General features: G+C 43.4%; 1 protein-coding gene and 1 long non-coding RNA gene across 2 annotated transcripts; both read right to left on the reverse strand.

Annotated features, from left to right (window-relative positions):
- Window positions 1-6904: 6904 nt before the first annotated feature.
- On the reverse strand, window positions 6905-40236 carry Ugcg (UDP-glucose ceramide glucosyltransferase). The gene is made up of 9 exons (XM_005085057.4): window positions 39979-40236; window positions 21303-21444; window positions 17764-17866; window positions 16540-16641; window positions 15010-15122; window positions 12850-13028; window positions 11669-11755; window positions 10191-10380; window positions 6905-9675 (listed from the first exon to the last, which is right to left on the reverse strand). Exons 1-9 carry the CDS (start codon window positions 40074-40076, stop codon window positions 9505-9507), a joined length of 1185 nt encoding a protein of 394 aa, XP_005085114.2. The 5' UTR covers window positions 40077-40236; the 3' UTR covers window positions 6905-9504.
- LOC121136751 lies at window positions 22649-28404 on the reverse strand. Its single transcript, XR_005873864.1, has 3 exons — window positions 28093-28404; window positions 25658-25795; window positions 22649-24684 (listed from the first exon to the last, which is right to left on the reverse strand). It is a non-coding gene; the product is annotated as an uncharacterized LOC121136751 (long non-coding RNA).
- Window positions 40237-72089: the final 31853 nt, after the last annotated feature.

Below are 72089 nucleotides of genomic sequence, written 5' to 3' on the forward strand. Positions count from 1 at the left end.
AGTTTTAAACAGTGCTGTCTCAAACCTCCAAAGGAAAGAGCTATTGACTGATTTTACAAAGTGATTGAGCCAGGGTAGACATGGATGTCCTGCCTAGTCACTCCCTGCTCTATTCCTTTGAACACCATCTGTTGATGAATCTGGAGTGGCCTGGAGGGCAGCAAGTACCAGGGATCATCCTGTCTCTGTCCTGAACATCACTGCGGTTACAGGCTTGCTTGTGACCATACTCTGGCTTCCAGGGGCTTGAACTCAGGTCCTCAGGCTTTTGTAACAATCTCTCACATCCACTGAGCCCCTGGTCTCCCCAGCACAGAGGTTTGGTTTTCAATGAATCTTGTATCCTAGTTCTTGAGATTTGTAACACATCAACAGAAACTATTTTATAGAGAATGTGACTTTTCACACACATAGTCACATTGAATTCTTTGTATCTTTCTTTTTTTTTTTTTTTTGTCTTTTGAGACAGGGTTTCTCTGTGTAACAGTCCTGGCTGTCCTGGAATTCCCTCTGTAGACTAGGCTGACCTCGAAATCACAGAGATCTGCCTGCCTCTGCTTCCTGAGTGCTGGGATTAAAGGCGTGTGCCACCACTGTCCAGGCATATTGAATTCTAAAGCCAACCTTGAACTGGTGACACTGGGGTCCACTGAGGTGTCCAGTTTGCACAAGAAGCAAGAGATGATGTTGGTACATGAACACAGACCTGTGATTTTTGCTGCTGTATGACCATTCTCAGGAATAATAGTAGTGATGATTGAGTATTAGGACTATTTATCTTTATTTGATCATTAATTCTATCACTACAAAGGACTTGGTGTCAAGTCCTAGGCTAGGTGCTTAGGATACAAAGGCAAGTAAACTACTAATCCTTCCTGCTCTTGGCAGCTTCCATCTAAGATGAACCTAATAATGTAAGGGGAAATTAAAATAATGAGTGTGTTAAGAGCTAGGGCAGAAGTGAAGGATGAGGCCGTGTAGACCTTGAACATAAATAGTAAGGATGTTGGGAAACCCCTCAGCTAAAACCCATGGGTAGAATGGATGTTGGTTCATAAGAGGAACCAGGGAGCCCAGTTAAGGAAGCAACAAGCACCAAGACCAAGAGCAGGGGCAATTGGGATCCTGCAGAGAGTTTACAGAGAGAATTTATGAGTGAATTAAGCTGGGATGGAGGAGCTTGGCAAGAGTTAATTTAAATGTCCTTCTAGGCACGAGAAAAATCCCAGGCTTCATCCTGAAGGCTTCATAGAGCATGACAGTTCCAAATAGAAGGGCCTACAATCCCAGCACTTGGGAGGTGAGGTGGATAGAGGCACCTCAGTTAATGGCTCTGAAGTTGTTCTGGATGCAGACATTTGAGGAAATGGCAATGGAGGCAACTGAGCTACTTGTTTTGTCTTCCCTGGTGTCTGGTCCCCTTTTTTTTTTTTTTCTGAAAGCACACAAACTTTTAAAGGCAACATGCATATTTGTAACACAAGCATGGAATATGCAGTGTGCAGAAGTTGGTTAAAGATGGTTTTCTATTCTATGTTTGAGCAGGTGAAAAGGATCTATCAACTTTGTAAGTCCGTTTGGACTGCATAGCCAAACTGTAGTATAAATCTCCATCCATTCCACATGAAAGAATGGCATGTGAAAATAAATCATGAGGACTCTGTAACCAACAGAATTTATCACAACTTATCCAGTCTCAGAGCTGTTCCCGTGTAGAGGAATCAGCACATATGTTACCTGTCTTGCAGTTTTTCTTGAGTTCTTTCTTCATATCCTGCAGTCAGGATTTTCAGGAGGTCTCCCCCAACCATATTTGATCTTTATTAATTTTGAAAGAATCCATAGCTTTTCATTTCCTGTGGAAACAAAGGCATAGCCTCTCCCCCAATGCAACACATTTCCTGAATTCCATTCTGAAGTTAAGACATCCTTAAAATATATAAGACGGTTTAATTCATCAGTTTTTCTTTTCTTTCATAATCCAATGTCTCTCAGTAGCTGTTGGTTTTTTGTTTATTAGCATTCAAAAATTTTAAATTAATAAAGCACTTTATAGGGTCCAAACATCCTATATTATGATATTTCCCATCCTTATGTGGTTTATTCATTTTATATTGCTTTACTGTCTCTTTAAAGACTGCACTTTATTATTTTCAAACATTTTTTATAACTGTCTTTACCCATTTTCTTTTCTTTATTCAGCACCTAAGCACATTTCTAAGCATATTGTGCCTGTTCAGAGGCTTTCTCAGTCTGGACCTAGCTTTATGCATGCTGTGGCTCTGGAGAAATGTTGCGAAACTATTGCAAAGCCCTTCTGTGTGTCTGCAGGCCCCTTTTGTGACTTGGATTAGCAGATGGTGCTGGTGGTCAACTCTGCCCAGTGTTATCTTTGAGAGTTGAGCCTCATGCCTGTGAGCACTGACTGCATGTGCCTGCCTCAGCTCTGTGAAGTTGCTGGGCCAAGCTGCAGCAGGCGTTTCCACCTAGTCTCCTGCGGAGTAGCAAGCTAGCTGCTCACAGGCCTTATGGTTGGGCATCCATGCATCGGCATTGTACAACAAATGTAGTCAGACTTTCTTTGGACCTCCAGCCTCCAAATAATGACACGGAGACTTCTTCTTTTTTTTTGGTTTTTTGAGACATGGTTTCTCTGTGGCTTTGGAGGCTGTCCTGGAACTAGCTCTTGTAGACCAGGCTGGCCTCGAACTCACAGAGATCTGCCTGCCTCTGCCTCCCAAGTGCTGGGATTAAAGGCGCGCGCCACCAACGCCCGGCTGACATGGAGACTTCTTATTAAGTGTGAAAGCTTGGCCTTAGCTTAGGCTTGTTCCCAAATTAGCTCATGAAACTTACATGTATGAAATTGCCAAAGAATAAATAAGTTAAAAAAAAAACAGACAAAGAAAAAGGGCAATGAGGCCAAGTGTTTTTGATCGTGAGAGACACCCATTGGCTTTGCCTGTGATTTTCCTCTCAGCCCACGGAAATATGGGTGTATTTGATAAGCACACGCATGCCAACCTCTGGAACAGGTGCATCTGTGACCAGAAAAGACAATATTCAAAGAGGATTACAGAATTGCAACATGCATCTCTAATGTAGAGACAACTAAAGATGACTTTTTAAAATGTAGAGAATACAAACTAATACCAAAACAAAACAATCCAATAAACTGAAGCGACGGATGTGTCAGGCCCAGACATGTTTACAGAAAAGTATTGTAAAACTTTTCAGGAACAGAGAAGAGCTGGGTTTTTTTCTTTTCTCTTTCCTTTTCTTTCTCCCTCTTTCCTTCCTTTTTTGAGACAGGGCCTCTCTACATAGTAAATTCCAACTGGGACTACATAGAACAGTGTTTCTCAACTTTCCTAATGTTTCAACCCTTTAATACAGTTCCTCATATTGTAGTAAAGCCCAACCATGACATTATTTTCATTGCTACTTCATAACTGTAATTTTGCTACTGTTAAGAATCATAATGTAAACATCTATGTTTTCTGATGGTCTTGGGCGACCTTTGTGAAAGGGTCGTTCAACGCGCCCCACAGGTTGGGAACCATTGCTCTGGACAGCCCTAGCTGACCTGGAACTCATTCTGTAGTCCAGGCTGGTCTCAAACTCAGAGATTGCCTGCTTCTGCCTCCCAAGTGCTGGGATTAAAGGTGTGTGCCACCGTGCCCAGCTGCTACAGACAAGGCTTTGGCACAGTTAGAATAGCACCCTACCCCTGAAGCCTAGAGACACAATCAGAAAATGCTCACAAAAAAGCCTCAGAGACACTCTAAGAAGAGAAGCACACCAAGGCTGAGGACCCTTTGCTTCAGAGCTGAAAACACTTGAAAGCTGGAACTGGAAAAAGGGGGAAGGAAGTCACATTCTGGGAAAAAGATCTTTGATGCTGACAACTTCCAGGGGCCCACTCACTTCTACAAATGTGAATTATTTCCAGCCCTACCCTATCTTGCCTTAGGGGAAAACATTGACCTGAATACAAAGAGTTTGGAAGAATAAAAATTTGTTTGGTCACATAAACTGCTTTTATGGTTTATATGTAAAATAACTCAGAAGGCAAAGGCAAGACGACCTCTGTGAGTTCAAGGCCAGTTTGGTCTACATAGTGAGTTCCAGGACAGCTGTCTCAACACACCCCACTTCCCAAAAAACCATTTAGATAGGGTTAAGAAATTGCTAGGCATGGTGGTGGCACAGGCCTTTAATCCCAGCATTCGCAGGCAGATTTCTGTGAATTTGAGGCCAGCCTGGTCTACAGAGTGAGTTCCAGGACAGCCAGGGTTGTTACACAGAGAAACCCTGCTTCAACACACGCACACACACAAAATCAAAAAACCAAAACAAATAGACACCCTCCCCCAAGAAGAAACCTATTAATGCTTTAAAACCTCAATTTATAGACAATAAGGCCAGAAAGAAGCTATCACCAGAGGTTACGCTGAAGTTAGGTCAATGCCGTCCAAGTAGAAAATGAGCAACCCAGGCTGAGAAGCAATTACAAAATGAAGACACACTGTGGCCAGAGCTTGTGGGTGAGGGGTGGAGTGGCCAGGAATTCCCCTTCTTGAGAATTCAAGTCAGAATGTTTGCTTTCACCAAGTATGGCTGGGATATGCGTCATGACTTTCATGTCTTCTCCTCCTCCTCCTATGCTGGGATCATTTCACTTCTGTTGCTCCACCCTGCCTCACTGGGCCCTGGAGAATGCCTTTCCTTAGAAGTTTCCCCAGCAAAAGAGGGGGATGGGACCATCAAGGGGGCAGCACCAGCGTTTATCTCTGAAGACTCCATCCCTTTCTCTCTCTTGTGGAGTAGAATATACCATATTAAGGAAATTACAGCACAAGGATGTGACTCCTACACGAGAACTCCCCCACTCTGTGAGGCAGCTCACCATGGATGGAGATCCAGCCGCACTGGGGAATGGTGCTGGGGCTCCCAAACTCATTGGTGTTGACCCATTCCATTATCCACGACCCACCCCCACCCTTTCTTTCTAAATCCTAAAATCTCTTTCCAAGATACCCCCCCACAGGAATTTCTTTCTTATTTGGAAGCAGAAAGGAACTAACGGTCGCAATTTACACACCACGTCTAATGAGCCAAGGAGAGGACTTCAGAGGCCATCATCGTATACGGTGATAAAACAGATGTCTCAGAAAGATTAAGAAAGCTTGCCAGAGAGTCCCAGCGTCACCAAAAAGTCTACATAACCTCAGAGTTGGAAGCCTGCCTTCCTGGATTTTGAAAAAAAAAATTACGTGTGTTGGTGTCTTGCCTGCATGCATATCTGTGCTCAGGGGCCAGAATGGGATGTCAGATGCCCTCGAAATGGAGCTACAGATGGTTGTGAACAAAACCACTTGGATGCTAGGAAATCAAACCCTGGGCCTCTGGGTGAGAAGACAGAGTTCGTAGTGGCTGAGCTGTCTCTCTAGCCCCTTCCTGGATGTCTTTATCCTGTAGATAAAAAGTGGCTCCTCAAGATTCTATCCTCGGGAGTCATCTGCTGACACCCTGTATCATGGTCATCACCTTCAGACGTCAGCCCTGGCGAAATGACCACCCAAACCTCTCTCTTCCACTTGAGTTTTAAGTAGGCTCTTTCTATGTAGCCCAGGATGGGATCTTTCTGTTTCAGCCTCCCAGATGCTAAGATTACAGGCATGGGCCATGATGCCCAGCCCAGTCCATCACCACTCTATTCCCTCCCCATGCTCCAGTGCTTGCGTCAGAATCAATTAAGATGGTCCAACCTGCTGCCGGCTGCTCTGTCTGCCTGATGCTAGTCATGAGAACAGACAACAGAAGTCACAGGGTTTGTGGAGCTGGGAAACAGGTCACCTTACAATGGGGAGGCATGCAGTCTGCAGACGAAGCTGGTACACAGATCCTCAGTCCTTCACAGGAACTATGTCCCTGAATTGTTTAAGTCGTGTAATTATATCTTTATGTTATTAGCATGGATGTCTTGATGACTAATAGTCTAAACAGCATAACCACATGAAAACATCCCCGGGACACCCAGACTCTGCCAGTCTCTCTGTGAAGCCTTAGCACGAGCTGGTTCTTAGGCTGCTGCTCTCTGTGTTTTAACTAATAAAAATGCTTCTAGAGAACACAAACCAAGCCTGCAGAACAAGAACACCAGGGTTTTGTTTTGTGTCTGTGTCACATGGCGTGTCTGCATATGTGTATATGTCTGTTCATGTGTGAGGGGGCCAGAAGTTGATGTCTTCTTGACCGCTCTCCACGATATATACTGAGAGGTAAGGTCTATTCCTGAACCTGGAGGTCAATTAGGCTTGTCTAGCTAGCCAGCTTGCTCTGGGGAATGCAACAAGACTCATTGCATGTGCGAAGCTCAACAATCAACACGGATTTTGGAGGATGCCCTTCCCCCACATACCCGTGGGACTTGCTCTCCAGAAATTGTTGCTCATGGTTTATTGAGGACAGGCTTGGGAACGCCTCCAGCTCAGGAGAGGCCTGCCTGGACAGTGCGTGTGGTGCAGGTCAGAACCTCGGGCAGCAAGACCACCCAGTCCTTCCCTGGAACTGATTTACCTTTCTTAGCTGCGGAAGTTATAAAATCGAAAAGTCAGATTTCAGGCTCAGGCCAGCCGGGGGAGATCTGGCTCTGGTCATTGTCACTAAAGGGCTGGTCATTCTCCAAGTGCAGGCGTAGCAGAATTCAGCCCCACCCGGGATGATTAATGATGTGTGGGTGGGGTGCGTGTACTTTTACCTTCTGCAATCCAGTGTCGCCCGAATGAAAGGAAGGTTTGAAAATGAGTGACAGCATGTCTGAGATAGACCATGTCAGATCACTGATCAAAGGCATAAAATAAAGGGGGAGGGAGTAAACAAAGCCACATTGTTGCTCATGTTGATTGTATTCAAATTTTTATTTTATGAACAAAAAAAACTTAAGACAATGATTTTAAATAATAAAACATGATATATTCTAGACACTTAATTGTTTTTTTTAAAAAGACAGTTTATTATAAATTTGGACTCCTACAGTTCTGCTGTGATACTTTGACATTTACAGTATTTCTTACTATTTTATCTTCACTCCAAACTTGCTAAACAAAGAGTTACTCTCTGCGTACTTGAAGCTCCGCTTTAAGGAAATACTCCATGACCACATAAAACACATACAGAACATTTTAAAAAAATATTTACAGAACACAAGAAGTTTGTCCAGCCATTTGGATTTTGTTTCTTTGCCCATACTGAGATCAACAAAAAAGCTAAGTAGTCAGCAAGATTTCACTTCAGCAGTGCAAAGGATGGCATCTACCAAACTCCACTATAATGGACAAATGACAAACATGCTCAGCAAACCTCAACTCATGGAAGAGTGACAAAGAAAACAAACAAAAAAACAATAAAATAAACACATAGTGGGTCATAACCAGACTGGTTTTCACTGTGCAACTCTCCTCGGGGGACAATATTACCTATTTCACAGAAGAAAAAAAAAATAAGGAAGATGCATCCAAGCCTTTGCTCATAAAGAAAATGCCCTTCAAACAAATTCATCATAAGGCGAGAGAGAGAGAGAGAGAGAGAGAGAGAGAGAGAGAGAGAGAGAGAGAGAGAGAGAGAAACACAGAGAGAGACACAGAGACAGAGACAGAGACACAGAGACAGAGGGGGGGGGGAGAGGGGGAAGCCAGGGGGGAAAGAGGGAAGGGAGGATAATGCAGTTTGGCCCAGAAAAAGGCATGGTGCGTATTTATAGTATATACACATTTACAGACATATTGCAATTTAGACCGTGAGTATAGTCATTAGGCAAATGGGCTGGCTCAGTAGAATGAAGTGTCCACTATCAGTAGGAAGTTATTGCTAACAGGCTACGGGCTATGCACTGACACGGAAGCCACAGTAACATCGGGTGTGAGGCTGCCACAGTGCTGGTGTTAGCGGCAGGCATCGGATGGACAACATCGCCACCAAGTTCAGAAGGAAAAGCAAAATACCGTGTTAAAAAAAAAAACAGATGGGGGGGGGAGAGAAAGGCTGATGCACTGTCCCTTACATTTTTTTGCTTATTTTAAACAAAAGTCCAGTTCACCACAGGTTAAGCACAGGCCGACAGGCAAGTTTAGCTGAGTGACAGGGAGAGAAGAGCGGAGTAAAAGCATGCATTTACAACTAGAATGACCTAGTCTACGGTCATACAAACGGAATACAAAAATCCAATTTAAATAAGACTAGACTATTGTAGTAAAAAAAAAAAAAAACCAGAAAAAAACCCCAAATAAACAACACACACACAGTAGACTCAGTTAGATAACAGACTGATTTTTAAGAGCAAACCTCATCACGTTCTCTCTTAATTCTCTACTGTAATTTATTTACTGATAGCTAGAATATTTACTTACTTAAAAAAGATATTAAATACCTATATCATGAAATTACATTCTTATTAACAATACAGACATACTGGGTAAGAAAATAGCTCCTGTGAACTGTGTCTGAAATGCATTTTCCTTACAACTATCAAAACATCCACTAACACTAGAACAAGGTCGCCCCCACCCCCACCCTGAAAAAAAGCTGAGGAAAGACGGGGCAGGCTGGGCGAGGAGCACGGAAGGAAGGAGTCAGCTCTTCTAATTACAGCACAGTGATTAACATGGTTCAAGACAGAACCAACAACAGTTGGTCCGGAAGATGCCTTCAATTCATGGTTAGGATTAAAAACCAATCTCAGCCACTTTTGGTTCATTGCAGTGAGACAAAAAAAAAAAAAAAAAAAAAAGGACAAAAAAAAGTTTCTTATACATAAATACTAGACTCCAGCTCTTTTATAATTATTATTATTACTTTTTAAAGTTTTTCATTTGTTTTTGCAAGGCCTAGCTACCGTATCACAACTTCTAACTTCTGTTTGCTCTGCAACAACTACAAGAGGTAGGCATAAAGCATGAGAAAGTTTCTCAGTCAGCGCCTCCCTGTGTATCATCATTCACCTCACACAGGGGGGAGGCCATGACCTGTCCCCTTCTCTCACAGAGCTGCTATTGTCCTGCCCATACAGATCGCAGAGTGAGTACACTCAGGTAAGAAACTTTCCCTACTGAAGGATACTGTCATAGTGTCTGCTGCAGAGCGGTCATGTATATGTGTGTGTGTGTGTGTGTATATTTATATATATATATGCATATATATAAATATATATATTTACTTGTTTTAAAAAATAAACACAACAACAACAACAACAAAAAAACCAGTTTCCTAGAACCAATTGCCTTGATTCTCTACTTCCACAAAATATACTATTGGCCAAGACTACAGACCTGTTTTGTTTTTGTTTTTCCTTTTCACAGACGAGTGCCATGCAAATAAATTAAAGAGCAGATACCAAAACATACATGTGATAAAACTACTGAAGGTAGATCCTTAAAAGCATCTCTATAAACATAATTTATAATACTTCTGTTCCATCCTCTGTGCGCAGTCCCAAGGCTCTCGTTACACGTCGAGGATTTCCTCTGCTGTCCCTCCGCAGCGCAGCCTGTAGCGGCCAGTTCTCCAGCTTATGGTAGGGTCCCATAATGCCGACAAGAAAATGTATATTGTCATGGATTCACGGATGAACCAAGCCACCGCATAATCAAGTTTTGAAAAACACAGTGTGCCACCCTGAGGATTAAAAAGTAAGAATCAGTTTATTTCCTGTCAGACTATAAATGCACAGTGAATGAAAGGGTAAAATTCTAGGCTGGCGAGATGGCTCAGCAAGGAAAGGTACTTGCTGGCAAAGTTTGGTGACCAGAGTTCAATCTCCAGAACCCATCTGCCCATCTGGTAGAAGGGAGGACAAGATTGTACTTTTGAGGAAGGAGATTCGTTCTCTCTCTCTCTCTCTCTCCTCTCTCTCTCTCTCCTTGGTGAGGTAACTACCTTGTAACCCAGTCTAAGAAAACGTTCATTATGCATAAAAATAGCTGCAGTCTCGGTATGAATATTTATTTGCTTAATATTTTTCTGAACTAACTGTTAAGTCCCAAATCTTTCTCAATTTTATGTCTACGTTTTATTCTTCAGTGTGAAGCTACAGAATGACCCTCGAACGTCCTTCAACCTATTCTAAACTAAAGTAGTTTTGGTTCCTCACCAAATTACTGGGAGCCCTCTCTCTCGCTGTGTGCGCTTACCTGGACACCCCTGAGTTGAATGTAGTCAGATATAAACCACGCCAGGCAATGGCACATGAAGAAGACCATGATATCCCATCTGAACACATGGTGGGCTGCCCACCCAATAATTAAGCTGGCAACAAAGCATTCTGAAATCGGCTCACAAATTATCGTAGCAGGAAGCATGTTAATTCTCAATTTGGTCCACCTGAAGAAACAAACAAAGAGCAAAATGGATTTTCTTTAAGACAACATCCTGGTTATAAAAGTGACCACCTGACACCCACTACTGGAACTACTTCCACCACCACAGACCCCCCACCAACCACCCCTACCACACAGACCCAACCAACCACCAACGCCAACCACCCCTACCACCACAGATCCCCACCAACCACCCCCCACAACAGACCCCCATCAACCACTCCCACACAAATGATCAACTTTTAACCCTGTCACAGAAAAGCTATCCTCTTTGAAATACTGTTTTTATTTTGTCTATTTATATATTTCTTAAGATGGGGTCTGTCACATAGCCCAGGTGGGCCTCAAACTCCCTAGGTAGCTAAGGATGACCTTCGGTTCCTGATCCCAAGTGTCGGGATTACAGGCACGCACCACTACACCCAGTATGCGCCTCGATGGGGATGAAATCCAGGGCTTTCTGCATGCTGGGAGAGCCGTCTTTCAGCATAGCTACATCCCCAGTTTTCCTTTTTCAAATTTTCTTCTACTCATTCATTCTCGTTCATTCTTTTTTCAAGACATGGTTTCTCTGTGAAACAGTCCTGACTGTCCTGAAACTCAATTTGTAGACCAGGCTGGCCTGGAACTCAGAGATCCACCTGCCTCTGCCTTCTGAGTGCTAGGATTAAAGGTGTGCACCATCGCTACCTGGATTCTTTTTTTTTTAACTTGGCTGGAGAGAGACATGGGTGCTGGGAACAGAACTCTTATATTTTTGGTTGTGAGCCTAGCTGTTTTTTGTTTGTTTGTTTTTATGAGCTTATATTTTAACGGCTTGAGCCATCTCTCCAGCCCTAAGACTGGTTTTATGAATCTCTCTATTTATTAAATAAAAATGGCTATATATTCATTCACATAATCTATACTCTTACAGAGCTTAGTTTGAACATCTTTTGTTTTTGTTTTTGAAACATATTCCAGTATTACTAAGCAAATATACTTAGGCATTCAATTTCTCTTAATACAGAACTTAAACTCTGTAGATGTATTTTTTTTTTCAAGATAGGTCTCTATTATGTAGCTCTGGCTGTCCTGGAACCACAGTATGGCCAGGCTGACCTCAAACTCACAGAGATTCTCCTGCCTCTGCCTCCCAAGTGCTGGAATTCCAGATGTGCGCCACAATGTGTGCTCCATGATGCCCGGCACTAGATTTGCTTTTTAAAATCATATTATACGCACCATGTAGCAAACCACACACGCGCATGCATTCCTTTTAACCAAGTATAGAATGTTACTTATTGGTTTACCTGATCATTCTGGACTGAAATTGAGAAATTGAGTATGAACCAGAGTTTTGCATGGCAACCTGAGTAGACATTGCAAACCTCCAACCTCTGAAAAAGAAGACAAAGACGGTGTATATGGTCATGTTGAGGGACACACTCAAGCCTGACTGGTTCTGCACTGATAGTCACCGTTAGAGTAAGCAGCCGCTGGTATTCAGGGCAAGCTCAGCCCTTAAAGAGGAACAAACTGATGCTGGGGGTGTTTTCTGGGCAATTCCATTACGCCACAAGTGCACCATGCTCTGCCCAGGGAGTGCTACATACATTCCCTAGGTTTATCGTTCAAGAAACGTAAGTCATTCTCAAGGTACTCGGCGAGAAGAGACCCGCACTCAATAGTTTTGCCTCTGGTTGGTTGCTCCCCCTGGGCGGGCTGTGTGTGTTCAACAAGAAAAGTAACAATGCGTCACCGGGTCTCACAGAAGATACTAGGTGACCATGAACCTCATTAAAAAAAAAAAAAGCACCATATGGAAGAACTCTGAATATATTCTTCACCAAAAGAAAAAAATTTTAAATAAGAGATCATACAAGGCAGTGATCTTTGCACCCAAACACCATCTGTGATGGAGAAATGCTGAGTCGTGAGGAGGCTTATTAGTGAGGCATGAAACAATGTGCTAATAAACATAATAGTTTTGGGGGCTGGAGAGCTAGCTCGGCAGTTTAAGAGCACTTGTTACTCTTGGAGAGGACCTAGGCTCGATTCCCGGCACCCTCGTGGCGGCACACGACAGTCTGTAGGCAACTCCAGCTCCAGGGGATCAGACGCCCTCTTCTGACCTCCAGGGACACCAGACGTACACAATGGTGTACATTCGTGCAGGTAAAACACTCGTACTTATAAAATTAAATTTTAAAAAATTGTAGAAAGTTAATTTCCAGATGCTACCAAGCGCTTTTAGTTTTTCCCAGACACACAGGGATTTCTACCTACATTCTCTCGAAAGCTTCACACGGTGGCAGCTGCAGGAAATGGAGGAATACTGAGCATAAATAAACGCTCTGCCGATTTTTGTATTCATGAGCAGAAATAATAAAATAAAATAGCTTGAATCCATGCTGGAACAGAAAGAAAGAGCCAGTAGGAAGGAATAAGCTAGAAACTAAAAAAAAAAAAAGAAAAAATCCAGTCTTCTTACCGGTGGGCTATTGCTTTGGCCATAAAGTAATCTTCAGCAATGTACTGAGCAAAGGCCATCAGCCCTCCGGCCTGATCCAGCACACCCTTCCGCATTAAACAAGACATTCCTGTCACACACTTGAAGCCAGTGACATTGGCAGAGATATAGGATCTTGGGTGTGAAGTTCCAAAATACACCTGCCCAAGAAAACACAGACATGATCAGTTAGGTTTTGATGTTAAAAGTACAGTGCTTATAAACTTTTCCAATGCTTTCTGTTAAATATGATTGAGTGAGTACCCTAGTATGCTCACATCAGCGCCCCCCCCAATAAAAAGCGCATAAGTGCTTTACTGTAGTAATTACTGTAGAGTTGTTTGGCTGACTGCTCTTACTAGTATCATTACCAAGAAATTTTACCTCTAGAGGGAAAAAGCATATTCTACACTTGGGTAACTATTATCTTTTCTAAAATTGATAAATGGAATTTGGACACAAAAAACAGAATAAATATTAATTGGTATATAAAATATCAACAAGTGTTTTATGTCTCCTGATTTTATAATATTTAATGGCGTGTGTGTGTGTGTGTGTGTGTGTGTGTGTGTGTGTGTGTGTGTGTATGAGCATGTATACATATACACAGACCATGTACAGGTGTACCAATGTTTGGGATAATTCTATTTCTTCTTAAAGTTATTTTTAATTTGGTGTATTCGTGTAAGTCTGTGGGGGGGAGGGGTTACGTGCACCTGAATGCAGGGGCTGTGGAGGCTGGAGGGTCAGAATCCTCTGATGATGGGAGTTACAGGTTACTGTGAGTTGCCCACCTTGGGTGCTGAGAACCCAATTCTGGTCCTCTGCAAGAACAGTACTCTCTCTTAACTGCTGAACCATCTCTCCAGCTCCTAATCTCTTACTGTTCTTTCTCTATAACACCTTGAAGTCCTGAGATGCGCAAGTTGATACATCAACAGTGTGGCTGACTGAAATCCTCCTACATACATACACCTGAACATACATATACATAGTATTCACCCTCCTACATGCATATACCCGGGAGAGTCAGAGACAGAGAGAGATCCAATGGCCAAAGGTCAAAGTTCTAACAATAATGTGCCTTTTACCCTTTCAGATTTGTAGCAATTAGAAAAGTAATCAAGTGAACATAAGATATACTGAAGAGAAAGTGGATAGACATCAAAACCAAAACCAAGAGTCTTTTCCCTTCTGACACAGAGACAAGACTTGCTTTCTGTTTAATAGTATGGTAGATAAGACAGATTAGGAGTTAGCCAGTAAAAAAAAATGCCCTTTGTGAGGCTTTAATATGGGAAAAGCTCATGAAGTGATAAAACTAATATACAAATTGCTTCTAGAGTACACTTTCAACCATGTTTTTTTAAAGGGCACATAAGAAAAACATAAAAACAAAACCCATCACAATGTGTGCCAAAAATGACCAAATGAAACTAAACCTTTTTTTTTTTCAGTTTTTCAAGAGACAGGGTTTCTCTATGTAGCTTTGGAGCCTGTCCCGGCACTTGCTCTGTAGACCAGGCTGACCTTGAACTCAAAGCGATCTGCTTGCCTCTGCCTCCCGAGTGCTGGGATTAAAGGTGTGAGTGAACCACCAACACCCGCCCGGCTGAAACTAAACCTTAATTGCCGTAATTGGTGGGTGGTGGGGGTGGCATGCTTCTGTGTCTCCATAATTTTTCACTCCCTACCCGAGAGGAGGAGGAGAAAGAGGGAGACATGTTTTTCAAGATAGTTTACTTCAAAAGGAAATCAAAGATCTTTTTTTTTTTTAAAATAAAGACTTGCAAGAAAGAACATCGTTTTCTTGTTGTATTTGAAGTACTTTATGTCACAGAATACTTTTCAGTTTGAAAGAACATATGTAAGCCAACAGTCTGGAGTGAATGTCTAGAAGTCAGTAAACACGTTATGGAGAGGAAAGGAGTGTTCATCTGGGGGCAGGGCCACCAGCAGTTCCCTTCCTGTCAGGGTGAGCGCAGCTCGGTGGTGGGTGACCCCAGGGACCCGAGAACTTTCCTTCCTGAAGAACCGGAGTGCTCTCTGCAGGCTCCCACATGGGCAATACAGGTAAGGTCAGGTAGCCCGGTCTCATGGAGACCAATGAGCTGGTGTCACAATTTTATACACTGCACTTACCTGCTCCAATGTGGCAGCAAAGCCCTGTCTGTCCGCTACATAAGGCAGCCCATGAACCAAGCCCACCTTCTCCGTCATTTGATTGACCATGTCAGTCAACGTGTCTGGAATGACTAAAATTTAGGGGGAATAAAGGCAGGGATAGGGAAAGGAAACAAAACAAAACACAACTTTTAGTAAAATGCCCGTTAATGTACTATTTTGTGATTTGCTATTAAAATAATACATTCTTTTGAACATTTGGATTTAATAAATAGCAATCATTTATTCTGAGAACACAAAGCTTCAAAAGCTCCACATTTTTAGGTTGAGGGGTACACCTAATATGTGCTAGAGGCAGTTTTTGTCTTCTTTGAAAGAATATTGCTAAGCTTAATAATTATACACTGTCCAGGCGTTGGTGGTGCACGTCTTTAATCCCAGCACTTGGGAGGCAGAGACAGGCGGATCTCTGTGAGTTTGAGACCAGCCTGTTCTACAAGAGCTAGTTCCAGGACAGCCTCCAAAGCCACAGAGAAACCCTGCCTTGAAAAACTCAAATTTACATCTTAAGGTAATGAAAAATGAACCAATGTCCAACCTTCAAATGGCAAACACTTCAAACCCTACATGATTGTTTTCATTTCCTTCTATTTGTTAAGAACTGAATGGTATAAAAGAAAAAGAGTTTTGTCTGTGCTTTAAATACCCATGTGGCGATAGAGCCTCATGATGCAGGCCTGTAGTCCTGGCTACTCAGGAGACTGCAGCAAGAGAAAGATCCCAAGTTAGGGGTGGGTCGGGGCTGTGGTACAGAGCACTTGCTGGTTATGGGTGAAGCCTTGTGTTCAATTGCCAGCACTTCAAGATAAAAAAAAATCTCCCCTATTTTAGGCAGTGGTTCTCAACCAGGAACAATTCTTCATTAGTGACATTTGGAAAATTGAGAAGAGGGAAGGGTTGGCAGCCAGCAGGTGTAGGCACCAGGCACGATGACAACGTTTCCTCCATGACAAACTCTCCAGGCCACTCTGTCACTAGGATTGAGGATGAGGAACTCAATCTAACAAAAATACCATAGAGCATAACACAGATGTATACACCTATAAATCCTAAGTTTGGTATGTAAAAGGCTTTTTGCAGCAGGCAAGGTGGTTCATACCTGTAACTCCAGTAGTCAGAAGGGAAAGACAAAATAGTCACAGGTTCAAGGTCAGCCTGGTCTACATGGTGAATTCCAAGGCTGCATAATGAGACCCTGTCTCAAAAGGCCTCAAAAATAACCATTAAAAAAGCAAAAATAAAACAAGCAAACAAAAAACCTTCTTGCTGAATTTTTTTTCTTCAAAATGCAAGCGTTTTAATACATCTAACATCTATCTAGGTTAGCTTAAAAAAATTAAAATCTTAGTGAGCAAAACTGACATAAAACCATAAATAGTGATGAAGTAAATGTTCAAGCAAACCGAAGATTGGTAAACAATGTATTTTCAAAATGTTTTTGGTATTTTATCATTAAATGAATACTTGCATAAAATAAGAAAATCTCACCTCTTATCCCACTATCACAAATCCATATGAGATCATATTTTGCAACTTCATATCCTGGCATCAAATTATTAATTTTAGGATTAATGCCAACCTTTTTGCCACCTAGAAATGCAAAGACACAATAGCAACACATTTATATAATGCTGAAAATGCTATAGATACACGATGGCAAGAGAAAGAAAGATAAACCATTTTTAATCTTTAAATATTCCCCATTACTTGTATCTGTAAAAATGACTCATTCGCAAAGGGATAGTTCTGACTTTATTTTTGACCATACAGTCTGTTTTCTAGTTTGCAAATTCTTCCACTGACACTATGGGCTGATGCTTAATATTATAACATTACAATATAATGATATTAAAACATCCATGTGCTGAGTACCTGAAAACTGCTAAGATTCCTCACCACAAACCAGTATGTTAAGTATGCATGTTAATTAATTTGATGTAGCCATTCCACAGTATACACATACTTTAAAACATCATGCTATATGTTATGGGCAATATGGGAGGGACAGCCAAAACTAAGGGTCAACTGAGGGGGCATATAGAAACCTAATACAGCAGAAGCTTCTCAAAATATGTACATATATGAAAGAAACTTAATAGGATTCACCAAATAATGGGAGAGACAAAGCCCCAACTAGACAGCTCTCCCTACCCAATGAAACCTCCAGTGTGGGGAATGGGTTACAACTAACTGATCAAAGGGCCAAAGGAGTCCCTTTAAATCCTCCAAGAAACCCAGGCTATTGGCTGCTCTACTTCGTACACTACCAGAGGAGAAAGGAAAAATACCTTCCTGCAAAACATGCTGGTACAATAGTGGTACAAAAATTGTGAAAGCAATTAAGGTCCACTCCATGAGACGGAGCCTATGCCCAACACTGCTCAGGTGGCCTAGAGCCTGAGAATAGATAGATCATGGAAATAGAAAAAAAAAAAACAAAAGGGGGGGGAGGTTTAAAAAAACCCTAAAAAACAAAACAACAAATACTCATACCTGATTATTGAGTAAGATATTATTTATTTATATGTGTGTGTGTGTGTCATTTGGAAACCAAGTTTAGAACTAGAGTCACACACCCCCACCCCCCACAAACATGCTTAGAGCAAGCATGCTGTCTGACTTTACTGAGAGAGCGCCCAACCCTGAGATCCATGCAGATCACCGATACTGAAACTACCAAAGCAAAAGGACCAGCACAAACTTTGTGCTTACCTATAAATAGTCTAGCATCAACATTCGGGTATTTCCCAAGCAGTTTCTTACACACATCGATGGCTGGATCATCATGATCTTGTACACAAAGGAGTACTTCATACTAGTCAAAAGGAGGAATTTAACATTGGTTAATCTCACCGTTATTACTGTTAACATTAATAAACTGTGAGGAAGAGTCAAGAGACCGTGTACATAAAGTTTACAAGCTTAGGGAGGAATCCTAAGGGATGCAGATGCTTACGACAAGGGTGGCTTGGGTGGAGACAGCTCCTCCAGGCCAAGGACCTGTCTGTCAGCATCAGGAGGAGCCTGAGAGTGCCTGGCAGGCCCCGCCCCAATGACAACCTGCATATCAAGCTTGTTCACAACCTGAACCACTGAACACACACACTTGATGCTTGCAAGATGTGCATGAGTGTAAAAACTACGTTGGGATGAAGCAAAACCAAGCACACTCCCTATTCTCCAGAATCCCTGCCCTGGAATTAGTAGTATCCCTTTCATGACATGCTACAAATGTGATTAGAGTTCTTTTTTTTTTTTAATTTTATTTTGCTGTTTTAGATAAAATTTTTTTTTTAGATAAAATAGGATTTGACTGAATACTTACTACCCTGAAAGGCATACTTCACTGACCCAGTAAGTATGAAAACACCCAGAACTTCGTTTTGCTCCATGCTGTGGGTTTGGAAAGGCATTTCTGAGAGCTTGAGTGACCCTGCCCCAGCTGTCCTATAACTTCTGGAGTGCTTGCATCACGGGGGCTCACTCAAGCCACGGGAAAGCCGCTGCTTGCTTCTCTGTAAACAAGAGACGCAGAGACAGACAGGACACATCCGTGATGCCTCTGACATCCATCCATCTTATCTCACCAAACGCTGGCAGGAAAGGCACCTGTGGTTGAGCCACGCCACGAGAGAACCAGGACCAAAGTCAAGAAAGCGCTAGTCAGTAAAGTGGGGATTCTGGTTTTTTTATTTTTTAAAAAACTAAAAAGTCCCAATAATTAAGAAGATGGTGAAAACAATCCCTCATGGTTTCTGCCTCTTTATACAAATTCTATCCAATATCTATTTCGGTGATGACTGATCAAAAGCGCTACTCAAGAGGGGTTAGGCCGATTATTAGTCATCCGGCCTCAAAAGATCCGATGAAAGGAAGTCCGAGAGAGCATAGGCTGCCATTCCCACCACGCCCCTGACGTGTCCCGGAGGGCCAGGTCTACAAGCTTCCCCATCTCTCAAAACACTTAGTGGAGGAAGACTGTGTCCTTAATAATGAAGATTACAAAAAAAAAAGGAAAAAAATTAAGAAGATTAGAAAGGTTAAGTGGCTTTCTAAGTGGCAAAAATAACAGATAGCCTTTTTTTTTTCCCTTTCTAATAAGCGGCTCGGCCAGGCAGGTGCACCCTAAAGAATATTCCTTGCTTGTGCATTATAATGTGTACCATCTCACGGGTGTGGAGGGAAGGGCTTCTAAGTAATGATTCTACAAGACACCGAGTAAGGGGAAGAGGCTTATTGTGGCTTTCTCCCCAGCAAGACAAAACTTCATAAAATATAACGGTAAAATATACTCAATGGGAAGAAAAAGAGATAAGCCAGGTCACACCAAAATCTTAATAATAAAAGAATAATAATAATAAATGATTGTATGTGTGTGTGTGCGTGCCTGTGGAGGCCATAAGAGTCCGATTTTCTGTAGTTAGTCACTGGCAGTTGTGAGCTACCAGCTGTGGGTACCAAGAATTAAACTCTCTTAACTACTGAGTTAGCTCTCTATTCCCATGCCAAAATTTTTGAAAAGCATAATGTGCGATCTTTATTCAATCACAAGGCCTCAAGTTTCCAAACTTGATTATACCTTTTAAATTTAATCCCAGAATTAAAAAGGAAAAGCTTTAATTAGCCATCAAACAAATAAAACTCAATTCACATTATCTTGGAGAGGACACTACGACAGATTTTTTTTTTTTTAAAGAATTCTATTCAACTGGAGGAAGCATGCTAAGTGTTTTTTTTTTTTGAAGCATCACACTGTAATGAGGTTCTGGTCTGTCACCTCTGTGTCCTCCTGGTGTGACTGAACATTGTATTTGCTAGGAATCTCTGCCCTAAAACAGTCCAGTCCCTCCAATTATAACTGGCAAACGCTACACATGGTTAAATGTTTCCTAGCTAATACATGAAAATAACTTTTGGGGTATTGTTTATAATTTAGAAGACTGGACACATATACATATTAAAAATACAGTACATATTAAAATATACCTTTAAGATATTTTAAGAGAGGCAAAATACCATTCAAAACAATTTTAAGTGGTGGTTCTGGGGGTTGAAACCAGGGCCCTGCACACGCCAAACACAAACTCTTATCACCAAGCTACATCCTAAGTCCTAAAATATGTTTTAATATGTGAATGAATTATACTGCACATCAAGAAAAATAACCTTTTTTTCTCCTCCATTTGCTTCTTGTAGCCTACACTGGCCTCCAATTCCCTGTGTACCAGGGACTATGGCTACTGGCCAGAATCCACATCTAGTTTATGCTACATGGCTTCACGTGCGGCACAGGCAAGTGCTCTATGGAGACACATCCTATACCCTCTCAAGTAAGCAAACACACACATGTATATCTTGAGCCACTACTTATAAAGAATTTCATACTCTAGGTTTTACAGAATTTTATACTTGAATTACAATAGAATATAAATCCTGTAACTGAACTTAGACTCTTAGTCCCCTAGAGCAGCTGCTGGCCTAGAACAGGTGACAAGTTCACTTGTGAGTTCATTTGGGTAATTTCTGAGTGGGAAAAAAAAAGGCACCGAAAGGGGAGGTTTTTAAAGAAAATACCTCTAAATTCAAAAGTTTTCAAAGATAATATTGAATACGTTAATCTGTATTCAAGAACTATATGGTTTTGTGCTACACTTATGCTAATGTTTTTAAAGTAAAATACTGTCAGAATGAAAGTTTACCTTAGATGCAGGTACATTACATTATGGATCCCTCTGGCTTTCTACTTCAGAAACTAAACTAGGCTAGACTAGAAACTGCCTCTGGCATATGCTGCCGTTGCTTATTCCATACCGAAGACTAACAACAGCTTTTCTCTTCCACCAACTTAAATGCGCCAGGGTACTACAGAACATGAACAGAGCCACATGGGACTAGTTCTTTGGGCTTTAATGGGATGATGGCAGCAAAACCAAAATGTGAGGCTATACTCCACACCAGAGACATGCGGATGCTAAGCCAGATGCTAGGACTTGTTCATAATTAACAGAATAATCTTTTTCATTCACAAAAATAAACTTTCCTTTGCATTCACTTATAGAACATGGGCTTGAAAACCTTCCAGCTTTCTTATTGTAAGTAAAGCTTACTTTAATCTTATGTATATAGAACTTATATACGGTGTTAAAATTCCCAATGTTTCTGATGAGGGAAAACAAACACACACACACACACACAAAAAAAACAAGATCAACAGCCTAGTACATCTCTCATGGGCACAGCACTACACTTACTTTGGGATAATCCAGTTCAAAGAATGTCTCCAAGTTGTTGATTAGGTTAGGGTCCACCCCTTTCAACGGTTTCAGAAGAGAGACACCAGGGAGCTTGCTATACGGCTGCTTGTCTGTTGCCTTCTTGTTGAGGTGTAACCGCCTGAAGAAAAAAAAACGACACAAGAGTTATTTTTAGGGGATGTGCCAGTGAGAAAAAGAAAAGGAAGCACACTGATAGATCACTAAACCCTAACAGAGCCTTTCCTGTCCTTTGTTTTTCTTTCGGAGCAGAGTTGGGACTAACTACTTTAATGAAGACTTACTTAAGCACAAGGGTGGAGAGAAAGAGAGGCAGGCAGAACAAAGCAAGAAACACCCAGATGCAATCGGTTTGGGCGCCTCAGGGGAAGCTGCTTTTGTTTATATTTTTGTTGTTGTTTTGTTTGTTTGCTTGTTTGTTTGTTTGTTTGTTTGTTTAAAGACAGGGTCTCGTACAGCCAAGGGCACTCTTGAACCTTGATCTTCTTGTGCCTTCAAGTATTAGGATTGTAGGCATGCACACCACGCCCCGTTTATGGGATCAAACCTAGGGGCTTCATACATGCTAGCCAAACCCTCTACCAACTGGGTGACATTTCGGCACTAGGATGAAGAGTTTTCAAAGCTGACATCTTTCTGAGAAAGGGACCTGGAAATGAAGAGAAGAGGAACAAAACTAGCCTTCAGTTTAGGAAAACTAGCAGGAAGCAGAACGCATGTTCTCCAATGAAGACTGGCACACAGATGCATCCTGCACGCTGGTCACTCATTGCGGTGCCCTCAGTGCCTGGTAACCAGGGGGGTCACAGAGCAGGAATTTTGAGCTGAGGAGATGAATGGCAGGCTGTGGGAGACAGTTTAGAGGGTGAGATGTCTGCTTATGCAAGCAGGAAAAGTTCAGATCACCTCTTGCCGACAAGACTGCCCTACCTCTCAGATGGCCAGGAAGTAACCAGAGAGCTATTAAGGGTAGGGTAAAGCCTTTATATGTACTGTGTGTACCAAAAGACCATGGAAGTTAATGAGCGTACTTTGAGAAATTGCTATAAAGCAGCAATGGGCAGGCTGCACAGAAGCAAGAGAATAAGGCAAATGGAAGGTCTAACGGCAGGCTGGCGGGGTAGGAAAGAGGGTCGAAGGAAGGATAACAAAACAAAGCAAAACAAACAAAAAAACAACTCAGATTAAAAAAGAAATGTATCAGCCGGGTGGTGGTGACACATGCCTTTAATCCCAGCACTCGGGAGGCAGAGGCAGGCAGATCTCTGTGAGTTTGAGACCAGCCTGGTCTACAGATCGAGTTCCAGGACAGGCTCCAAAACAACTCAGAGAAACCCTGTCTCAAAAAAACAAAAACAAAAACAAAAAAAGAAAAAGAAATGTATCCCAGAGATATTAGAAGATACACCAGCATCACCGGTTCACAGAGAAGCTGGCTCGGGTTCACATCGCTGGTCCATGCCAAAGACACTACTTTTCCTAATGAGGGACACTCAGCCAATTGGAGAAGAGAGGATGTGCCAAGTTGACATCAGCCAGAAGAGATGCTATTCAACAGCGTGGTGGAATTTCTCCCTCTACACTTAGCACACTGCAGGTCCGTCCCATCAGCCAGTCTGCAGGCAGTTGGCGGTAATTAGACGTGGCGGCACTCATGGGTCCACCCACAAGGTGTCCTAGGATCCAGGGGTCTCCACACTGACGTCTCTGCAATCAACAGCATCTTGGGATTGCTCCAGCCAGGAGGCCACCCTGCCAGGAGTGTGAAGACCAACCAAGACCTTCTAAGCAGACCAAAAGCACCGTTGGTACCCTCACATCTTCAATTCAAAGAACTGTACCACAGACACTACAAATGTATGGATGACTTGAAGGTACGCCAATGACAGTACCCCATGCAGACCAGTCAGCTTAGGTTTGCAGAGGAAGGCGGAGGGTACTGCAGCAAGCGCCTGTGGTAGAATGTTATTCTAAGGTGTATGACTTTTGTTTATGCTGCATTTGTTCAACTTGGTGAAGCTGTGATTCTTTGCCTGTCTAAGACACCTGATGGTGTTTATATAACGAGCTGAAATAAGATATAGAGAAGTAAGAAAGATAAAAAGCCCAGAGGGAAAAGGTAGACAGGTTAATTTAAGAAAAGCTGGCTAGAAACAAGGCAAGCTAAGGCCAGGTATTCATAACTAAGAAGAATAAGCCTCCCTGAGTGATTCATTCATTTAGGAGCCAGGTGGCGTGCCCCCCAAAAGAGAAAGAAATTTTCAAACAATAAGCATCTATGGTTTTAGATACGGGCCATTGAAACACCTCAGCAGAGGAAACTATGTTGCAGACAATAGGAGACTGTGAATCAACAAGTTTAAAGAGTAGAAGTGTTAACCTCTGACCCACACCACCAAATGCTAGGAAATGCTGGAACACCACCCAAGTGTAGACTTGCCCCACCAGGGGCTTTACTGCTTTGCAACGAGAAGTTGAGAGAAGGTGTTCAGAAAACCTAAAGTATGGCTGTCTAACATTACCACAACACCCGAGCAGTGATCATAAATTTTTCTTAATAGTTGCCAAAATGCCAGGCCACCCACGGCACACTGGAAAACACCAATCTACAGGGTTCTTCACCTCAACCACAGCGCTAGATGGAAGCAAAAAGCCAGGATCTAACAGTTAATGATCACATACACACAAATACATCTTCCCCATTCCTAACAAATGGGCAAACCAGAGAGATGTCTGCCGAAACCCATCTGGTAAAAGGGCATCTGGATTACGGGAGTAAAAACAAAGTTCACCTTGCACAGTTTAGCCGCCTGAACTTGTAACATAGTTGAAATCACACAAAAAAAATAATAATAAAAATAGTGTGAGGGTCTCTTGAAAGTTTTCCTGTCACTCCTGCCCATTCCATCTAATCCCACGTCCACAATTTACCTGTCACTCATTCTTACTCATCTTTCCCGAGACTGAGACAGTCGTGCTATGTAACACAGGCTAGCCTTGAACTCCTGATCTCCTATCTCAGTCTCTGAACAGTAGGGATTGCAGGCCTAAGGCACCTGTCTGGTCCCTCAAGAGATTCTGAAAATGGACCTGACAGAGCACACACATGGAATGCAGAGTGATTGCAGACTGGAGCCCAAGTGAGTGCCTGGGGGGCCAACTACTGGAAGATTTTTTTTAAAAAATCTGTTTGGACACCCTTGTGTCAATGTCTGGATCCTTGAAAGACAGGCCCTAGGAGGAAGTTGGAGATACTGTTTATCTTAGATTCGGTGGCCGAGGTATGAGGAGACAGTCTTCCTAGAAAACGGCTCTCTGTGGTCCTGGGTCCAGAATTCAATTGCAGAGGAGGCATGGAACCCTATCAGGACAACCAGAACACACATTAAAAACAGCCATGTGCAAAGCATGCACCATTGGTTCACAGGGACAGCCTAAGACCATTGGAAAACAGACATTTACACCACAGTCCGTCACAGCAGCCAAATTACAGTTATGATGTAGCAATGAAAATCACTGTATGGTTGGGGTCACCCCAACACGAGGAACTGTATTAAAGGGCCGCAGTGTTAGGAAGGTTGAGAACCACTGCTCTATGCCATGAGCAGTTCTAAGGTCAGATAAGACAGAAAATTTCACACAGCAGTAGAAGACAGAACTGGACATTGGATTCGAGCAAACTACCCAGCATCATAGAGAATAAAGGCAAAACAAAGACAAAAACCCAGAAATGATTTTTTTTTTTGTTTGAGACAGGGTTTCTCTGTGTAACTGTCCTTAAACTCACTCTGTAGGTTCACCTACCTGCTCTGCCTCCCGGAGGGCTAGGATTAAAGGCACATGCCACCACCACCCGGATAAATGAAAATGTTTCATTGTAACAAGTTCCTATTAGGATAGCATATACTTTGACCAGATTCACTGCTTCCCATTACTTTCTCTTGTACCCCCTTCTGTTCCTATCTGTCACAAGAGTCCCCCATTCTGTTTTCATGCTTATTATTATCATCATGATCATGATGATAACGACGTCGTCTCAGGGAATCGTATGTCTAGAAATGAGCTCCTGCTGAATGAACTACAGGAGGATTTCCGGTGGCTTTCCCAGCATCCCCTCGGGTACATGTGAAATGGGTTCCCCATGCCCAAAAGGAGTCGTTTTCCCTTGCCTCTGGCAGAAGGGGTAGGCACCAGTGGCTGCACATCAAAGCCCATGCTGGCTCCAGGTTCCCTCAGTCTCTACTCCAGTACTTATCATATACCTCAGAGCCTGATCCCTGCTCCCCCCAGACACCCATTTGTTCTCCATACAACAGAAAAGTTTTCCCTCCTACCAGTTGTCTTCACTGTTCTCTCTTGCTTTTCTTCCGGATAGCTCCGGCCACGTCCAGTCTCCGTTTTCTTTCTCTTTGCTCTGGACTCGTCCAGATGTTTCTGGGTGTTCTCTCTTATTCACAATAGAAACCTTCCTCCTGATAATGGTGTTTGGTCATGAGGGCGGCCTCTTTACCACGCCCCCTCACACACACCTATTATTACTAATCTTAATTCTGCATATAAGTGAAAACATGGTATTTGTTTGAAGCTGGATAATTTCTCTTCATGTGACGAACTCCAGTTCCACCACCACCACCACCACCCCCTCTCCTGCAAATGACATAATTTTGTTGTTCTGTATAGCTGAATAAAACGTATGCAATCTTTTCTTCATCTGTTTATCTGCTGATGGATAACTAGTCAGACTCTGCAGCTTGGCTATTGCAAATATATGCCTCAATAAATATGAGTCTGTAGGGACATCTATGTGCTGACCTGAATGCCTTTTGCTATCCACCCAGAAGTGAAATGAATCAAATGGTAGTTATTTGTAGTTTGAGGAACCCCCTATACTGGTAAAATCTAGTGATTCATACCCATGGATCTACTGAGTGTTTAAAAAAAATAGTATCTCAAAACTCTCATGTGAACATGCTCATCAATCAATTTATAACAAACGGAGTCCCCTAATAATTCCACTGTATCCGGCAGGCTGTGGCTAAGTTAGCAACAGGAACAGGGGTCTTCTAAACTAAAATGGTCTTCTAACTGTTAGATTTTTTTTATTAAGATTCCTTACTTTAAGGATATTGATATACCTCCTTTCTCTTGAGCTTTTAGTATGGATAATGCAGTTCTGCTGTACAAACTCATTATGGCTTCTAAGTTTATGGATGGAGAGAATGGATAAGGACCATACCTGAAATTTCTCACACATTAAAACCAAATCACATTGTGCAGTTTCTCTTTGCCTAATCAGTCCTTAGTATTTCTTTCCATATGCCAAGAGATCCATGTGGAGCTCACCCTCCCTAGAGTATGTAATCCCGCTTTGGAGAACACTGTTTTGACTTTATGTAATACAGCCAACAAATCTCTTGGGTGCAGGTTACTTGAAATATTTATCAAAACCATAAAAGAATGTCCATTTAATCAACAACATGCAAGTTTAGCACTCTGCTCTAACACACAGCATTACTCCACACATATCTAGCATTTGTTTATTGAATACCAATGCATACTAGATAATAATACCCTTTGTATTTGAGATATATGCTTGACAGACACATTACCTACTGTCAATGACTTGTGCTTTAAAAGGATAATTGTGCAAATGCTAAACAACTCAGGTGTGTCAACAAAACGGTGTTCTGGAGCTAAGACAGCAATTTGCCCAATCACATGCAGGAGTAATTCCTTAGACTGTGGCCAGTGTGTTATAAACCAAACTCACAGTAACATTTTTTTTTCCAAATGGTATAAACAGACCATTTTCCTGATAGGCGAGCAGCATGAATTTGGACTTGTGGTATCTGTACAATGCACGGGTCTGCTCACAGGTGTCCACCAGGTGACTTGCTTTCTGCTGGGGTTCTAAATTGCACTTTCTCCTTCTGGGCTTCATACTGGGAACCCAGTTCTGCAAAACCACCATTGCATATGGCTTATGTCCTTGACCTTTCAGTCACAATGCATATATTTTTATTGGTACATAATGCAAAGTCACATATAAATACATAATTCAAGGAATTTGCTAAGGTAAAACTTCCTACAGCCCATACTCAGGTCATTAGACAACAGCATTTCTGCATGTCCTTTAATATCTGGCTTTTTTGTTTACCATTATGTTAGAATGAGATTGGCCCACACTGATCATTCGGCTGTAGCTTATTCATCCTCATTATAGGATTCCTTCTACTAATGAGCCACATGTTATCTATCTGCCTGCTGCTGACACCTGGTTGTTTGTGGTGTGCGGCTATTACAAACACCATGAAGCCTCTTCTCTTTTGTAACTTAATGAAGAATCGAAAAACCCAAGTCTTCCCCCTTCAACTTCCAGACAAAATAAAGCAACACCAATTGGATTTGTCCTCCCACCCCAAACCAACCTGTTAAAATCTAGGAAAGAATAGCTACAGAGTACTAGGTAAAAAGGACAGATTCACAGGACACAGGAGCAAAAGGAGGGGAGGGCCACAATAGCCCACTACTCCTCTGAGTTCGCCTCCTGGTCACATGCAGGACAGGCAACCCAAGCACACTTCCTCAGACTCCTCTACATGCAGGGGATAGAACTGATTCCAGAAAACAAAACAAAACAAACAAACAAAACAAAAACACCCAGAACCCAAGAGAGTGAAATTCAAAATGCCTGCATCCTGTAAAAACAGCCAGGCATGGAGACCCGGGAAAATACAAAGAGCAGCAAAATCAAGAAACTGAAACCAACCTGGAAACTCATTGGGACTAGAGCTTTCCTTCTGTTTGAAGACACTACACAGACTTCCCTTTCTTTCCCTTCAGGCTGCATGTGTATCCTTATCTCTGCAGTTCTAAGGGCTTGGAACACATGGGTATTTCTCACCTTGTTCAAATTAGTGCTGTGACAAGAGTACCAGTTGAGCAAGCTTGGACCACTATGGGGGAGGGAGAAAGAAAAGGCTCTTGCTGGCTGGGTGTCGCCTGAGTGTGGCCCACTCCATTGCCCCCACCCTCCCCTCTGCTGAAACAGAACCTGAGTTTTAGCACATCCAAGCTTGGGAAAGTGCTGTGTCGTCCGTGTCCGTGTTCCCCCCTCCCCCACCCCCCAACCCCCGCTGTAAAACTCCCTTCCACTTCAAGGGCAAAGCTGAAGAGACAGCAAGCAGTAACCATGAGCTGGAAAGGGGTGGCTCATGCAGAGACCATAGGATCTCTGAGTTCGAGGCCAGCCTGGTCTACTGAGTGAGTTCCAGGACAGCTTCCAAAGCTACAGAGAAACCCTGTCTCGAGAAGAAAAGAAAAGTAACCCTGAAAGAACAAAATGAAACAACTAGAATTATTTTTGCATTAAGTGAAGAGAACAAAATACAGGCGGAAGGCAGGGGAAGATATTCTAATTCTCCAGAAGAAAGAAAGAAAGAAAGAAAGAAAGAAAGAAAGAAAGAAAGAAAGAAAGAAAGAAAGAAGCAAAAAAAAAAAAAGGCTGCATGGCTCGGAATGCTGGAAGAAGGGAACACAGGAGAGGAAGAGTCGAAAGAAACCACAGATGAAGAATCCTCGGGGCCCCACGACAGACGGAGCCGAGGTGTGGCTCACGTACACCTGGATGAGTCCAGGGTTGAGCTCAAGGAACTGGTGGTAACAGCCATAAAAGCTGAGCGCAGAGCACATACGGACGAGCAGGCACGTACAAACACACACATAAAAATAAACGTGGAGAACAGCAGTAGACGCCGCCAGGAAGGCAGGTCAATAAAATGTCCACCATATTCAGGGATGAACGTGGTGACTTCTGAGGACTTTTTAGCAGCAAGAACGCATGTGAGGGAGCCCAGAAGTAGACAGTTTTTTTTTTTAAGTAGCTAGAGCTAATAAAGAGGCTCAGCAGATAAAAGGAAATGATTGCCAAGACTGACATCTTGAGTTCGGGTCCAGATTCACACAAGTAGAAAAAGAACTGACCCCTGAGCGCTATCCTTAACCTCTACACGCTCACCGTGGCATCCCAAACACATACATGTGGTGATAAATAAATACATAATTTTAAAAAAAACTTTGTAAAAAGGTAAGAAAAGCAGATAAACTAGTGAAATGCTGAGTTTCCCTAAAACTACAGAATTGAAAGGGCCCAAGAATGACCTGGGGGGATTTTGTAAGAACATCTGCAAATATAGATTAAGGCCAAAGAACTAGCCATAGAAGAAAAAAAAAGAAAGAAAGAAAGAAAAAGAAAGCAATGACCTGACTGGATACTACAGCAAGCCAAGGAGAAAGAAAGAAAGAAAGAAAGAAAGAAAGAAAGAAAGAAAGAAAGAAAGAAAGAAAGAAAGAAAGAAAGAAAGAAAGAAAGAAAGAAAGAAAGCAATGACCTGACTGGATACTACAGCAAGCCAAGGATTAGAGCAAGCTGCCAAGGAGACTTCGAAGGTGCAGCAGACAGTACTAAAGACTGACACCGAGCTCTTCCAGACAGTGACCTGAGACCATGAATGTGTCGTAGTATTAACCGGCGTGGCCAGCCATTGCCCTCGGCAGGATCCTGAAAGCCGAGAAGCTGAAGACACTGGATGGATGGATCCAGGACAACTGGGCAAACTGATACGTGACGCCAATCAAGGTGAGGCGGAGGCGAAGGGCGAGGGCAAACTGTGGCTTCTGAGCTACGTGGAGAAGTGAAGGCAGCCGGGAGGTTACAGGTGCAGGGCGCACACCTGTGGGTGAACAGCCACCGGAGGCTGAACATCGCAAACGCCTGGGGAGCTTTTAAAAAAAAACCCTTCTAATGCGGGGACCAATTTAATCAGAGCCTCCAGGGGTGAGAAAGGCAGCTGAGCTTTGAGCTCCCCTTCCCCCTCCCTGCAGCTGCAGAGGGCAAAGCAGAGGAGCATGGACCTGAAGAGACGGGGTTACTGTAAGGAGAGAAGGGCCGGGCGGGGAGGTGGGCGCCGGGAGAGCAGCAGTGGCAAGAAGGTAGGGCGGATGTAGTTCTAGGAGAATGGGAGGAGAGCGTCCTCGACCCCCGTGGTCAGAGACGTACCCTGGCCACCCTAGGGCTCGCTTTCGGTCACTTCCGGGTTATTTTTAGGTCACTTCTGGCGATGTACAGCAGAGCGATTTAGAAGCCCCGAGCAGGTGGCAGGCTGCCTGGGTTTCTATCTCAAAGCACTAGCTGTGTGCCCTTGGGCAGGCTGTTTTCTCTTATGTGTGCATAATAGTATCTGCCTTGCAGGGTAGGTCCAGAAATACAGGCTGAAAAGTAAACATTCGACGACAGCTTACACTAAACACAATTCAAAACAAACAGAAACAAGTTAAAAAAAAAAAGGACTAGTGCTGTAATTAATGGATGCTTTCTGCCACGTGCAACTTCTCTGAATTATCACAGTTCAGATAAGAAATTTAGGGATGCTAAACAGTGCCAGACAGAAAGCCAGAAACGAAATAGGTGGGTGGAGTGGGGTGGGGTGGGGTGGGGTGGGAGGGTGGGCTGTGCACTCGGGTAGAAAGAGTCCATGATTAAAACAAAGTAAGTGAAAATATGGTCTAAAACACACCTAACGCTCAGTTTCAATCACATCCAAGAGTGAAGCAAAGAGGTGCATGCCTAAAATCCCAGCACTCTGGGAGTCTGTGGCAGTGGGACCCAAGTTCAAGGCCAGCCTAGACTGCACGTCAAGAGCCGAAACAAACAGAAGGAAAGCCGATATGTAGGCTGATGTAATGTTTAAAGTGGGAGAAAGAAAAAAAAATAACATGTCAAATATTTAAGAAATATTTAGGCCGGGCGGTGGTGGTGCACGCCTTTAATCCCAGCACTCGGGAGGCAGAGGCAGGCGGATCTCTGCGAGTTCGAGGCCGGGCTGGACTGATAGCCTCCAAAACAATACAGAGAAACCCTGTCTCGTAAAACCAAAAAAAAAAAAAAAAAAAAAAGAAAAAGAAATATTTAAAGTCATGGGGGCACAGCTCAGGGATAGAGCATTTGCCTAGCCCATGTGAGAGACCCTGGGTTCAATTCTTAGCACTGCAACGAGCAAATGTTTTATGGACATCCAAAACACAAACATGAGGCCAAGAAACGTTACATATAACAAGCTACTAGGAGTTGAGAATGGACTGCTGGTGCCCTTTGGTTTGCACAGTTTGAGCTGAGCTCTCCCTTCAAAGGCACAAGGGTTCTTCAGCAGGCAGAGGCTCTGTAGAGCCCCGATTCCTTGTGACGCCCTTCAAACCTGCCTCCCAGACATGTTAGCTTCCCAAACCACAAGAAGCCCCCTCACGTGGCCCTGGTAGGTGGAGAGGGACCTCAAGCTGAGACACAGGCAGGGTGGCATCCTGCAGCGGGCTCAACATTCAGGGTAACTCTTGATTAGGATGTACTTCCAGGCGGATCTGACTTCGCAGAGGGTATAGGAAGAGACTGTGCACGCAATCTAACAGTCCCCAGGCAGGGGTTACCCCACAGACTTTCCACTCCACTTGAGCTGAGAGCCCTCCCCCCATGACCTAGTTTAGTACCTGGAACACAAGCTCTCTCTAGCAGCATGAGCTGTAATTGGGATTTTGTTTTATTTTGCTTTGGCGAGACAGGGTTACTAGATCTGTAGACCAGGCTGGCCTTGAACTCACGGAGATACACCTGCCTCTGCCTCCCCAGTGCTGGGATTAAAGACATTTATTTGCCATCCCTGGCCCTAGCTTTTTAACAATATTTTTTATGCTAGTGAAGCATCTCTCCTCTTAACAAATATATCCTTTCCACATTCTGCAATCAGCTTTTAATACAGCTTCAGGGATACAGTGGGTACAAAGTGAATGAATGACCCTATTAGGTAGTTAGGCAGTGGGCTTGATTTTAGTCTTTAATAAGCAAACTTTAAGTAGGCAATTTGGGGAAGCTATTAGACATAGTAAATTTTCAAAAAAAAATTGTAATTTTTCAGGAGAAATTATTTCCAAACTAAAGCTTCTAACTAGGAGTTAGTGTCACTCTCAAAGGCACTCGGGTTATTGAGGCAAGGTCACTGTCAAGTTAGGGTCAAGAGAGGTGCTCTGTGTGCAAGGCTGACCCTGCTAGTGACAGGAAGAGTGAAGATGGCGGCGCCGTTAGGATGCTAACCAAGACCCACTTAAAGTCCAAATATTATGAGCAGCAAGCCATGGGCAAAAGGAGAAAAGCGTTTGGAGTCGCAACTTCTGTTATTTAAAGTATGTCTATTCAGAGAAACACTTGGGGGGGGGTCACAGGAAGAAACATTCGGGGATTCTGCTGGTTTTCTGTGGCTTTCCTGGTTTTAACCCATTTAGGTTTCTGCCTTCCCATCTTTTGGGCTCACCCACCAACAGCTCTGACTTGATGGTCCCCCCCACACACACTTGAAGTCTTTGTTTGGGTTTAGCTGTAGCAGAATGGAAGCCTGGAAGGGGGAAGGAACAGCTTCTGGGTGGTGGTGGACTGAGCAACAGTGTCAGTGATCAGGGCTCATCCCCTCCAGAGGGTGGGCAGTGATCTTAAACAGGGTGAGGCACCAGGGCTTTGCTTAAGGCTTCCCAGAGAACACAGTCTGCAAGGGCGAAGGTTGTGCTCTTGTTTTGCTCTGTTTCGTTTCACAAGCGCCGCTGGGTGATTCCAATAAACCAACTGCTCAGATGCCAGGGATTTCTCACCATGATCTTTAATATTCCACATCAAATCAGGATGACTGTGGGTTCAGCTGCCCATCACAATTATCCCCAGTGATGAGTGGCCTCTACCATGAAGCTTACGCTCAGGCTCTGGAAGGCTGTTGCTGTGTTTATGGTTAGTATGGGTTGGACTGTGACTCATGGTATTGCCATGGAGTGCTTATCATTTAAAGATGGGCATCTAAATGGGCTTCAGCGACTTACGCCTGTGTTCTTAGTACAACCACGACTTTGCCGGCACAAGGTTCTCATGAGAAAGAGAAATAGCCAGGAGTTAGCTAACCATATAAAAAAGTACAAACTTTTTCCACTGGACAATGGACTCACATATCACATACTATAAAGGAGTCATGTCACCATAGGAGGCCAGCAGATCTCAACAACAGACTCACAAACAAGCAAACAAAAACCCTCCCTTAACCCTCTGGCGAGGCCACAATTAACTCTGGTTCACAGAAAACAGTAAGGTGTTTTGCTGATAGCGACCAAGAAAGGGAGCTCACAGAAGAAGGATCTACCAGATAAGGCTCAAAAGCACACAAGACTCTGGAACATGCAATGAGCCAGTCCCCATTCCACTCAATAAAGACCCCAGCCTTTAAACTACTCTGTGGATGGAGGGAGACCAGGGACATTCTGTGGCATTGACATTTGTGAGTCAACCCTGGCTAGTCCTGGGCTCTACATTCCCCAAAAGACAAAACTGAATGTAAAGATTATTTTTAGTAAGACAACTGGTCCCTTAGGAAAACCTTTTGAGAAAAAAAATTAACACACAAATACACTGATATAAACAGATTGAAATGAATCTGTTACTATTTCACCTGCTACTGGTTTAGACATAGTGAGAACATGATTTCACTTGGTACAATTTCATTAAACTCTGTGTCCACTAGAAGTATCCCAAATGTTGACCATTTGCCTTAAACCACAATTACCACCAGAGACTAAACTAATGAATGTATGAACACACACACACACACACCTCAAGTAATGCCATCAGACAAACTCAAAAGATCATTCAACAAGTAGTAATTTAATCTTTAGTGGATCCTGTAGACACAGTGGTAAATAAGTCAACACAGGTCCCCTCAAGGACTTGCAATATATAAGGGAAACTCACTTTCTATTTCTACTTAAATGGATCATCCCCCCAAACCACAGAAAGACATAAGTGCTGCTCAAACCTCTCACAAAACTAAAGTCTAAATTGACTTGAATGAGTAAGAAGTAGTTATGCAAAAATTAAAGAAAAATAAAATGTTTTAAAAAGAGAGAAGAAAAGAGTGGGAAAGAAAAGGAAAAAAAAAGGAAGAAGAGCAATAATCCTGAGGACAGTACGGTGCATTCAGAGGAATGTCAGTAATCCAATACTGTTGAAGAAAGGGGCGGGGCTATGCTCCCAATGAACTGTGTGTCTGATCCACAGGCTTGACCTGAGGACAGTGGGGAGTAATGGCAAGATCCAATGCCTTCTTCTAGCCTTTGTGGGCACCAGTGATAGACATGGTGCACAGATATACATACACACAAAACATTCATGCCCATAAAATTAAATAAACACATCTTTTTTTTTCAAAGCAGTATTTCCAAGCTGGTCTGACACTTAGAATTAAACAAAACAGCAAATTCTAATGCTAATCATTAGAGCAACGACACAGAGGGGGGAAAGACAAGCATTAGATGGAGAAGGCAGAATGGGGAAGAGAAAGAATGGATGGGAGCAACATCAGTCATAAAAAAGGATGGCCCTGCTCTAGCAGAAGAAAACAACTGCTTTCAGAATTTTGTATGTTTTCATCCCAGTTCCCAACTAGGAAACCAAACTCACTCTGACAAAAAGGAAAAACAAAACAACCCATAAAGAGCACTTAGCCCACACTGACTGTTTGAGACTGTAATCACCTGCTATTTTTAGAAAATCAAAATCTTGGGAATGAGACCCTTCCCATAAGGAGCTGCCATTTAAAATAATACTATGAAATGACTGTGCCTCTGTTTGATATTAAAGCTGAGGAGGAACAAAGTGGGTGGTAGAGATTTCTTGAGTAGAGACAGACTCTTAACATGGGAAATACCTGTTTCTATTTTATAGACAACTACTTTTTATTTGGAGGGGGGATACTTATGGGAATTGTGAGACACCTGTGAAATCACAACAAATAACTTCACTGAACAATAGCTGGTCAGCATGTTATCAAATGTCAGCTACACTGTTTAAAATACAGGCCAAGACTTTATCTAACTGTAAGAAGATATAATAGAAAAGATTAAGCATGCCATCGATACATTGTATCTAATTTTTAAAAAAGTAACTTTCCAAAATGCCTTACATTTTTATTGCAACATTGGTGTTACTTATGCATCTGTAACACTCGGGAGCCCACCCTTATGCTCACCTGACACAGGATACAGAGCTGTGCCAGTATTTAGAATCCTGGCAACACCTAGACAACCAGATGCAGCACAAGTTTTCAGAAGGAGGACACCAGCATCAGCCCACTTCATCTTTGTCTTACTTAAAAGGACAGGAGGGATAAAGACAAAATATTCATTCAGAAAACATAACCTCTTATTAAAATAATGATCCCCCTAAAAAAAAAAAGCCAGGCAGTGGTAGCACACACCTCTAATCCCAACAGTCAGTAGAGTTCCAGGACAGGCAAGGCTACACAGAGAAACACTGCCTCAAAAAAATTAAATAATAAGCAAATAAGATTCTGCACAGTGTTGTAACAAAATACTATTTCCATAGTTCTTTAACTTTGCTAAATACTGAGACTCAACTTTAATTTTATTTATGAAGTAAGGATATGGCAAGAAAATTTTTTTCTCTTCTTGAAAACAATTCCCATCAAATTGGGAAGTATCTTATGTATTTATTATTTATAATGGAACCATACATGTAAAAAAGTGGGAAATGAAGGTGGGACCAGACCACAAAAAGAAAACCTCATCAAAAAACAAAAACAAAAAAACAAAAAGAGTATGGCTGAATTCATATTTGCTTTTTTAGTTTTTATTTTTGTGAGATGGGGGTCTCACAATATATTTTAGGCTAGCCTTCAAAGCACAGTCCTCCTGCCTCAGCCTCCTTGAGTGCTGAGATTACAGGTGTGAGCCAACTACTCTGGCTATTTCACATTCACTTATCCATTTCAAAAAGCATTTACAGCCGGGCGTTGGTGGCGCACGCCTTTAATCCCAGCACTCGGGAGGCAGAGGCAGGCGGATCTCTGTGAGTTCAAGGCCAGCCTGGTCTACAGAGCGAGTTCCAGGACAGCCTCCAAAGCCACAGAGAAACCCTGTCTCGAAAAACCAAAAAACAAAACAAAAAACAAAAAAAACAAAAAAGCATTTACAAGGCTTGTAATTAGCAAATCAAACATAATTATAAATTTTATTTGTTTTGTTTTTGTGTTTTTGAGACAGGGTCTCTCTGGCTGGCTGTTCTGGAACCCACTATGAAGACCAAGCTGGCCTTGAATTCAGAGATCTACCTGCCATGTACCACTACAGCCAGCCCCAGAACATGTTCTTAAGGGGGGGGGGGAGTAATATTGAGGCAGGAGATATGGCATAGTAGGTAAAGGTACTTGCCACCAGGCCTGATAACCTGAGTTTAATTCCAGCCAAACTAACTCCTGCAGATTGTCATCTCACCTCCATCACATACACACACACACACATACACACACACACACATACACACACACACACACACACACACACACACACACACACACACACACACACACGACTTTTAAAAATTTAAAGGTAATGTCCTGGAGTATTAAAAAACAATCACAAAGCCTTTTTATAGCACTTCAAGGAAGCTAAGTTTTTACACTATGTTCAAAACTGTAAAATTACAGCTGGAAGTGGGTGATATATACCTTTAACCCCATCATTCTGGCAGAGTCAGGTGAATCTCTGGGTTCAAGGTCAGCCTGGTCTACATAATGATGAGTACCGGGACAGCTTGAGCTACCTAGTGAGACCCTAACTCAAAGACAAAAACAAAAAAGTAAGATTATTCTGAGAAAATCTGTTTATAAAGCATTAGTCACAAAAAAAAATAAGCAATTAAATAAATTCTGAAGTCTACAAGTAAACACACTCTGGTTGGTTATTTGAAATACTAGATACATCAATGTTAATATTCAGGGAGTGTGATGCTTACTGTGTACACACACTGGAGGGGGCTGTGTTTCAGAATGTCTGGAAGAAGTGTGTGCTCCAAGTTGATCAGTAAATAGAATATCACAACTAACAAACTAGAGACTCTGAAACAAAGATTCTAAAATTCACCTCTAAGTAATAAATTTATAAAAGTCAAGGAAGTTTTTAAGAAATGAAAGGGCTGTCTCACCAGCTAATAAAACTTCACTAATAAAACAGAATAGATCTTGTACAGAAAACAGTGGGATCATGAAACAGCAGAAGCCCTGAAATACACCTAAGTGCAAAGAATTTAGTCTATGAAAAAGGCTGTTATTTTTCTAAACAAAAGAGCAATCAAACCATTTGATAAATGACCTGGGAACAAGTTGGTAAATATTTAAGTGAAGCTAAAATTAGGGTTCTAAATTCTCATCGTATAACAAAGAAAAATGCTAAGAGAATCGCAGTGTAATAAGTAAAAAAAGAAAATTCACAACATTAGAAGGAAACAGACTAACATATGTAATAATTGGTAATGCAGGCGATAAAAGGAAACATAAAACAGAGGACCTGTCGTCCACTTAACACTCCAGTCTCAAGTTGAGAGACAATAAAATAGACTGGGGGGAAAATTACAGCGTGTGACAGATTAACACAGGAGTTACCTTCACATTAAACAGATGAACCTGGCAATAAACTCCAGTACAAGCAAAAGATCATGCCCACATATTTATGACGAAATGAAACTAGCATATAAATATCTGAAAAGCTATTCAGTGGAACCAATGACTAAACAGACGAAAATCAAAACAAAAGAAAGGGTGAAGAATAAAGGATGCAGAGCAAGGAAATAACCCTCACAATATGGCCAGGACTATGAGTAGCTGTAACATTTTTTATAAGGCAACATTGTATCAAGGATTAAAAGATGCACCATTTTTTTTTGTTGTTGTTCAATACTTCCTCCCTCTGAAGTGTGAACTAAGGAGATACATGTGTAAGAATTCATTACAGGGGCTGGTAATGTATCTCAAGGATAAGGATAAAGCACTTGCCCAACATGCAGAAGGCCCTGGGTTTGGTTCCCAGCACTGGAAAAAGTCAAGAAATACAAATAAAATCATTACAATGCTGCTTAATAAACTGGAATCAACCGAACTGCCTATCGGTAACAACAAATCAATATTAATAACTCATAAGCTAAAATACTATGCATCTAACTCAAACGTTGAAGAGAGCTCACACATTTGTTGATACGGAAAAGACAAGGATCGGGTCACTTTGAGCAGTAGCCCGAGGTGTCTGGTTCTTTGTGCTTATACTTCTAGTACCTAGAACAGTGCCCTGCACTGCTTCTCAAAAAACCACTCATTAAGTAGGTGAGATTTTAAAGCAGGCTACAGAACAACAGTCAGGACTTCGTTTCCTCTCTCCTCCTCTGCCTGCCCTCTTCATATAAAGATATACATATATAATTAGGAATGTAGGCACAAAAGGTTAACAGGGTAATATTTTGGTATAAGTTGTAACTATACTCTTTATTCCTTTCTGTATTGTCTAAATTTCTTATATAGTAACTATTGGGTTTTTTAAAGAGCCTGTGTAGTTACAAGGAACACAGCTTTAAAAAGTCTAGAGTCAGCAATGTCATACTGCCCGAAGTATGTTTTCTTTCACTTTCAAAAAAACCAAAAACCAAAAACCTAAAAAACTGTCAGCTTATCTTGTACAAGTGTCATCTTTCTCAGCTTCAGGAAATGGCGCACTGAATGGAGAAAAGCATCTAAAACTAACATCCTACTCTACCCTATTTCTATGACCCCCCCCAACCAGGATAAAATGCCAAGTGAGTTCATCTCTACACATTTATTTACGTAGACTTCATTGATATTTCACTGAAGGATCACCTATATCATGTCTTTCTACTCCATCACCCTGTCCTGCTTTATAGGAAATAACCTTTTTTTTTTTTTTTTGGATTTTCATCATGTTTCATCCTTCTAGAATGTAAGCTTCCCGAGGGCAGGAGTTTTGTCCTCCTGTCATCTCTGTGTCCCTAGTCCAATACTAGGTGGTTATCTAGTAGGCCTCGGGAGGTATCTGTCAAATGAAAATTTCTATGTGGAGGGCAGGCAGGAAGGATACAACTCCAAACAAATAAGCCAATAAATAACAAATTAAGAAAGGAGGACGAGAGAGAGAGGGGGGAGGTAAGTCAATGCCACTCTGACAGTACTGAAAGCTATACACAGACTGGCTCGGAGACGACGTTTTTTGTTTTTTTTTTTTTTCAAGGCGGGCAGGTGCTCCACACCTATGTAAGCACACAGGTCTTCCAGGAAGGAGAAAACCCACAGGGAAGTCTCAGGGTGGTGGTGAGCAGCTCCCGGAAGAGTGTTGAGGACCATCAAGAGACGTGGCCCGCGCGGAGGGAGGGGGGAGACCCCACAATACATACACCACACATCTTGGCCCAGATGAAAAAAGGGATCACACGAATCCCCTACACAATCAGACCAAGCAGGAAACCCTCCACCAGACGACACAGAAGCAGGCTCCTTCCCTAGGGCTCTGCAGTCGCCTGCAACCCAGAAGCCCAGTCGCGACACCAGCGCTATTCCTTCTCCAGGACCCCGCGCCGCACCGCCCCAAGGAGACCAAGGTGGGGAACGGTTAGAGGATCAGCTTTCTCTACCCCCACCCCCGCCCCCGGAACCCGCTACCCTTCCTAGGCGCACACGCCTGCCAGCCTAGCTGGTCCCCAGGCCCCGACCCTCCAACTCACGTGTAGATGATGGACATGAAATGCATCAGCCACAGCACCACGAAGAGCACGAAGCCGAACAAGGCCATTCCCTCCTGGGCCAGGTCCAGCAGCGCCATCCCCCGGCCCGCTGGCCCGGCCCGGCCCGCTCCGGCCGCCGCGGACAGCGCTGCCGCGGGAGGAGGACGCGGGGGCCGCCGGGTGCGGGGCGCGGGCCGCGAGTGGAAGGTGGGAGAGGAAGGGCCGGCGGGGCGGCGGGCGTGCGGACGGAAGGGGCGGGCAGGGCCTGCGCGCCCCTGGCCGCTGGGCGCGCGCTCGGCACCGCGCGCTCCTCGGCGTGCGCGCGCTGGGGGGGCTGCGGGCGCCGCGCTGGATCTCGCTGCGCGCTCCAGGCGGCCGTTACCGCGCGCTCGGGCTCCTGGGGTCCGGACCCTCCCGACTGCCCGCCGCCTCCGCTGCCGCCGACCCGCTCGCTCGCTGCGGCTTCGCCTTCTGATCCGAACTCGCTGCGGGCGCCCGAGTCCCGGCACGGTGCGGTCCGCCCCGCCCCGCCCTCCGGAGCCCGCTGCCCGCCCCCCCCCGGGGGCGGCGCCCTCGCGTCTCGGTGCCCGCCCGCGCGCCCACGGGCGGAGCTGCCCCCCGCGTGCTCGCCGCCCGGCAGCCGCCAACCGCTGCCGCCGCCCGCGCCCGCGCCCGTGGGCTCAGTCTCCGTGAGCCCCCCGCACCGTCTCTAAGGAGCGCGCGCCGCCTCTACACTTTCCCTTGGCCAGATCCGGAGGAACCAACAGACTGCGTTATTTAAGGAATCCCCAGACTCAGAACTGGAAGAATCCCTTGATGCTGGAATCGCCCAAGATTGTGCGTCCACTAGGGCAGCTGAATGTAACTTGGCTAACCTGTAGCCAAGAGAGTTACGAAAATGTAGCTGGTTCAAGCAAGATTGGGCTGTTACTGTTGCCAGTACACCGGCGATGCCGACAAACCATCTCATTCACACATCTTGTGTTATTTGGGGGAATGATAGATTTTGAACATACTGTGTTAAAAAATACGTTAGTTAGTACTTCACCGTTTAATTACACATGCACACGATACTGAAACGGGGAGATAAAGGCTTGGCACTGTGTGGGAAGCCTGTATGTAGCCCAGTTACTTCTGGGACTGAGACAGGAGGATTACTTGCACTTGAGCACACATGTTCCAGGCTGGGCAAATTCAGTGAACCCCTGTGGTGGAAAAACAAAACAGTATCCTAATTTTAAATCAGTCCTGGGAGAGGTTGGTAATAATGTTTCTTCAGCCTGGATACATTTATATTATTTACGATTGTTCTGTATTTAAACTGTTTATTTTTCAAGTTATTTAAAAAAAAATAACCCATGGCCTCCCTCTATTGATTGTAGTTGATAATTGGGCAGCCTCAACCAGGCGCTGGTGTGCCCGCCTTTAATCTCAGCACTCAGGAGGCAGAGGCAGGGAGAATCTATGTGAGTTCGAGGCCAGCCTGGTCTACAAAGCTACACAGAAAAACTCTGTCCTGAAAAATCCAAATGAAATAATTGGGCAGCCTCAATCTGTGATTTACATGATACATAAACTAAAATTACAAGAATTTAGGGTTTGCAATGTCGCTGGTTCTACCGGTGTAAAATCAGCGAGAAAGAATCATGCCTAAAATTTAATTTCACATTGCTGAGAGTTACTTTTTGATAGTTACAGCAGGATGGAATCCATACATGGAAACAGCAACACAAGTTTTTAAACGCCACGATTGTAATTAATCAATTCTAACACCCACTTTTAATGAATTCTTAAAGTATTTTTATGACTCCAAAATGGAAATGCATCTCACACTCAATGGCATCTTACAAATAAAATAATAGGCCAGCTTTCTTGTTCTTAAAATGTGCTTGTTATGGGGGCTGGAGAGATGGTTCAGTTAAGAACTCTGGCTGCTCTTCCAGAGGACCCCGGTTTAATTGCCAGTACCCACTTGGCAGCTCACAACTGTCTAACCCCAGTTCCAGAGATCTGGCACCCTCACACAGACATACAAGCAGGCAAAACATCAATGAACACAAAATAAAAATAAATCATTAAAAATGAAAACGTGCGCCGGGCGTTGGTGGTGCACGCCTTTAATCCCAGCACTCGGGAGGCAGAAGCAGGCGGATCTCTGTGAGTTCGAGACCAGCCTGGACTACCAAGCGAGTTCCAGGACAGCCTCCAAAGCCACAGAGAAACCCTGTCTCGAAAAACCAAAAAAAAAAAAATGAAAACGTGCAGCCGGGCGTTGGTGGCGCACGCCTTTAATCCCAGCACTCCGGAGCCAGAGGCAGGAGGATCTCTGTGAGTTCGAGGTCAGCCTGGTCTACAGAGTGAGTTCCAGGACAACCTCCAAAACAATACAGAGAAACCCTGTCTCGAAAAACCAAAGAAAAAAAAGAAAAAAGAAAGAAAGAAAACTGGAGTGTTAGTTGTATACAAAACGATACCGATTGTTATCAGTACTCCCTTGGACTTGGTCAATGGCATGAACTTAAGTATTTTGTTGCATTTTTTTCATTGTTCCAAATCTTTCCTGGTCCTTTACAGCAAAAGGTTCCATATGATACAGTGGGCAACAGAGAGAGCCAAAGAAAACTGATGTGATTCAGTACAACCTAATAAAGGTCAACTATGTTGTGCTTCATCTTGGTTAAATTTAGTCTGTTCAAATCTGACTACAGGCTCAGCTGTTAAGAGCACTTGCTATTCTTTCAAAGCACCCCAGTAGGAGATTCATGCAGTGCCCACGGAGGACAGAAGAGGGCGTCTAGTCTCCCATCTGGTCCCCCAGAACTGAAGTTACAGATGGTTGTGAACAGCCAAGTAGGTGCTGCTCAGGTCCTTTGGAAGAGCAGCCAATGCTGATAGCTGTGGAGCAATCTCTCCAGCCTAAGGAAAATATTATCTTTGATGAAACTCCTCAAAGACAACAATCTAAAAAGTCAATACACTGCAAGATTTCAACACTGATACTCTAAGAATGGCAAAGTGAGAACAAAAGATACCAGTGATTGCCAACTATTCTCTATATGATGCTGTGGTGAAACATGACAAATGTACTTACATTGGGCCAGAAAGTACAGCAAGAGCAGAATGCTAACATTAAGTGTGGACTTTGGCTGATAAGGTGTGTTGCTTCATCAGCTGTAACAAATGTACCACTAGAGTCTGAGATTTTGACAGCAGAGAAGTCTTGAAGAGAGTGGAGTGGAGTGTATGGGAATGTAGGATTTTCTGCTTGGTTTGGCTTTAACAGTCATCTAAAAATAATGACCACACGTATGCCATATAATGTATTATACAAATGAAAGTTTTATATATTTGAATGCATTCAAATAGTTAGCTGTGGGTTGTTTTTTTTTTTTTTTTTTTGCTTACTCCCCCCCAAATAGGTTTTCCTATGTAACCTCTGCTGTCCTGGAACTCTCCCTGCAAACCAGGATGTGGCCTCAAGAGATCCACCTGCCTCTGCCTCCCAAGGGCTGGGATTAATGGTATGTGCCACCACTGCCCCACTAAAATATTAATTTTATTAATTATGTAATTATGCCTCCCCAGTGCTGGGATTAAAGGCGTGCACCACCAACGCCCGGCTTGAAAAGGTTTTTTAAAGAAAAAATATTAACCACCATAGTTCCTCTTCCCTCTTACAAAATTAATTCACAAAACTGAGTAAAAACATACGGAGCCTAGAGGTACAGTTAAGTGACAGATCACCTGCTTGGCAGTCTCAAGAGATGGGATGATGGTGCACACTTGTAACGCTTGCATTTGAGAGGCAGAGGCAGGAAGATAGTGAGCTAGAGGGTGGCCTAGGTTACCCAAGGAGACCAGGTCTCCACAAACCAACCCAAAATGATAATGCTCCCAGTAATCCAGCTCCAAATATTGTAACTTTTCATCCCTAATTTAAATTTCATCAAATTTAAATGCAGAGACGTTATTTTCCGTGGCACTGAGTAAATTTGAAGTTTCAAAAGCAAACTTAATTCCTGATGCTAATTGACAAGAAAAATAGTATTTTTCCTTTGATCTAATTGGAATTAGGAAAACACTGTGCTTAGGAACAGCTGAGGTGGTTAGCATATCTTAGTTTCTTGTAAAATGTTCACTTTCTAGAGGTCTTTAGATCCTGGAATACCTGCATTACTCTGAATAACCTTCAAATGATACAAAAGTTGCAAGTAAATTCACTGCTCAGGGCCTTGGGTCTTGTTGATAAAGTGTAGACTTGGTGTGTTTGTTTTTGTGGGTGTGGTCCAGGAGGAATGCCCACAGGTCACTAACGTTCAAATCCTCTTCAACTGTTTTGTTCCTGTCTGAATGCCCAGCTAAAATGTGGTTTATTATACAATTACTTTTCTTTTAGATTTTTCATATTTAACTTTACAATGTGTTTTGCTGGCCCACAGTTTGTTAGTTCAAGATATTAATATGTGTTCTTTATTGTTTAATCATATTTCTCCTATTTCCTATAAGAAGAAACAGAGGTGGTTGGTATTTTCCTAAATAACTTTGAGCAGGAAACACTTTTTAAAAAGGTGTGTGTGGCTGGGTGGTGGTGGTGCACGCCTTTAATCCCAGCACTCTGGAGGCAGAGGCAGGCGGATCTCTGTGAGTTCAAGGCCAGCCTGGTCTACAGAGTGAGTTCAAGGACAGCCTCCAAAACAATACAGAGACGCCCTGTCTCAGAAAGCCAAAAATAAAAAATTAATTAATTAATTAATAAAAGGTGTGTGTATGTGTACACAAAAGTGTACTTGTTTGTGTCAGTGCTTTGGGGAGTCAGATGTCAAGATCAGGAGGTTTCTTCAGCCACTTCTCCATCTTATTTATTTATTGAAACAGTCTCTCACTGAACCTGAAGTCAGTTTCAGATAGACTGGCTGGCCACTAAGCCCCCAGGATCCTCTTGAGCTCAAACCCCGGGCCACTCCCACCCAGCACTGGGTTTAAAGACACCCACTGCTCCTGCCAGATTTTCACATGAGTTTTGGGGACCTGGTCACCCACTGAACCCTCATCTCCCGAGCTCTCGACATTCAACTTCTGACCAGCCTGTCTTAATCTTCTAAGTACTAGGATTACATCCCTAAGCTGCCACACCTGGCTGGAAGAAAGTACTCCGGAGAGACCGCACCCTCTTGATTCTTCTCCCTGCCGCTTGCTCTACAGAGTGAGTGTTCTGAAATTCTTATTAATTAAAGTGATACACTAGAAGGAGAGACCAAGGTGTTCAAATGGCCAGTGCATATTAGCATCCCTTACAATGTATTTTACTACATTTCAGACATGAAGATTAACATGCACATAATATTGCCTACCACACACTAAATGATACCAGACAGAAATCTCCTTTGCAAACGGCACTTTGAGGATTGAACGTCTATTACATGGTGTTTAAAATAATTCAGTATTGCGCTTGCTCATTCATGTAAACCACGCTGCCTTTTCTGCCTGACAAACCTAGGTCCAAATTCCATCTCCCTCACTATCAGATCTATAAGGCAAGTTATTTCACTTAACTGTTTTGGCCTCCAATTAAATATCCCATGACTTTAATAAAAATCAGGTTAATTTTTAAGGTATCACCTGACATAAAGCCTCTACTTCTTGCTTTATTATTTCAAAGTATTACTAACAATTCCATTTAAAATGTGAATTCCTTTTAAGCCCAGGTCTCACTATGTATCCCTGGCTGACCTGAAACTCACACTGCAGACCATCTGGCCCTAAACTCACAGAGATCTACCTGATTTTGCCTCCAAGTGCTTCCATTAAAGGCCCATGCCACAATGCCTAGCCAAATTAACTTTCATTAAGGAACAAAGGACTGTTGAGGCACCTTGAAAACTCAGACTGGGCTTGACTTTCGGTTTATTTGCCTTGTGGCCTGAGAAAGTCAGTCACTTCAGTGCTCTTGTCTGTAAAGCAGACTGTATCATATTATCAAGTACACATATTCATATATGCGTGTATGATAATAATTCCAGGAATATTATATTCTATGAGTTTTATTTTTTATTCCTTCGTAAGGAAGGTTCATCAAATCAGTCTCATTTCACCTAGATTACTACCTTTTGCTTTTTTTTGTTTTCTGTTATAAAAGATATAAATTAAAATGTTAGCTATAAAGCAAAGTATAGTGACCCATGCCTTTAATCCCAGAACTCGGGAGACAGAGGCAGGAGGATCTCCGTTAGAGGCCAGCCTGGCTGCACCTCCAGATACAGATTCAGAGCCTGAGAGCCTGTCTTGTTTGTTTTGAGACAGGGTTTCTCTGTGTACTCTGGCTGAGCTGGAAGTCACTCTGTAGGGAGCCTGTCTTATAATAATAAATACATACATACTCTAATTTTTTAAAGATGTAATTTTTAAAAAATGTTTACTAGAATTCACTGGTAATGCCATCTGAGTTTGGGATCTTTACAGGAGTATGTGGGTTTAGTTTTTTCTTTTAATGATGTACTAATTTATGTCTTATGTGTGTTTTTCTGCATACATGCCTGTGTATTACATGTATTCATTGCCTGCTGAGGACAGAATAGGGCATTGGAACTCTTTTTTTTTTTTTTTTTGGTTTTTTTTTTTTTTTGGTTTTTTGAGACAGGGTTTCCCTGTGGCTTTGGAGGCTGTCCTGGAACTCGCTTGGTAGACCAGGCTGGTCTTGAACTCACAGTGATCTGCCTGCCTCTGCCTCCCAAGTGCTGGGATTAAAGGCGTGCGCCACCAACGCTCGGCAGGGCATTGGAACTCTTGGAACTAGAGTTACCATCAGTTGTGAGCCACAGTGTAGGTGCTGGAGATCAAAACTGGGCCCTGGGGCTGGAGAGATGGCAAAGTGTTTAAGAGCACTGACTGCTGTTCTAGAGGACCCAGGTTCAATTCCCAGCACCCGCATGGCAGCTCACAACTGTCTGTAACTCTAAGATCTTGACACCTCACACAGACATACATGCAGGCAAAACACCAATACAAATGCAATAAAAATAAATAATTTTTAAAAAACTGGGCCCTCTGCAAAAGCAGCCAGTGCTCTTAGCTGCCGAGCCATCTTTCTAGCCTTTTTTTTTTCCTGCATGTGGAGTGGAGGCTAGCCTGTTGTACCTGCACCTGGACTAGGTAAGTCAGAAGTTCTGTTAAACTAGGCATTTACATAGAGGCAAAATGTGGACAAAACAGTTTAAATAGTCAATTATTTAAAATTGTTTATTGATAAGAAATGATAATGTTTTTCTCTTTTCTATCTTTAGAAAGCAACACACGCACACACGCATGTGTGTGCCCACATGCGTACACATACACACACACACACACACACACACACACACACGCACACACACAAGGCTTTAGGGGCCCTGGATTTGCAGTTTCAGGTGGTTGTTGTGTAACCAAAGTGCATGGTTTCTTCAGCAAAAGAGTCGCTCCATCTAGTTCTTTTTTTTTTAATATTTGTTTATTTTTATTTTATGTGCATTGGCGTTTTGCCTGCATGTGTGTCTTGTGAGACTGTCAGATCTTGGAGTTACAGACAGTTGTGAGCTGCCATATGGGTGTTGGGAATTGAACCGGGGTCCTCTGGAAGAGCAGCCAGTGCCCTTAACTGCCAAGCCATCTCTCCAGCTCCTCCTCCGTCTAGCTCTTGTGGGCAACAAACAGCAATAGCAGCACCTAGTGCTGCTTTTGCAGATCTTTAGGACCTCCACGACCATGGCTTTGCACCCACAAACTCACAGACATCTGTCACTATTTCTCTAAATAAATGATATTTGAGCTCAGAGCTGAACAAAACAAAAGAGTTAGCCATGCAAATGCGAAAGGAAGGAGAGATTTACGTACAAGATCAAACCAGTCAATTCCAGCACGGGCAAGAGACAGGCTCCCAAGACCCCAACCCAATCTGGAAAGCTGTTGATGGCAGCTGTGGGAGAGATAGCCATTTTTCTTTGGAGTTGCGGCCACTGTAGGTGGCCCATGCTATAGTGGATAGCCCCATAACCATGCACATAAGGGTAGCAGTGTGTCGTTACAAACAAGAAGAAAGAGGGCATGACACTGGGAAGGGGGCACGCTGGGTGGTCCAGACAGACCTGGAGGAAAGAAATGCAGGAGGCTAGGATAATGCATTATATGTATGTATGAATTCTCAAAGAACAAATGAAAATATTTCTAAGGCACGCTTATGTAAGAAAGAGACAGGAAATAAACCAATATTCCAAAGAAGAAACAAGAAGAAAGTCTTCGAATTATGTTTGGCAACTCACAGTTCTTCTAAGTGGGGCTATTATTAAATCACTAGGAGAAAGATGAGTGAAAAGCAGGTTCAAAATTGTACGCCTTTTTTTGGATTTGGGATTGAATCACTTCATGATTAATATTAGCAGAAAGGCTGTTCTACACTGAACAAAACTACTCTGGAGACTTTCTGAACATCTGCTTCTGGACTTGTATATGGAAGCAACCTAGAAGCCAAGCACGTTTATTCATTCATTCCACAAATACTTACTCAACACCTATTGTGTCCTAAGTACTGCTCCAAAAGACAAGAACACAGCAGTAAGCTAAGTTCCTGCTGCCACAGAGCTTACGCTTAGTGGAACAAGCATGCGGCAACATCAACAATAAAATGACGTTAGGGTACGTCAGAGAGGAGACAGAATCAGTGTGTGTGCTTCTGTGACTGGTGGGGTTTCCTGAAGACACGACATTTGAGGAAGATGCTGAACGGAATGAGTGATTCAGCCATGAAATTGTGTAAAGAAGGAGGTGTACTGAGAAGCTACATGTCTAAAGTCCCCACAGAGGAGCACTTGGCAGCTCTGAAGCTCATAGTTGTAATGTTGGATTTGACTTAGATATATGAAACCACTAGAACATGCGATACATGTGATGACATTGTTTGATTTACTCTTTTTTGTTTGTTTGTTTGTTTGTTTGTTTCTTAGTAGCTTTGGAGCCTGTCCTGGAACTCATTCTGTAGATCGGGCTGGCCTGGAACTCATGGAGATCTGCCTCCCGATTAAAGGTGTTCACCACCATCGCCCAGCCTGACTTACATTTTTGAAAGATCTCAGAGGAGGTGGAAAGATGGCTCTGGGGTTAATAGCGCTGGCTGCTCTTTGAGAAGAACTGGGTTCAATGCCCAGCCTCCATGTTGGGCAGCTTACAACAGGCTCCAGCTCCAGAGATCTAATGCCTTTAGCACCTGTGCTATATACACAGATTCATACACAGACACATACTAAACATGTCGTTAAAAATAAAGTAAGTCAGCCAGGCGTTGGTGGCGCATGCCTTTAATCCCAGCACTTGGGAGGCAGAGGCAGGTGGATCTCTGTGAGTTCAAGGCCAGCCTGGTCTACAAGAGCTAGTTCCAGGACAGCCTCCAAAGCCACAGAGAAACCCTGTCTCGAAAAATCAAAAAAAAAAAAAAATAAAGTAAGTCAAAATAATTTTAAGTTAAACTCCTTTGGGTTTGAAATTCCTGAATAGTTTCATGTTCTTTTTCTTGCATTAACTAGATATAAAACAGTATTTTCAATGTCCTCCATTTAAAGGAAATCTTTAATATTTAAAATATTATTTATGCTGGGGGCATCATTTATGAGTTATGCCTTAGTGGTGAGAGGACTTGCTACTCTTACAGAGGACCAGGGTTTGGCTCCCAGCACCCACATGGTGGTTCACAAATGCTTGGAACAACTCCAGTTCTGGCGTCCTCTTCAGGCCACCTCAGGCACCAGGCACAGTTGTACACATAAAATAAAAATAAATCTAAAAACTAAGCAAACAAACAAAACCACATGAAGTTTTTCTGAATAAAATGCAAACAACTTTAAAGTTGACCTTTAATTCCACCCCACCAAAAATTCTAGTTGCTTCTCTCAAAGCAACTAGATAAACTCAAGAACAAAAAATTAAAAACTCCCCTTCTTAGCCGGGCGGTGGTGGTGCACACCTTTAATCCCAGCACTTGGGAGGCAGAGGCAGGTGGATCTCTGTGAGTTTGAGGCCAGCCTGGTCTATGGAGTGAGTTCCAGGACAACCAAGACCACCCAGAGAAACCCTGTCTTGAAAAACCAACCCACCCACCAAAAAAATATCCCTCTTCTTTACCAAATATATCGAAAGCCTCTGTATAAATAATCAGTGGCCTTTTTTGGAATTCACTTACATCAGTTAATGTAACAATTAATTGAATGATTTGAATATGATAATAAGCACAGTTGATATAAGCAAGCTTAGCATAAACAAGGCTGATTTGGAAACGCACCCGGGCAAAGGTGAACTGAGAAGGTTGAAGATACTCATTGCTCTTCCGAAAGAAAGTAAAGCAAGTTGGTTAATCTCCTGTGTCAGCTAAGTAGAGGTTTGGTCGGGAAAGCATTTATTTTGAGTAAAGGTGCATGTTCATGTGTATATAGATTTGTAAACGTAGGGAAATTTTCTGGTTGGACATTCAGGAAATTGCTAGCTATGGTTTGCCTGTGAGGAGGCTGACCAGAGCATGACTTTGGAGGAATGATTTCCTCTCATTTCATTCTCACACTGTGTTCAAACATTTTCCAATGCACATATGTGCGCGCGCGCACACACACACACACACACACACACACACACACACACACGTTCTTCCTTTAAAATAGTTCAGTGAACCGGATAGATGGCTCGGTGGAAAAGTGCTTGCTCGTGGGAACATGATTTCAGATCCCCAGCACGCGTGTAGAAAGCTGGGCAGGGCAGTACCTGTTCTTAACCCAGCGCTGGGGAGGCGGACATGGTTAGATCCCTGCAGCTCATTGACCAGCCTGTCTAGCTCAACCATGCTGGTTGGGTAAGAAAGACTTTCTGCTTCAAAAAACATGGTTGAAGACTGACAAGATGGCTCAGCAAGTAAAACCTCTTGCTGGAGTGCCTGATGGCCTGAGTTTAATTCCTGAAACTCACGGAATGATGGAAAAAGACAACTCCACAAAGTTGTCTATACACACACACACACACACACTAATACCCCATACACATGCACGCATCCACACATTCATACCCCATCACATGTGCACGTACCCACACACTCATATCCCTAAACACATGTACACATCCACACATTTATAACCCCCATACATCCACACATTTATAGCTTCCTGTGCACACATCCATCCACACATTCATATCCCCTCACATGCACACATCCACACATTCATACCTCCCCCCACCCCAGACACAAATAAATAATTTTAGAAAGCTGGTCATGGTGGTACTTACCTACAATCTAAACACTTTTGAAGAAGAGGCTGGAGTTTGAGGCAAGCCTTAGAGCTACATAGGACGTTTGAGGCCAACCTAGGCAACATGAGTTCCTTTTTCAAACAAACAAGCATAAAAAATTTCCCTTAATTATCTATCTCATGAAGAAGCTATGTTAGAATGGAAAGAAAAAAAAACCCTTCAAAATAGCATCGTTCTTACTATAACAAGATAAAATGAGCCTGGCTAGAGCATCTATAAAATATCAAGTTTTCTTGAGCCTATTATATTCCCATGAGGCAATGGCTAAGGTTGGTGTATGATGGCATAAAGCACTCATGTGTTAAAGGTTTGGTCCCCAGTACAACTTTCACAGGTATTGGGGAAGAGATTTGAGATGAGGACTCTGCACTAATCAATGACTTACTCTACTGACAGATTCACGATTGAATGGGCCACTGGAAGGAAGATTTTGGAATCTGTGGAAGCTGGTGAATCGAGTCACTGGGTGTGTGGCGTTGAAGCATGTTTCTTGTCCCTGTCTCTCCTTCTTTCTGTTTCTCTGCTTCTTGGCTTTCAGATCCAGAAGCGACTGAATCATCTGACCTCAGATGGAAACCAGCATGAGCTCCTTCAAGTTGTTCCCTGGTATTTTGTCATGGTGATGCAAATACTAACGGCAAAGTAATTTCCACTCTCAAAAAACATTAAACGCCGGGCGGTGGTGGCGCACGCCTTTAATCCCAGCACTCGAGAGGCAGAGGCAGGCGGATCTCTCTGTGAGTTCGAGGCCGGGCTGGTCTACAGAGTGAGTTCCAGGACAGCCTCCAAAACAATACAGAGAAACCCTGTCTCGTAAAAACCAAAAAAAAAAAAAAAAAAAAAAAAATTTAAGCTACTCCAAACAGAGACACACCAATGCTCCCACTCCTTTGGCAGAGTGTGGGAAAAGGAATTAACTGTGATAAAAAACAAAAACAAAAACAAAAAACAGTGTTTGGGTTTCACTGTGAAATGTTCCCTTCAGGCTCATGTGGGTGGACACTTGGTCCCCAGCCGGTGGATGGCCGTAGGGACAGAAATGAGGTTTCTAAGACAACTGCACCAGCTCATGCTCTCTGCTTCCTGGTAGTTGCACCATCAGTACCAGCAGCCCAGCTGCCTGCCTAGGATGGACTGTATATATCCAGTCCTTGAGTCCTTGGTCTCTAAGTTATTTCTACTAGGCAACCTGTTACAGGGTGAGGAAAGTTGCTGATGCTAACTGTTCTCAGAGGACAGTGTAACCTGATATGTCATTTTTGTTTTTTGTTTTTTTTTTTTGGTTTTTTTTTTTTTTTTGGTTTTTCGAGACAGGGTTTCTCTGTGGCTTTGGAGGCTGTCCTGGAACATGTCATTTTTGGAATGGCTAATAGCCACACTGGCCTAAGGGGGGGGGGGCTGTTAAGTCGTGCAACAAACTCTCCCATGCCTGGGACCAATCACAGACTCCAGGCAGAAGAAGGAGGGGAAGGGGTAACTGAGCAGCTTCAATCCCAAGCATAGGAGCTTAAGGCCTGACTAAACCTAAGGCTGGATCAGGAGAACAGACACCTCCCTGGGCCTGTCAACCTAACACCAAGCACCAAGCACCAAGCACCAAGCACCAGCTCATTATTTAGGAAAGAGCACTCAGAGAGATCTTTCTGTGGCTCAGGCACGTAAGAACTATTAAAAGCTAAGTGTGGGGCTGGAGAGATGGCTCAGTGGTTAAGAGCACTGGCTGCCCTCACAGAGGACCTGGGTTCAGTTCTCAGCCCTCACGCATCAGCTTACAACTACCCATAATTCCAGTTCCATGGGATCTGATGTCTTCTTCCGGCCTCTCTGGGCAAAACACCTATATGAATTAAAAAAAAAAAAAGAACTATTTTTTAAAAAAATAAGGGCAAAGCAATGATTTTTCTCGAGCAACCAAAAAGCCAAAGCAATTTATTATCAGAAGTGCTATACTTGAGGAGACTCTGAAGGAAGTTCGCCAGGTGGCACATGATGCAGAATTGAAACTTAGAGCTACACAAAGAATGAGTATCAGAAACAAACAACAACAACAAAAAAGATACGGCAAATACAAAATATATTTTTCCCACTTTTTAATTTTTATTTGACGTGTGTGTGTGTGTGTGTGTGACTATTTTGTTTTCAGCACCTGCAGAAGCCAGAGGAGATTATTAGACTCCCTGGAGCTGAAGTTAGGGATGGTAGAGAGCCACCATGTCTTAGAGTTTCTGTTGCTGCAATGAAACACCATGACCACAGCAAGCTGGGGAGGAAAGATTTCTTTGGCTTACACTCCCATATCACTGTTCATCACGGAAGGAAGTCAGGACAGGAATCCAAACAGGGCAGGACCCTGGAGGCAGGAGCCGATGATGCAGAGGCCATGGAGGGATGCTGCTTACTGGCTTACTCCCCATGGCTTGCTCAGCCTGCTTTCTCATAGAACCTGGGACCACCGACCCAGAGGTGACACCACCCACGAAAGGCCGGGCCTTCCTTCATCAATAATTAATTAAGAAAATGCCTTACAGACTTGCCTATAGCCTAATCTTATGGGGGTATTTTCTCAATTGAGGTTCCCTCCTATCAGATGGCTTTTAGCTTGTATCAGGTTGATATAAAACTATTCAGCACAGAATGGGACCTAGGTTGTCTGGAAAAGGCAGCCAATACGCTTAACTGCCCAGCCATCTCTCCAGGTGGTTTCCTTATCTCTAACTGTTAGGTCTCTAAGAAAGTCAGGACAAATGGATAACTGAGGTGCCTACTTAAGATACCAAAGTGGACGCTAGCATCTCTCAGCAAGTACCTGTTCCAGAGTGATCCTGGCTGGCAGTCCCTCTGTGCCCTACCCTAAACCCTCACAGCCCCTGAGTTTCACCTACCTCCCCACAGCTTCTCAGAGTCCTATATAACCCAGACATTTGGCTACAAGTCCTGTTGATTCTTCTCCTCTCTCGGTCTCTTGGCTCCCAGGTGCTCTCTCTCTCTCTCTCTCTCTCTCTCTCTCTCTCTCTCTCTCTCTCTCTCTCTCTCTCTCTCTGCCTCTCTTTTCTCTTCCTCTCTCGCTCTCCACCCTTCCCCCAACCCTCTTTCTCCTCTCACTGCCCAGTCCAGTCTGCTGGCTTCTGGTTGTTTTCTCCCTTATATCTAAAATAAATCTCCTCAACCATACCTTGGAGCAGTCATGGCCTCATTTTTTTTTATTATTCACTAACCACAACTACTTTTATTCACTTTTATCAGGGAAACTTACAAGACTAAAGCCAATAAAGAGTAAGACAAGGAGGCGAGAGAGGTGTGGGGGGCAAAGCACCCACCTAATTCCTTTGTTCCCATTCGGACAAGGATGACCGTCTCCCCGGTGACCTCACGAGCTTACGAGTTTCCTTCACTTGCAGGCATTAGTGCAAATCAGATCGCAGTTTTAAGCAAAGGTCACCCAACTTCCCGTTCTGTTTCCTGCGTGTTTGCGAACAAGGTGATTCTGGACCACAGCTTTTTAAATACCCAGTGTAAGAAAGACTGAAAGCTTCATATAGACTCAGAGGCTGATACCAGTGTTGGAACCGCTGGACTGCCAGACTTAACCTGCATATTAGCTCCCCAAATACAGCCCTTTAAAGAAGAGAGCAAGGGGCAGGCAAGATGGCTCAGAGGGTAAAGGCGCTAGGTGCCAAGCCTGATGACCTGGATTTAATCCCCAAGACATGCGTGGTAGGAGGAGAGAACTGACTCCAGCAAGTAATGCTCCACCCACAGGCCTTGTCCCGATAAACAAACAAACAAATAAGCAAACGCAATAAAATGTTGTTTGTTTAAAAAAAAAAGAGAGAGATTCAGGACTTCTAAGGATTGCAAACTTTGAGGAAATGTGTCTGATTGGTTCCACAGAGCCAGGCCACATGCCTGCCTGTGGGTTAGCTTCCCTACAGGCGGGCAATCCTCCGACAATGGTTTTAAGAGAGGTATCCTTTTCCTACCATGCTTTCCTCAAACACAGGGAGGGGCTCGGGAAGCTCAGGCTAGCTTCAAGCCCCCTATGTTTCCAAGGATGACCTTGAACTTCTCTTCTTCCTGTTTTCACCTCTGGAGTGCTAGGATTACAGCATACGTCACCACACACGTGCGACCATATCCGTGGACACGAGATATCCTAGAGGTGGCGTTACAAGAAGTTGTAAACCACCTGAATGGAGTAAGTGCTGGGAACCAAACTTGGGCCCTCTGGAAGAGCAGTTGGTGCTCTAAACTACTGGTGCACAGTTGGCCTCATGTGACCCTGCTCTTTCTTTCTTTTGCTGCCCCATGTAAACTGGGGGAATCAATTGACAAGTCCCTAGTGCTCAAGGAACTGCTGGGTTTAGGACACTGTTTCCAAAAAGGCTTTGAGTTAGCATAGAGAGGCTTTGAAGTGGGTGATGACCTCATCCAAGGCCATGCCCCTTTCCCCAGGCAACTACCCAGTGCCAATCAATACAGGCTACAAAGGCTCAGCTTTCTCACCTCAACTTAGGCAACTCTTGGGAGTCCCAGTTTCAGATGGGGCCATAATAGCACCTGGGGTTTGTTTTTTGTTTTTGTTTTCTTGGTGGTGGTGGTTTTTTTCTTTTTAGGGCTACATGACAGTTGAAGGCCTCTCCAATCCTTTTCCTTCCCTTCCCCTCTACAGATAGAAGAAAGCTCCCTCCAAGGTCGCTCCTGACTCGTCATTCAGTCAGCTTCCTTTCAGATGTTGATCTGATGGGATCCACTGTAAGAATGAAAGGCTTTGAGGGCCACCAGCGAGGTGGTGGCACACACAAGCTTTTAATCCCGGCACTTGTGGGGAGGCAGAGTTGGAGACCAGCCTGGTCTACAAGAGCTAGTTCCAGGGCAGCCTCCAAAGCCACAGAGAAACCCTGCCTTGAAAAAAAAAGAAAAAGAAAAAGAAAGGCTTTGAGGGCATACAAAGAGTCTAGGCTTAGAGTAAAGGGCATCGTGGAGTTGACGCATGCAGGGCATGATGGGATCAGGAGGGGTATAGATGGCCTGGCTACCATGGAAATGCTAAGAAAAAGGGCTTTACGACAAGACCACCAGTGCAGTTTCCGAGAAGCTGCAAGAGAGGGTGATGCCGTGCGTGGATTTGGGAACATGATCGAAGAGGTACAGATGAGCTGACAAAAATCCTAAAAATACTTAGGATGCTTAGTCAAAAACACAGATTGATCCCACGTGGGAGTGACAGAAGAGTCAGAGATGACATCTGGGTTTCTGTATTGAGCAACTGACAATGATGTCATCATTGTCCCCGATTGAAGCTACAGCTCCTAAAAGGGAAAGAGGGACATTTCCTACTTGTGAGGGCGTGTCTGAGCCTAATAAATTTCTAGACCTTGTCAGTAACAGCTTCCTCCTGCTCACTCCTGAGAGGATGTACGTAGCCAGCCCCTCCCCAGTTCAACTACCCCTCACCACCACCAGAGACAAGTGTGAGCATTAAGCCCAACTGTCTAAGCCCCCAAAATATGCACGCCGCCGTTTATGCCCATAAGAGAAAAATGGACTAAACCTACGAAGAAATCGAGAAAGAGCATTACGGTACAGAGGTTAAAAGGCTTGTATGCTGGAGTAAGTTGGTCTATACTCAAATTTTGCTTTTCACGCTAGTATGGGAAATAGGATCCTCATTACACTTAAAAAAAATCAAGAGACTAATGGACACAAAGCAGTTTTTAATATACCATTCTGCAGAAAGGGACACCAGTGTAAAGGCAAAAAATAGCTGGTGTGCTAACTTGGCACAAGGCAGCAGTTTTAAAATCTCTACCCAGGAGAAAATTCTATCCTCCTTTGAAACCCCACAGGCTGGGACTTTAGAGATTCCCAACCTAGCAAAGTCCTCTTCTCAAATGCTCCCTCTCCCCCCATCTTCTTGTCTCAGAGACCAAAAAAGTCTTGTGCAATGAATAATCTGGTACTTGAGATAGCCCACCTCTTTTTGACAGTGATCTCAGTCTTCTTATAGTTGATGGCTGATAATGTTCCAGTTCTCAGAGTTTTAAGACAAGCAGGCACCAGCCACCAACTAGGCCTGATGTCTCCCACTCATCTCCGACTGGTGAACTTTAAGCACACCTCGCATTGAGAACAGACCGTAAGAGTGCAGATGGTCTGGTGGGTAAGAGGCTCGCTGCACAAGTATGGGGGCCTGAGTTTGAAACCCACAAAGAGCCAGGAGCGGTAGTGAACATCTGCAATCCCTGCACTCCGATGGAGAAGTGAGAGGTGGAAACAAGAGAATCCCTGAAGCTGGTGGGCCAGCTAGCCTGGCTACACAGAGATAAACCAGAGGACAGTCTATCTTAATTCCAGCACTTGAGAGGCAGAGGCAGGAGGGTCTCTGTGAGTTTGAGGCCAGCCTGGTCTACACGGTGGGTTTCAGCTAGGACAACACAGAGCAGTGGTTCTCAACCTTCCTAATGCTCCCACACTTTAATATAGTTCCTCACGCTGTGGTGACCCCAACCAAAAAATTATTTTTGTTTCTACTTCATAACTCTAATTTTGTTACTGTTGTGAGTTGTGATGCACATTATAAATATCTAGTATTTATCTGATATTCTTAGGTGACCTCTATTAAAGGGCCATTCAGCCCCTAAAGGGGTTGCAACCCACAGGTTGAGAACCACTCAAGACATTGAGAGACCCTGTCTCAAAAAAAAAAAAACCCACACCTTTAATCTCAGCACTCGGGAGGCAGAGGCAGGCAGATCTCTGAGTTCGAGGCCAGCCTGGTCTACAGAGCAAGTTCCAGGACAGCCAAAGCTGTTACGCAGAGAAATCCTGTCTCAAAACAAACAAAACTCCTTGAGGAAAAAAGACTAGTCGTTCTCTCAACATGGATCCTTTTCCGTCTCCCTAGTTACAGAACCTGTAGGAGGTGCGGCGCAATCCTAAAGTCTCCTCCTACACAGAACCTAAGTTGTGTCTAGGCATCTCATCATCTGCGTTGTTTTCTGGCTTCTCTTATAGCTAGTTTGGTCCCTGAAACTCGAACTGAAATGTTTCTGGAACTTTCACAAAGGTATTGTCTGAAAGCACCCTCTCTTTTTCTCTGCTTCTTGGCCTGAATTGGAAGCTGTCATTTTGTACCACAAGAACATTGTAGGTTAGTAAACAGGTACTGAGATATATAGACATATAGACATACAGACATACAGACAGACATACGGACATGCAGACATATAGTAGTAGCTTGAAGCCCTTTGTTTCCAGAGAGCTGCTGGGCCATTCCAGGAGTTTCTCCTTCTAGACTTCAGTTGAGTGAGAGAAACACGTTTCTACAGTCAGAAGTATAGTTGTTCTAAGTCTTTTGGTTAAATGTTGTCCAATTCATCCAACCCATACATTTCCAATTTATGCCTTAAGACTATAGCCATAAAGCCAATTATTCAATCTCTGAGAGTTATAAAACAATCCTTAATAGCATTTTGGTGAAAGAGTGGAATATCAGGAATAAAGAGAGTTTCTCTAATAACTAGGAGTCACTCTTTTTAGACCACATATGAAAGGGGAATGTGACTACTTGGCGTACTGAAACAGGAAAGTGTTCTGAGGGCTGACGATACAGCTCAAAGGTAAGACACTTGCTGTGAAGCCAAAACAGGAAGCATATACCTTGTAGGTTAAGGATTCTGTTTGCAGTTAAGAATAAGTTCCTATTTTTCTCATGTTTGACCCATCTGTACCAGACGTGCTTGATCACATGTGGGTGGGAGACACATGGTCAGGAAATGCATCAGGATGTATGTTTGCCCCTGATTGGACCTGATGGGAAATGTGGTGATTTGTGGGTTTTGCCTTTTTAAGCCTCTGCCAAGCGTGACTCGTGGCCATTTTCTGGGAAGGCAGAGATGGACCTGGCCATAGTCCATCCTACCTGGCCAGTATTTAATTAAAGCTTGCTTCAAATTTGGCTTTAAATTGTAATAACGGTCTTATTCTTAACCAGTGGGATTAACACAGCCCAACATGCACAAGGCCATAGGTTCAGTCCTCGCTACTGAAAGAAGAAGAGGGGGAATGGATTTTGAAACCCACTATGTCTGAAATATCATTGTATTTGGAGAAGTGAGTCTGGAGAGACCAGTGTTACCCCCCTTAGGACTTGAATATGGGTCACATATCTTGTCCATAACAAGAAAATAGGGATATTATGTAAATTGAACAACTACAACTGATAAACTTCTCCCACATATGTGAATTCATTTAAACGCCTCATTGGCATATGTGGGTATTGAGAAATTTTACAAAAGAAAACAAAACCAAAGAAAAAAGTGAGGCTGTTACCACCTGACTGGCTTGCTCTCAGGCACAGTCCAAGTAAGTAGTAGAGACAAGACTTAAAGCCTCTGTTTGGCTCTGGAGTCCTCCTGCTTGTGTAGCGCTAAACTCACACGACTACCTAAGGACATTCTCAAAGGCCTCCAGCGAGAGCTGTGTTCTCACCACATGGCTGAAGATAGTCTGTGTCTTACTCCCTTTGCCATGGCTTGCCCTGACCTGTTTGTTTTCTGGTATTTGGGAAATAACTCCATTTATGTCATTTTCCCTTCAATTCTTATTGCCAAACTGCAGGATCCCATTTACAGGGTGACAGTGATTCCTAATGTCTTTTCCCTACCGCTCTGACTGGCTTGAGCCTGCTTTTCCAGTGCCAGTAAAATGCAGACGACTCAAATTAAGATTACAAACCTCTCACCGGATAGGCAGAGAGAATGGATGGCCTGTCTTGGCTACACCCAGTTTTTCTTCTTCCCAGAGTTTTTCTTGCTTGGTCAGAAGACTTCAAGCCTATTCCACCCCCCTATGCTCTCTGTCTTAATGAATACCACCAACAGCCATCCTGTTGTTCAAACCAGGGCCCTCTGACTCACTCTAAACACCCCATCCCATCATTTACCACATACAGGAAGTTCTCTGCCTCCTTATCCCAACCCTTTCTATGAACATTTGTCTATCTCCATCACCTATCTCAGGCTCCATCATCTCTTCCTGAGACGATTGCCAACCTTCCTTATGGCCTAGAGAGGACCTTCTGGGTCCTAGAGCATTGGCGGACAGTGTGTCTATTGCAATATTGCCTCCTTTTCGTGCTTATTGAGGTACAGCTTACATACAGAAAAGTACCCAAATGGCTTGGTGTGTTTTCAAACACGTATCCAGAACATTTCCAGCACTTCAGAAATCCTCCCCATGCCCCCATCTGAGTCATACCAACCCCCGAGGTAACTGCTTTTCTGTCAACATCAATTAGATTTGCCTGTTTTAAAAAATTAATATACAATGATACATATTCCCTTTATTCCTCTCTTTTTAATAATTTGTTTATTTTTGCCAATATCTTTTTTAAAATTTTATGTTCATTGGTGTTTTACCTGCATGTATATCTCGAGGGCATCAGAAGCCCTGGAACCAGAGATATAGACAGGTATGAGCTGCTATGTGGTCCTGGGAATTGAACTAGGGTCCTCTAGAATCAGCCAGTGCTCTTGCCTGTGGAGCCATTTCTCCAGGCCTACTTCATTCCTCTGTTATCTTCAGTTTGGTGTGAGGATCAAATCCAGGGCTGTGCACTTGCTGGGCAAGCTCTCTGTCACTGAGGTGCAGCCCAAGTTCCAACAGAAGAATCTCGTTAGCATGTAACCCTGCTTTGGTTTTGGTTTGTTTGTTGAGGCAGGGTCTCACTATGTAGCTCTGACTAGCCTACACCTCACCACATAGTTCAGGCTGGTCTTGAACTCAGAGATCCACCTGCCTCCGCCTCCAGAGTGCTGGGATTAAAGGCGTCTTCTCCAGATAAATTCCTCTTTGACCAAGGTTGTGAGGTTAGTTCCCACAGCCTGGTCACCAGTCTGCATACAGACTCTTAGATATCAGCTTCTTGCTTTCTGACACAGTCCCATGGAACCCAGGCTGGCTTCAAACTCTGTGTGTACCCAAGGGACTGGAATTCCCATCATTACCTTCCAGGGACTGGAATTACTATATGTACCACCGGGTGGTGATAGCACATACCTTTAATGCCATCCCTCCGGAGGCAGAGGCAGGTGGATCTTTATGAGTTCAAGGCCAGCCTGGTCTACCAAGCAAGGAGGACAACCAGTGCTACACAAAGAAACCTTGTCTCGGAAACAAAAAAGAGTTTGAATATTAATTAACAGTGTTACAATGTTTTCTTTTCCTCAGCCCCAAGCAAACCAGAAACCTTGCCTTCCACAAGCTCAGCTACACCCTCAACTGTGAACCCGGAAGGAAGGAGAAGAAGGGGAAGAAAGAGTCTGGATGAAGCTGTTAAGAGGCAGCCAGAGGAAGTTGTCGCTCAAGTTTGGGACTAGAGAGACAGGAAGGGTAAGCATGATGGTCCTCCTGGCTGTGTGCAGCCCCTTCCTTTCTCTCTCACATCTTGTGGTCCTAGCAATATGTGTTCTTGAGATGTAGAATTTGGTGCTGTCAGGAAAGTTCTGACTTGATCCTTATTTTTCATTATAAATTTGATGTTTGCCCATTATGTCTTTGAATCGCATTTTATAAAAAAAAATGTATGGAGACATAATTCACATTCCGTAAAACTCATCTATTTTATTTTATTTGTTTGGCGTTTCAAGACAGGGTTCCTTTGCGTAGTTCTGGCTGTCCTGGAGCCCACTCTGTAGATCAGGCTGGCCTCACACTCACAGAGATCCGCCTGCCTCTACCTCCCAAGTGCTGAGATCAAAGGCATTCAACACCAGCATTCTTCAAAATCGTCTTTTTTTTAAGTACACAATTCTGTGGCTTTCAGTTTATTCATAAAGTTGTACAATCAATGCCATAGGGTAAAAGTATATAAAAGTATAATAGATCAGACATGGTGACACATGCCTTTAATCCCAGCACCCAGGAAGCAGAGACAGGCATATTTCTGGGTTTGAGGCCAACCTGGTCTACATAGTAAGTTCTAGGTCAGTCAGAGCTATGTAATGGAACTGTCTCCAAAAACCCAAAAGTTTGGAGCATGTTTATTCCTCCAGAACATTAATTTTTTGAAAGGTTACATTATATATTATCCATCTTTTTAACTCTTATGTCTCAGGAAAGCACCCCGCTCATTTTACCCTAAGCTCCGCTGGGCTCCCAGGGCAGGTGAAGTTGGGGTGTTTTCTGCCTTCAGTGGCTGTGCTGGATAGATGGTAGTTAGCACAAGAGGTGAGAGATAAAATTATCTGCGGATGAAACAAGGAGAACTCATATCCATGTTGTGTTTTTCCAAACAACACATTGTAGTATATACATACTATTTACTTTTTATAGCTTTATACAGGTCAGTGTTGTACATTTTATAAATGCAGACACAAGAGTGAGAATTTAAAATTGTGTGTTCATTTCCATTGTTTGATTTTTTTTAGTGATAAAATAAATACCCTTGGGATCAAAGAAAGCAGAAAGGGCATGACAGATAAATTTAAAAGGCTTGGAAAATTATCTCTAATTCTAAATAAAGGCCATTCAAGAATTGAGGGCAGCTCTTTGTGAGCAGGAGAGTCAGTAGTTCAAGGTCATCCTTGGCTGCATAGTGAGTTTGGGAACAGTTTGAGCTACATGAAGTCCATGAGGTCCTTTTGTTGTTGTTGTTGTTAAAGAAAGGGCAAATTGGAAGGCAAAGATGATATGCTGCCTGGTCTTACGTCAGCTTGACATACAAACTAGAGTCATTTGAAAGGAGGAGACCTCAATTGAGAAAATTCCTCTGTAAGATCTGACTGTAAGGCATTTTATTATTAGTGATCAATGGGGGGGAGTCCAACCCATTGTGGGTGGTGTCATCCCTGGGCTGGGGGTTCTGGGTTCTATAAGAAAGGAGACTGAGCAAGCCAGGGAAAGCAAACCAGCAAGCAGCACCCCTCAGTCCCCCCACACACACTCCCCCTCCCCTCTTCATCAGCTCCTGCCTCCAGGAATGTGCCCTGTTTTGAGTTCCTGTCCTGGCTTCTTCAGTGATGAACAGTGCTGTGTAAGTGTGAGTTGAATAAACCCTTTCCTCCCCAACTTGCTTTTTGGTCATGGTGTTTCATCATCGAAGCAATAGAAACCCTAAGTAAGTCAAGTTGGTACCAGCGTAGTGGTATATTGCTATGACAGGCCTGATCATGTTTTGAGGATGGTTATGGAAGGATTTTGGAATTTTGGGGAAGAAAAGCCATTGAGTGTTGAGAGCTCAGTGGGATGTTCTTGGGGAGGGGGGGGGCGGTGGTTGGTTGGAAAATAGGAATGTTGAGAGCAATGCAGTGGGTGGAGGCCTGGCTTGTGAAGTTTCAGAGAGAAGTTTAAAGAATCTATCAGGGCCATTTGCTGTTTTTAATTGAGAGCCTGATGTTCTGGTCATCTGGGACTGAAGAGTCAGCCGTGATTAACAAGAGACAGGCGCCGGGTGTTGGTGGCGCACGCCTTTAATCCCAGCACTCGGGAGGCAGAGGCAGGCGGATCTCTGTGAGTTCGAGGCCACCCTGGTCTACCGAGCAAGTTCCAGGACAGCCTCCAAAACAATGCAGAGAAACCCTGTCTCGAAAAAACCAAAAAAAAAAAAAAAAAAAAAAAAAAAGAGACAGGCATCACGGAAGTGAAACCTTTGTGTTTCTGGGACAATTGATGCTGGCTAGAGCCTCGGAGATTAGCCGCAATCTAGAAGAGTCTGGGATCACTGAGGTGAAATCTCCCGGGAAGGGTTTCCTCAGGGTCCGCATACGCAAAGCTGTGCTCTTGAAGAGGCAGGAGTTGTACCTTGTACTGGTAGCCAAACTTGGTAGAGTAAGGTCCCCCAGGTGGTAATGGTTTTAAAACCATGAAGGGGTCACGGAGAGAAGCGGAGGCTTGGCACTAGGAGAGGCGACTGGTGAAGCCCCAAAAAGGCTTGGCACCATGAGGAGAGCCTACGAGAGGCTACTGGTGAAAGCGTAGCCCAAGCAAAGCAGAAGACCCCAGCGTTTTGTAGATGCCAGCACGACTCAGCACGACCACCAAGAACAGCAGCAGCAGTGGAGTGGAGCCAGCCGGAGCCTTAGAAGACAAGCTGTGTGCGCTGCAGATGACTCAAGCTCCTTGGAGGAGCCTAGAAGATGGTGACCACAGAGAATCGGACATCGAGTTATTTACACCGTTGGAGTTTTGGTTTTGCTTGGTTCGGATTGTGACTATGCCCTGGTTCTTTCCTCTTGAAGAAGGATTTGATTTACTTTTTATTTTTAAAGGAGCCCACAGTTAAAAAAAGATTTTAGATTTTTAGAGAGATTCGATCTCCACCCCCCCAGGCATGGTTTCTCTGTGTAGTCTTGTCTGTCCTGGAACTTGCTCTCTTTGACCAGGCTGGCCTCAAACTCACCGCTGCCCAGTGAGAGATTGGATATTTTAAAGAGACTGAGAATTTAATGTGTATGGATTTGTAAAGACAGTGGGTTTTTTAAAAAGTTATTTGTGCTTTTAATGATATCATAAGGGCGGGTAAGTGAGAAAGGGAAGGTGTAGCTTAATAGCGATATGTTTGTCAAGCTGACAAGGGTTTCAATTGTGCTGACCGGTCTTACGTCAACTTGACACACAAGCTAGAGTTATCTAAGAGGAGAGAACCTCCATTGAGGAAATATAAGAAATCCTGTTTTCTGTCTTCCTATTTCTTCTTGTGCCTTCCCTTCATGACTTGGGATGACTGGAGCTTCTCATGTGCTGCACGAGAAAACTTCTTTGTTAGTCTCTTGATACTCTTGCCCGTTACGAATGGGTGTGCCAGAATCACATCTTTTTGTGTTTATTGAAACGGGTTCTACCCCTGCTCCCAGTCAGAGCTTCTATCTTGCCACCGTCCTTTCCCTCCGTCACTGTATGAATGACTTGCCTCTCCTCTACAGCATGCTGGGATAGATAACTGTTTTTGTCTAATTAACCTTACAAAGAATGCTTACTCAATTCTGATGCTATCTTCAGAGTTGGATAAACTAAGCTGTAAAAAGAAACTCCTAAGTAACAAAGGACTACTATATTGAGTAGCTCAGAAAAAAAAAGAGTGGCTGGGGGGGGGGGGGGAGGGAGGACTTGGCCACACCACAGAGAATCATATCAACCAAAGATAAGCTGGAAAATTGAGACCTTTTACCTTACACAAACAGGAAGCATGTCCTTGATTTTTTGCGGATGTCAGATCTGAAACAAGGGCAGCTAACACATCACTGATAAGAACACACGTCAGTCATACACATTGCAGGCTTTAAGAGAATAGATCTTGGGGACATATCCAATATTGAAGTAGAAAGAAGTAATAGCCACACATTTCCTTGATTCCTAGGTTTGGGAACAATGTAACAGTGAAGGCTCACTGTCCCTAGTCCATTCAGTCAGGATGATTTTCCTTAAATATACAAAACCACCCAGGGGGCTAGAGGGATGGCCTAGTAAGAAACTGAAGCCACATGAAATGCCAGACATAGGTGCGTGTACCTTCATTACAGTGGTGGGGAGGCAGAGACAGGAGGATTCTTGGAGCTCAGTCATCAGCCAGTCTAGCCTAATTGGTGAGCTCCAGGCCAATGACAGACCCTATTTCAAAGAAGTTGCATGGCATTCTGAAGATGACACCCAAGCTTATCCTCTAGACTCAATACATTTCACACACATGTAGCCCATCCGTGAGACATAAACATTCGCACATACATGCATAAAAATGATTTTCCTAGAGTATTGATGTTAGTAGCCCTGGCCTTTTATTCCTTTCCTGTGGAGCCAAATAGAACTCTCTGACCCACTGAGCCCAACTAACAGCCTATAGATTATTCATTCTTTGATTACCTCATTCAACAATTCAACAGCTATTCATTGAACTCTACTGAATGCCATCACTGCGGGGGCAACTTTGGATGTAATGGGGAGGAAAAGACACAATCTCTGTCGCAAGATTTAGTAGCCACCATGCCACGGTTGTCAAACCAAAATGACTTGAACCTAGGATTAGACTTTATTGAGTAAATGGGAAGAAACACTGTTGTTCAATAAGCTCAGGATCTTCCAGTCATTCTGCTGTCTTGTGAGAAGGGAAACAGTCGAGGTGGTAGTAGCAGCCAGAGTGCAGGATTTGACATTAGGTGAAGTCACAAGGGTTTTGGTCTCAGGGAAAACTGAAAAGATGCCAATAAGGTTGTAAGATCTCCTGGGGCTTTTGGGGTCCCTATATGTAGAGAGAAGCCTTTTCCTTGCCAGCTGCTTTAGTTTTGGTGTTTTTTTTTTTGTTTTTTGTTTTTTTTTTTTTTTGGTTTTTCGAGACAGGGTTTCCCTGTGGCTTTGGAGGCTGTCCTGGAACTCCCTCAGTAGACCAGGCTGGTCTCGAACTCACAGAGATTCGCCTGCCTCTGCCTCCCGAGTGCTGGGATCAGCTGCTTTAGTTTTATCCCACCAGTCGCCTGGGCTCTGCCACATTGTAGTCCCCAAATAACACACAAGACACTGTATTAATTATGAAGCTGTTGGCCGTTTGCTTGTTTCTTACTGGCTAGCTCTAACTTAAGTATTTACCCCATAATTGTTAATCTAAGTATTTATCTTACCAGAGAAAAGTTTCGAACTTCTTATGCCTATGGCAGCTACATCTTGGCTCCCTGTGTTTCTCCTCCCTCGACTCCTAGTCCCACCTATCTTGCTTCCCTATTGGCCAGCAGCGCTTTATTGACATATACACAGGACTTCCCCATTACCTATAATGTTGGGTTCCCAAGATAAAAACACATCATTCAGGATTCATCCTGCATTTTAAATAGGCAAATAATTTTTAGTATAAATATGCACCACAGAATATTTGGCAATACATGCTTTAAAACATATAAATTGTTCATCCACAAAAGTTTTCCCCAACGTAATATTTTTATCGGCTTTTTTGGGGGGGGGAGGGATTTCACATCATATATCCCTATCACATTTGCTTCCCAGTCCTTCCCTGTCCCTCCCTCACCCTTATGACCCCCCCAGCAAAAAAAGAACCCAATTTGTGTTATCTGTATACTCACTGAAGTGTGATCAAACTCTCAATGGCCTAACCCCAAAATAGGACTGAGTCCTTGCCCTCCCCCACCCCTACTAGAAGCCATTTATTGTGGAGACTGACACGTCAGCATCCTATTTCTAAGAGTTCTCTGCCATTGCTTGCCGTTTAAGCGGTTACTATTTTTGGGGGGGTGGGATGGGTGGGGTGGAGGTAGGGGTCATCACAGCAGTCTTCCATGTCCCTCTTTCTCAACTGTGCATCTGCAGTCATCGATACCACTGCTGAAGTTGCTTACGTATGGCCTGAGGGAGCATGAATCATGGGCTCCCACATGGTTTCTGGTGTCAGCACAAATGATAATCAGGGTTGCATTAGGACCCCAGGACGCAGACGAGGCCCTCCGATGAGGCTGGGATCAGCGACATCAACATGGCTTCAAGCCACAGCGTAGACCAAAAACATTCACTGGGCCTTTGGTGGCAACATGGGCCACAGACATCAACACAGACCTGTCCTTCGAGAAAGTCCAGTCTAGAAAGTAAGTTGTTCCTCGTCTCGGGCCTCTCTTGTTGCCCAGAGCTAGGGTGATCCTGCGACCAGGCAGCTTGTTTGAGGCCTGAGTCTACGTCTGCCTTAAACTCCAGGCTGCTCCATCTAATGGACCCCACTGGGCAAGGTCCTGATCCACCGTTGACTCGAGTCACCGGCTCTGCCTCTCTCCACAGTATACACACCATTCCACTCCTCCATCACCCCCATGCCTCCATCCGTGTTCCCTCCTTGTGGTAATGCCCGCTGGGGCCCACCAGGCTGTGGGAGTGGGTGGGTGGAGGTGGGGGTGTTTCTCTGCTTACACAAACTGTATATATATGTCCTATTTACCTAAATGTGTAATTTACCAATTTGTGTAATGACGTTTTTCAATTGTATAGGAAGTAGATATTAAGGCCGGGCGGTGGTGGCGCACGCCTTTAATCCCAGCACTCGGGAGGCAGAGGCAGGCGGATCTCTGTGAGTTCGGGGCTGGGCTGGACTGACAGCCTCCAAAACAATACAGAGAAACCCTGTCTCGTAAAAACCAAAAAAAAAAAAAAAAAGAGATACTAAAGTAAGTGGAGTCACACTGAAGAATCCCACTACAGAACCTGTGTTCAAACCAAAAGCCATCTCAGATACTGTGTACTTCCATTTTCGTGTGTGTGTGTGTGTGTGTGTGTGTGTGTGTGTGTGTGTGTGTGTGTGTGTTGCATGTATAGGCCAGAAGACAACCTCAGATGTCATTCTTCATGAGCTGTCTATCTTGTTATCCCAGACAAAACATTTCTCACTGCCCTGCAGCTCACCAAACAAGCTAAGCTGGCTTGCCAGCGAGTCCCAGGGATTCTGCCTGTCTCTACCTTCCCAGCAGCGGGATGTCAAGCATGTGTCACCGGGGAGGCTGTGGATTCTGGGGACTTAACTCAGCACTCCTTCCTGCTTGTACCATGACAGGCACTTTTACACACTGATCCATCTTCTATCCCTTGTGTATATATCTTAATTCACTATTCTGAGAGGCTCCCCATGGCTGGGGAGATGGCTCGGTGAGCGGAGGTACTTGCTCTGTATGTGTGATGACCCCGAGTCTGAAACCCCAGAACCCATATACAACCCATTCCAAGCATCTTCAGCATCTACTTCTTGCTTTGAGGTATATTAAGGTAATTATTAAAAAGCCACCACCCTGGCCCCTATAGAAACCGAATTTCCTCAGATTCCCTTTAAGTCAGACACATTTCTCTGGACAGGAGTTCTGGTTTCACAGCAGCGTTCCATCCAGTTGAAATCATCTTGAAAACTGATTTTGTCATGTTGGGTATCTTTACTGACTTTGAGTCACCTGTAGATTGGGTAATTGTACGACCTGTGTCTTCACATGCATTCCTATTAAAAAATGCCAAACAGGGCAGGGCCAGCGACAGACTGGAATCTCCACAAAAGACTTGCAGCCGAGTTGACCCAGTAATTTCATCATTCCAGGAACAGCTTTGGCAAGTATAGGGATATGTGAGAAATACAAAAGGAAGTCATGATGTTTCCTGCGAAGTGAAAGACCTGGAGAATTATTTGAAGTCGGTTTTAGCATACATGTGTTATAGACCTGATTGTGACCAACAGAAACTCTCAAATGCTCCAGGAGTTACTGGGAGTCATAAGACTAAGGAGGTTAAGAAGAATAGGCACACACACACACACACACACACACACACACACACACAAATGGGCAGAGGAAGGAAGATGAAAAGGAAGTTCAGACATCAAAAGAGATGGGAAAAGACTGGCTTTGGCATATGCTCTGAAAGTCATGTGACCTTGTCTTAAGATTTATCACTTCCTGTCCCAGAACGAAAAATGAGGCTAACAGCCAGGCCTTAAAGAGACTTTCTTGTGACAAAAAATAAATGGACTGAGGGGCCGCATCAGATAAAAAAAAAAAAATCAGGCTTCCCTGAGGCTGGGGCTGAGCTGAAGTGGAATTCTGAAGTTTGGAATCTGTGTGACTCAACTGGCCATGTTTTCTATCTTGGAGGGGGGATGGAAATATGGATATAACTTCATATCTGGATGAAATTCTTTCAAGAAAATCAGCTGAGAATAGACAAGAAGTGATACGCTTGATTGTTCTGGTAACAACAACTTCCCAAATTTCTGATAAATGTTCATGCATATCTTGCAATAGTATTTATAACCAAAGATATTCTCTCTCTGTCTCTCTGGGTTTTTTGTTTTGTTTTGTTTTTTGTTTTTTTGGCTTTTCGAGACAGGGTTTCTCTGTATTGTTTTGGAGGCTGTCCTGGAACTCACTCTGTAGACCAGGCTGGCCTCAAACTCACAGAGATCTGCCTGCCTCTGCCTCCCAAGTGCTGGGATTAAAGGCGTGTGCCACCAAGACCCGGCTCTCTCTGTTTTTTTGAGACAGGGCTTCACTATCCTAGAACTTCTTTGGAGACCAGAATGGCTTCAAACTTACAGAGATCTACCTGCCCCTGTGGCTCACTTAAGGGAGTCTTCCTGACTCAGCATAAGAAAAACAAACAAACAAACAAACAAAATCCCAGCAACATTCTTTTATGAGGCTCTGCTAACAATTGAATGGTGTGCACGAGCATCTGGCAGTGGCAGTGACCACATGTCTAAGCCGGCACCATGCTGCTGGATGTCAGCATAGACTGAGGTGGTGAGCTGGAGTCACGCTTGCGCCCGCCATGTTGGAAAGCCAATGGCTATTTACACTCTAATTTTAGCAATGTTCTTTAGCCTATATAAGACACGTGGCCAGAAAAACAGTTTTACAGTAAAGTCAGATTCAGATGAAGAAAAATATACATAGACTTGGGAGAGTAAAAGAAACAAGATATTGGAAAAAACAAAAATAGCCGGGCGTTGGTGGTGCACGCCTTTAATCCCAGCACTCGGGAGGCAGATGCAGGCGGATCTCTGTGAGTTCGAGGCCAGCCTGGTCTACAGAGCGAGTTCCAGGACAGCCTCCAAAGCCACAGAGAAACCCTGCCTCGAAAAACCAAAAAAAAAAGACACAGAAAGTCTGGATACTGTATGCTATTGTGTTTTTCAGCTGTTCAGTGGCTAAGGAAGGAACAACTGCTGAAATATACTTGATTATAAATGTTGCTGAATTAATCCAATTTATATATTTCAAAAATGCTTTGATTTCTAACTTTAAATATAAGGACCGGTTACTTGGGAAAAGAATTTTTGTTTGTGTTTCCACAGAAAATGGAAAGCTATGGATTCCTTCCAGACTAATGTGGTTTGATGAACCAAGACCCCTGGAAGCAGTGGTCCAGGTGATCCAGCATCTGAAACAGCTGAGATGATTCAGCCTTAAGGACTACAAAAAGCAAGGACTTGGCCAAGGTTTCTGAGTTTGGTGGTGATCCCCATGGTATGAACAGCATCCCCATCCAGCAGGAAGCAGTTTGGAATGAGTGACGTCCAAATTCCCATATTGTTTATAAATCTTTGTTTTCTTTTAAATAGGGTTGCTTATAATTGGTTAATGATCACAGCCAATCTCTTTTTAATGGTAAAAGGAAGATTGTGGTATGGAAATTAATACTTGGTATGGGTATGGTTTTTCATTTATTGATACAAATTGAAGGTAAATTTTGTGATGTGTATATTTCTCCTCTTGATTAAATATTGTGCTTATACTGATTATAGATAGTTATTTATAATAGTCAGGACTTATAGTTAGGTAAGATAGGTTTTCTAGATATACAGAGATATATTTGAGATAGATAGTCTTCAAACCTTTCAAAGACCTTCAGAAAATGGCATTTAAAATGGTTTAGGGTTTTTCTTGACAATGAGAAATGTCTGCTCCTGACACATCAATTATGTCTGAGACGAAGATGGGCATCAAAGAAACTCGTTATGGAGTTTGCTTTCAACATGGCAAGAGTAGACATTTGGGCAATAAACTGCTCTTGCCTAGACTGCTTGACTGTTGCTGTATAAACTGGAAATGCAGGACCCACAGGAAAGTGACTGCTGAACTCAAACAGTCCTTCAGGGTTCCTGATTCATGGAAGAGTCTATGAGACTTTATGCAGAACACAGAAAAATGAATGACAGACTGCCAGTGCAGATGGACAGTTTGAAATTTCCTGCTTTGCTGAGAAGTCTTCTGGACACACTGTGGCCTATGGGCTGAAGATGGATGCCTCAACATTACAGAGGAACTTTGGGTGACTGT

The sequence above is a fragment of the Mesocricetus auratus genome, unplaced genomic scaffold (assembly GCF_017639785.1).
Source record: "Mesocricetus auratus isolate SY011 unplaced genomic scaffold, BCM_Maur_2.0 Super-Scaffold_6730, whole genome shotgun sequence".
NCBI lineage: Eukaryota > Metazoa > Chordata > Mammalia > Rodentia > Cricetidae > Mesocricetus > Mesocricetus auratus.

Excerpts from the sequence above, each read along its gene's own strand:
- Ugcg (XM_005085057.4), bottom strand. The coding sequence starts at position 40,076 with ATGGCGCTGCTGGACCTGGCCCAGGAGGGAATGGCCTTGTTCGGCTTC. Across the intron at positions 21,445-39,978 it reads TTCATGTCCATCATCTACAC|GCGGTTACACCTCAACAAGA; the intron begins GTGAGTTGGAGG and ends TTTTTTCTTCAG. Across the intron at positions 16,642-17,763 it reads TGATGCTAGACTATTTATAG|GTGGCAAAAAGGTTGGCATT; the intron begins GTAAGCACAAAG and ends TTGCATTTCTAG.